Source organism: Talpa europaea, assembly GCF_964194135.1.
Source record: "Talpa europaea genome assembly, chromosome: 4".
NCBI classification, from domain to species: domain Eukaryota; kingdom Metazoa; phylum Chordata; class Mammalia; order Eulipotyphla; family Talpidae; genus Talpa; species Talpa europaea.
In genome coordinates, this window is record NC_140070.1 from 57,131,968 (window position 1) to 57,204,056 (window position 72,089).

The window sequence follows — 72,089 nt, forward strand, 5'->3', positions numbered from 1 at the left end:
ATTATAAACAACAGAAATTTATTTCTCAGTTTTGAAAGCTGGGAAGTCCAAGATCAGGGGGCCAGCAGATTTGGTGTTTGGTGAGGCTTCACTTCCTGATTCATAGATAGCTATCTTCTCATCAAACTTCACATGGTGAAAAGACAAGCGAGCTCTCAGATGTCTCTATTTTAAGGGCACTAATCTCATTCATGAGGGCTCCGTGACCTCATCACCTCCCAAAGTTCCTCCCATAAAATACTTAGGGAATAGGTTTCCATATATGAATTGGGGTTGGGGTGGTGGACACAAACATTCAGTCTATAGCAAACACAAATCAAAATATCTTCTATTTTTTAAAAAAGTGTACTATGAAACCATATCCACTCTATTTTATAGCTCCTAGTGTCAAGGGATACGATTTCTTTCAACATCCTTTAGTGTGGGTTTAGCCATGCAACTTGACTTGGTCTATGGGAGAAACTTGAAGGAAGCAGAGGCTTGAAAACTGCTGGTGTATAAAGATATGCTCATGGAAGCCAGTCTTCATGTGATGAAGTGGGCTGGCTTTGAGTAAGTGGAAAAAGAGAATCTTGTCCTGAAAAGAAGAGTAATATGGCTATTTCTAATAGAGTGGAGTAAATCTGACATATAGAAAGCCGTGCAGTTTAAAAGGGATTTTATCAGCACAGAATAAAAGAGACAAAGATAGTCTAAAATGGACTGAGACAGTTAAAATGGAGACTTCTCTCTTCAAGTTTTTGTATTCAGTAAGAGGGCTGAAAAAACTGCTCAGCTGAAAACATGGTCATTCCATCTAAAGAAAGAAAAGTATCCTATAAGGCATAGCCAAAATCCCAGAGGGTAGAGATATAGAGAACAATGGACTGGAGAGTCACTATTCTAGAATATTCTCTGCCCCAGAGTCAGGGGAACTGGCAACATGTGCTCCTCTCAGTTCTAAAGCTGCTATTGACTTGTGACCACTTTGAGAATTCCAATGTTCACTATGGTTATTTTGAGCTTGGCTCACTATTGAATTTGGGGTGTGTCTTTTCAGTTTTGCACTCTCTGAATGAAGTTCGAAACTGCTTCCAGATATCTTCGCTTGCATTCAAAAAGATGCAAACTCTTTGACATGGACTTGACTGGTGTTAGACCCACAACTGGAAGAGACTTCTGGGAGTCCTGAGAGAGATGGACATATTTTACATGGGAAGTATGAATTGATTTTGACAGGAGGATGATGGACATAAAATAAAAAAAAAATAGAACACAGTATATTGACACCAACTCCCATAATAAAGAATTTAGACTATTTTTTCTTTACTCTTCAAATATGGACCTGAATATTGACTTGCTTTGGCCACTGGGACATTGGTATAATATAATAGAAGCAGAGGCTTGAAGTGAGCATGAACATTTGAACTTGTGCTTTCTGATTTGTTACAGAGTTATCATGCATAAAAACTTGAGCAGGGCCTCCCTGGTAGTGCAGGGGTTAAAGACAGTGCTATCAAGCTATCACCAGCCTTTGCAGCACAAGTTGGATCCCTGGCCAGACAGGGAGCAAACCACATGGTACAGCAGACCTCTCCAACCTTCCCCGTTGCTCCCCTTAGCAGGGTATTTCAGTAGATCTGCCTGTTCTGTTCCCCATTCTCTCTGGTGAATCCTCTCACCCCCCCATATCTCTGGTTTACACCCCAGTTCTTGTATGCACAAATAAATAAATATTTAAAAAAGCTTGGAAAAAACTCCTAGATGATGGATGATATGTGGTCTGTTGCCCCCTAAACCACAAATAAAAGTCAGAAATATGAATGTGACATCTGGGTAGATACAGTCCCAGCCAATCTGTTAACTGGCTGCATGCATGAATGAGTTATTGCTTCATCTGGAGAACTACACAGAAGAATTCTGAGCTAAGTAAAATGATCACTTTAAGTTCCTAAATTTTGTTTTATTATACAGAATAATTTTAGTAAAGTATACACACCAATATTTTTCTAGACATTTTTATCAAGCTATTGATAGACCATTTGTCTACAAAACTGTTTGATTCTGGGAATACAGCTCACACCCCAATGTGTGTATGTGTGTGCATGTTTCACTCAACTAAACAACAAAGTTAAGTGCCACCACACTATCAAATTTATGCAAGCTACCCAACAAAGCACTCCCTTTGCCCTACTGCAAATAATTTTTGTGAAATAAAAATTTATTTAGATATTCTCAGTGAAAGCTGTTGAATTTTTTGCTGAGGATTGGCAAAACAGAATGCCAATATAATCTGTGACATACTCTTTTAGGCTGATTCTCAAGGCCATAGTTCAAAATACATGTAGTCCTGGAATGAAAAAAAAAATATTAGATTGGTTTAATAGTAAGAATCGGTCTTGGCCTTAGACATAAGAATGAGTTTTGAGTCCTATATTATAATAATATGATGATAAAATATTAAGATAACTCTCAAGACCATACCTATCAGGAACCAAGTTCTAAAGGCATAAGAATGACTGACTACTCTTATGCACATCAAAATAATACATTTGAATATAAAGATCCTTAAAGAACAGCAAGTAATTCCACCTCATTTCATTTCTCCTTCTACTTTTTTCATTCATACAAAAGGAAAAAGTTGTATTTTCAGTTTCCCCCAGATGTACTATTAATAATTTGGTTCAAATTTTTTCCACACACACACAATTAGTAATACGCTTTTTTCCTGCTTTTATTCACTATATAATATATCCATTTGTATGATATATAAGAATATGATGTATTCATATCATTAAAGTTCTCTGAAACATTTGAGTTTTTCACATCATATTTTTTTTCATTTTTGTTTATATATTTTTATATTGTTGTTCATTTTTGTACAATATTTGATTTTTTCCTCTCTGGTGTTGTCCCCATAAAATTCCCACCACCAAGACACCCATGCACCATCACCATAGTCCCTTATGCTCTGCCCTCCCATTTTGATCCTGCTCCCTCCCCCTACCCTGATGAATGTGTCCAATTTATAGTTGTCTTTTTTTATTGTCCTGATTCCTTGTGTGGCTTCCCTATATTCCCCCCAAGGGAAATCATCCAATACTTTCCTACTGACTTATTTCCCTGAGCATAATCACTTTCAGCTCCATACAAGTTGCTGTGAATGGCATAAGTTTTTCTTTATTGATTGCTGAGCAGTATTCCATACTGTTCTACATTGTATTTTAGAGATACCTCATAATGTAGGAGATGTTCAATGAATATATATTTGTAAAGTAAAGGAATGTTAAATAAAACTTATAATTTAAATTTTAGGCTGTTTTATTTTTTCCTGTTTATTAAAACTTGCTAACTAAAACATATATTGTAGTATACTAGAATATACATATTTGTCTACACAGCTCTTAACTTATTTGAATAAGTAATGCATATTAAAAGAATATGAACAATAACACTTTTGATAAATATATCCAATTGTTTCCCAATAGTTTTCCTGTAGATCACTGCTGCTTGATTCATGATACACTCATCAGCATTGAGAGTTTGTCATTAGAAAGTGAAGACTTATTCTATGATAAACAAAAAGGAATATTTGCTGCTTTTTTCTCTTTTTTGCTTTATGATTTTAAAAGTATTTTCATGTTATTACTGCTTATTTGTATTCCCTCTTTAAGAGTTTTCCTAGAGAACTTTGTTTTCTCATTAAAATAAAATTTTTATTAACATATTATAATTAGTCAAAGTAGCATATGTTTTCTTTATTGCTTGCTTTTGAATATTTAATAATGTATCTGTTTTAAGGGTAGAAGTTTAAGATATTCTAATTTAGCAGTGTTACTTTGTGATTTACTTGCTTTGAAAGTTCTTTTCCATCTACATGATCAGGTGTGAGAGCTGTTTATATTTGATCAATAATTCAGCATCTTCTTCCTTTGGGTTCTGATTTTTAACTAACTTTTTATGGATGGTCAGTTAACTCATTACCTTTTTGCTTTGCTTCTTCTTTTTATTTATTTATGCATAAAAGAGCTGGGGTGCAGGCCAGACTTGTGGAGGGTAAGAGGATTCACCAGAGACAGAGTGGGGAGCAGAACAGGAGGACTGACTGAAATACACTGTTGAGGGTGAGATAAGAGAGGTCTGCTTGCACCATGTGGGTCAACTCCCTGGCAGAGAATCAAAATCATGTTGCAGTGCCTTCAGATAGCTTGATGGTGCTGAGACTTACCCTTGAGCCTCCAGGGAGGCCCCCTTTTTCATCTTTTTGTCATTAAATATTTATGGTCAGACATTTTTCTTAAATACATTTAGTTTCATCCCAAGAGTTTTAATATGCAGTATTTTATTATTACATGATTTGAGGTATTTCAAAATTTTCATTATGCATTACATTTTTATCCTGAAGTGTCTTGCAAGTTTTCTTATGTACAAACTATTTAGAAATATTAATCTTTACCAACTTCTTGTGTTAGTTGCTCAGACATCATGGTCCTAATAATAACAATTCCTTGAAACTTGTTGAGACTTGCTTCTACTCCCACTATTTGAGTAAATTTTGTGAAAGTGCATTTGAGAATAATGTACATTGTCTACTTTTTTGGTACATACACACACCCATTAAATCAAGCTTATTAATACTGTTCAAATGTCTAATAACTTTGATAAGGTAAAGTTATTTGTGAAGTAAAAATTGAAAGTATGTGTAAATTTCCTGCTTACATGTTAACTTATTATTTTCTAGCTAACATTTTCTTTTTCTTTTGAGGTGGATAATAAGTGTTTACAACTTAGAATTATTATACCTTCTTTTGAATAGAGCTTTTATTTTCATGTAATTTTATCTATCTCTGTCCCCAATAAAATTTTGTCTTAAAGTCTGATTTTCTCCCTTGATATTCATTTAACTTTACTAGCTTGCTGGTGGTTAGTATTTTTCCAGAATACTTTTATTCATATTTCCTGTCTTTCAAATTTTTGGTCTTTATTTTCAGTGTGTTTCCTATCAAGAGCCTATAGGAACTTTAGAAATCCATTTTCAAAATGTCTTTAATCTTTTATTTTTTGTTCCTTAAGGTAATATTGGTTAAAATATTGTGAGTCATAAATATAGGATGCTACCACTTCAGAAGTTTGTTACCAAAAGCATCCACCACCAAGCCACCATAGAGCTCTACCGTGTCTGCTGTGCTCCCTTCTACGTTTGCTCTTCTCCCTCCCTGCTCTTCTCCTGCCCTCCTCATCCAAAGGTGGTCTCAGACTTGCAATCAGACTTCTAGGGTTTGTTTTTGATTTGGTGGTGTCTAATCCTTTCTTTTGTTTTTCTATATTCCACATGTAACAGACACCATGCTTATTTTATGGTTAATGTGCTTCATAAGATCAGTACTAGTCCTGATGGGTAGGGGAAACATAGTGCAGCCCAGCACACTGCCCTTGCTTCTTTCACTGATACCTGGCCCATCAGGAGCACTCAGCTCCTCCACAAATATTTCTTCTCCACTAGTATGCTCCTCCATACTGTTCAACTCTCCCTTCCCCAGATTATCAGCTATATAGCAAAGTTGTGGTTTGTAATTAAGCCTTCTGCCCCACACCAAAAACTCCAGGGATTTCTCTTCCTCAATCTCTTGCTTAATTAAGTGTGAATCTCCTCAGTGTCTCCTCTGGTGATGTTCATGCTGATCTCTAATGTCTAGGAGGTGTCCCAGTTTCATCTCAAGTCACAGGATTTTCTAGGTGTAGTGATGGTGTGGGTTAAATTTGATAATATTCTCTCATTAGCAAAGCAAGGGACACCTGTGATGCCATCCTTGACTTTCATCCTTAACAATTTCTTTCTTTTACTTTGAAGTTGTGCCCATTTACATTTACTGCAGTTATTGCAAGAAAGAAAAACTGTAAAGAATATATTTAATTGACATGACTTCTTAATTAAGTTGAATAGGTGGATATTTTCTAACATTTTAATTCTGAATTTGTGCCATTTTCTCTATGCTTTTTTTGTTCCATTCTAATTCATTTTTTCCCAATGGATTTTTTTTTCTTTTCATTTGCTTGCATGTGTTTAAATCCCACTTTTTTGTTAGCTTGAAATTCATGTAGTTTTTAAAATTTTTTTCAGTGGTTATGAAAATTTTATATGCACATTTTTCTTCTAAGCAATACAAATAATTTAGAACATTTAAATTTTAATCACTTTCATATTTTCATTAGCCAATATTTTAGTTTTGTTTATTTTTAACATCACACATCAGACATTTATATTGCATTTTTCAAAGATATTTATATTCACAAATATGTTTAGCATTTTATTTACTCATGAATATTATTGAGCCTTAGATGATTTCTCCGAGATCATGTTCTTTCTTCCTGAAAATATATCCTTTAGAAATAATCTGCATATTGCAAAGTTCTGGGGTTTTTAATATGCAAATTTAATTCACTCTCATTTTTGACATACAGTCTTGAAGAGAGCAGAATTTCAGAATTAAGATTTTTTTTAAAAAATAAGTACTTTGAATTTATTATTCTATTGCCTTCTGGCTTCCATCATTTCTATTGAGAAGTCAGGTGTCAGTCTAATTGCTTGTGGGTAATCAGCCTTTTCTTTACTCTTACTTATTTTCTTTGATGTTCTGCTGCTTCACTATGCTTTATATAGATGCTGTTTATTATAATACTTGAGATATATTGTCCTTTCTGTATCACTAAATTTATGTTTTCTGGTTCCAGAAATTTTTCAGCATTTATTTATTCTCTATTGTATGCTATCTGGAACTATGGATTTCCATCTCTCTCTCTACATTGCCTTATGAACAATATGGTACAGCAATTCCACTCTTAGGTATATACCTAATGAATGCAAAAATCACTAATTCAAAAGGATATGTGGAGGCCTCCCTGGCAGTGCAAGGGGTTAAGCACTGCACTATGAAGCACTCTGCAGCCTCTGCAGCACAAGTTCAATCCCTGGTTGGCCAGGGAGCAACATACATGGTGTTGCAGACCTCTCCTGTCTTGCCTGCTGCTTCCCTCAGCAGTGTATTTCAGTCAGTTTCCCTGTTCTGCTACCCACTCTGTCTCTGTTGAATCCTCTCATCCCCCCAAATCTCTGGCCTGTACCTCAGTTCTCACATGCATAAATAAATAAAGCTTTGAAAATAAATAAATAAAAGGATATATGAACTCCTATGTCCATTGCAGTACTACTTATAATAGCCAAGTTATAAGAACATCCTAAGTCCCCAAGGGTAAATGAGTGGATTAGGAAGATCTGGTATATATACACAATGAAATGCTATTGATCTATAGTTAAAAAATATGAATTTTTCCTTTTATGACAACATGGATAAACTGGAGGAATAATACTAAGTGAAGTAAGTCAGAGGGAGAAAGACAAAGACTAGATGGTTTCACTTATGTGTGGAATATAGAGAAACAAATAAAATAAAATAAAGCAAACCAATAACAAACCCTAGAAGTCTGACTGTAGAACTGAAACAACTAAAGGAGGAGGTGGAGAGTGGAGAGCAGTGTATAGAGGGGGCCCAACAGCTTATGGCAGATAATTATGGATGTCTTGGCGGTGGGTGTGATGTGGTAACATGCTTTTAAGGAGGTGTGATCATTTACCTCTGAATCATATATAGTGTTATAAACCAATCATATATAGTGTTATAAGCCAATCATATATAGTGTTATAAACACAATATATAAACCATATATGGTGTTATAAACCAATCACATATAGTGTTATAAACCATATATAGTGTTATAAACCAATCATATATAGTGTTCTCAACCAAAGAAAGTATATTTCCTTTCTACATCTCTCAGTTCACTATTATTTTTAGCTATCTCCAATTTGCTATTTAACTTGTTTATTTTTACTTCTAAAGATTTAATACCACTTAAAAGACCAGACAGGACTCAGCCTTGCCTTTTCTGTCATTTTATATTTGGGGAACAAAGACAGTTGCGTATGTTAATTTTGCCCTTAATACTTCAACTATAAAAATGAGTAACATTTGACTTTTAAAAAATTCTGCATATCTATAGTTTCCAAATTAATAGTACATTGCATTTAAAATTAAATGTACAGAATGATGGTTATTATAATAAATTTAATTGTGGGAAATAAGCCATATTGAAAGTCATTTTATTCCTATTTTCAGTAACTTGGTCTTGCTTTTTATCAAGGGAAAGATTTTCAACTTCAGTGATCATGTTTCCAGGGAATTCTAGCTTTTGCTTCCCTTGCAAGGTGAATATTGAATCCATGATCTAATTTGGGTTAAGAGGATAAGACCAAAAAAGTCCAAAAAAATATTTGAGGAGAATTATTAACAAAGGTGATAACTTAAGAAAATGCATTTTTAACTAAATATAATAAAACTAGACTCACAATGAGGAAACTTGCTCCAAGCATTAATGCTTTTATTTTAACATCAAGATCAAATGGAAACTGGATCCCAAATTTATCTGCATTTGAAATGTTTCCAATAATTCTTTCTTCATCCATTGTCAGCACCTAAAAGGAAAAAAAAAAAATATATATATATAAAATTATAGATACAAATCTCTGAAGTAAAAAAGAAAAGTCACTTTAAAGTTAATTTTAGTAATTGAATCATATGAGTTATAGTAAGACTGATTGTACCCTGAAATAAAAAAGTGACCAGAAAAAAATGTAGAATTTCTACCTAAGATGAGATTTTAAAATTTTGTACACAGTGATTACATATGCAATATATACAGATAGTAATTAAGGTATATATGGGCATATACATTAAAGAGTTTTAAAATAGCTACATAACATGTGGCTATAGCTATATCTAATGTTATATGTAATATATGTTATAATAATATATATCACATATGATATATGAGTACTTTTATGTTCTTTTCCATAGTTAACTTTCAGATGACATCTTTATTTTCTGAGTCCCTTTAACTTTTCCTAATTTCCTTTTCTGCTTTACTTACCTTGACTCAATGAAACATCATATAAAGTAATAATCATATTTCAATGTGAGATACTCATGTAAATATAAAACAATATGTCTGGGATAAATCCTATTACTTGCCTTGTAATGAGTGTCATAAGGGAAAAAGCAGAGTTACATGATGGTGTATACAAAAGAAATAACGCGCAGACAAAAAGTATTAGGTGGGATGGTTTCAGAGATATCCTCTTCAAGGTAACCACCATTGAAGCTGAGACTTGGAGATCCAGTAGGAATTAGTGACAACAGGAATAGTGACTGTAAGAACATTTCAGACTGAGTCAACAACATGTGAAAAGGCCCTGATTTAGGAGGGAGTGTATTTTGAACACAGTGACTGAGGTGGCTAGTGGCAGAAAATGAGTGAGAAAAGAGAGGTATGAAAAGTTAGATCACACCTAGCTTTGTTAAGGAATAACAGGAATAATAAAATAATGTTAAGGAATCTGGGTAAAGAGAAAAATGAAAGAATTTTAAGTAACTATGACAAAACTTTTCTAGTTTTTTCATAAGTCTGAATAATGCTATTACCCCCTCATCCTTAGTAAAGCATCATTATTTTGTAGAAAAAAATAGAAGCTCCTAGACTAAGCTTCCAGACTCCAGTCCTGAAGAGTTACTATATCCATATTGACACACCCTGTTCCTTCCTTGCTATGATAAATGGCCCACCTCTATTTCTGCTTGAATCTAGTTCCCTACATGTGTCTTAGGTCTATACCAATTAAGAGATAGGCTTCATCAATATTCAACTTCTTTATCACCACGCTTCCCCTTTATTTAATTCCTTTCTTTTAAAATTGAAGTAGGACCTCTCTGGTGGCACAGTGGTTGAGTGCTGGGCTGCGAAGCTGCCCGCAGCCTCTGAAGCACCAGTTTGATCCCAGGCCACTGGTGAGGGTCCCACATGGTGTGCAGACCTCTCCTGCTGCACCTGCTGCTCCCCTCAGCAGTGTACTTTGTTAGTCTGTCTCTTCTGTTCCCTGCTCTGGCTCTGGTGAATTCTCTCACCCTCCCACGCTTCTGACTGTACTCAGTGCTTGTATAAATAAATAAATAAATAAATAAATAAATAAATAAATAAATAAATTTTTAAAAAATAAAATAAAATAAAATCAAAGTAGATCTAAAAAGTTCTTAACCCAAGAAAACAATCTGCAACTATGTATGTTGACTAATGTTAACAAATTTTTTTGTGCTGATAATTTTGCAATATGTACAAATATTTAAACACTATTTTATACACCTGAAACAATATAATGCTATATGTCAATTATTTTCCTCTCTCTTATATATATCACATATATAATGTATATAATAATATAAAATAGATTTTATATAATAGATATATTATAATATATTATATACATATGATCTCATATACAATCTTTGAAAGATGCTATGAAGTTGTAAGACTCAAGTAAGTAAAGCATTAGAAATTCAACTAAAAATGTTATTGGAACATCATAATATGTTTTTATTTTTCCTTTAGTCAAAATTATTAGTTTTATATCTATTAGGAAATAGTGAAACATTCATTTGAACATGATATTTTTAAAATATAATGACTTACATTAAAATTTAGATCCTTGAGACAGCTAGAAATTACACATGGCCCTTTGATTTTCATTACATCCTCCTTTTTCTCATTTTTTATTTTAAACATTGGCCAAAATGGGTGAAAGCATTGATATATATATCCAATTGTTTCACCAGGAGGAGCCTCAATTTTTAGCTATAAAAGATTGAAAAATGCATAGAAAGCAAATGTGATACATCTGATTTGCATGAACATAGCATTAGTCATATGCTACGTTTTAACTTAACTTTCTGCATATGTGAATAAAATTTTCTGTGTCTAACATAGGACTTACATTTAGGTATAGATATAGAAGTAAAAATTTCCCAGGATCTGTATCTGAAACCTTTTAGTTGAAACCTGATACTGCTGCTTACCAACTACAGAAATTAGGTAACAGGAGGGCATGAAGAGGATATGTCAACATGAACAGTTGGCAAAACTCAGAAAACAATTAGGAATAAAAAATCAATTTAGAAGTGAAAATCAAACAAGATTGAGCACAAAGCCAAGAAATACTACGTAGTTTTTGACAATATTACAGAAGATAGGAACTGTAGGTCCAGCATATATATAATTAGAGTATCCAAAGAAGAAAAACAGTAATGAATGTAATGACACTGAATAAATATTAAAAGAGGTTAGTCAAGAAAATTTCTTAAAATAAAAGAAAAAAGTTATTCTACCAATCGAGAGCTGAAGAAAATCAATCTAAATTTATCAACACTGAGGCATGTTCTAGGAATTATAAAAATTCAAATAAAATAAAAAAAAATCATTGGAAATTTAATGAAAAACATGAACCCTGGCCATGCAATTTATTTTTATAAATTATTTTATACTATCTTTTGAAAGCTAAAAATAATTCTCTCTCTCACTCTTTATCTCTATCTCTCACAGACACACACACACACACACACACACACACACACACGGTTAAAACCAGTATTGGCCCAGGTAACTTAGTCACATTAATTAAGATGAGAACAAAATCAGACTGGACACAGACCTTTAGGTCAGTAATCTACAACATATACTGGAAGAAAATAGGTTAATATATTAAATACTCAGTGAAAGAAAGTGAGATCCAACAAGCATATATCTACTACACATGGCCATTGACATATAAAGATTATACACAAACGTAATGAATCAGAACAAGTTTACAGTAATTTGAGCTTATCCTGGATACTCACTTAGGAACAAAATACAGATGACTAAGATGACAGGGTGATCTTTGATAGTAAATGATGAAAACAAAATGGACACAATTTATATAATGATTATTTGCACTAGGAATGTAGAACTGTTTAGTTGCATAAAACTCAGGGTATAAATGATGGGAGAAATTGCAACAGGACAGAATAGAGTGATGCAGATAAAATATAACTGCTAAAATAATGGGAAGAACTGCAGAATTTTACATTTAAACATGATTGTGAAGGCAACAACTTAGATGTGAGTCTACATTGGGGTAAAGGAAATGACATTTGTCAAGATACTTGAATTTCTGAGATTTATTTGAGGACTGGCTCCAATCAGTGCTTTTTTGGGTAGTAAAAACTCAGACAGATACCTGGAGTCCTACTGGTTAAGACTCAGTGAAGAGAAATTGATGAAACTGTCCTGGTGAAAATAAGAGAGAAAATCTTAGAGAATGAGAGTCAAAAAGGGGCAGACCCAATTTGAATGTATAAATTCTGTATAAAACTCTGATTAATTCTTGAAATATGTATGTTAAGGGATTATTTCAAAGATCCAAGATAAGACTAAAATTACTGGACAGAAATTTCAGCTGCTACTTTTACAAAGGTGACAAAATTTTGAGTTTAGCCAAATAGGAAACTAATAGTACCCACAATCCCTACATGTATTGTTCTCAATATTCATGAGAAAAATATAAATTATCACATGTAAATATTAAAATAAGAGCCATACTTAGGAATAAAAAGAAATCAAGGATAACTAGGATGATAGAATTGGGTGATAAATATTTAAAGCAACAGATAAAATTATATTTATATTTATGCTTGATGTAAACATAACTAGGGATAAAAACACAATAGATAGATCAAAACATACATAATAGCCAGATAAAAATTTTGGGACTGAAAACAAATCTGGAATAAAATATGTTTAATGGCTGATCATAGTAATGTAAAAGTCAGTGAACCTGAAAACAGATAAATAGGTATTATAGCACTGAATATTTTTAAAACTGCAAAAATTGCAGTGATTAAGAGAAAAGCTGGAAAATATCAAACCATCTAAAATACCTGTAACTAGAGTCACAAAAAAGAAGAGACTAGAAAGAGCAAACACATTTGAATAAATAATGAGGAAGATTCCCAGGTCTGGTGGAAAAACACATTTAAAGTTTTTTTGTTTATTTTTTCAGTGTTGTCTTTGTTTAGTTTGATATCAGAGTAACATTGGCCTCATAAAATGTGGTTCGGAGTACTTACTCTTTCTCAATTTTTTGAAAAGTTTGAGAAGGATAGGTATTAGTTCATCTTTGAAGGTTTGATAGAACTCTCTTGTAAAGCTATCTGGTCCTAGGCTTTTGTTTTTTTGTGGGAGAGTTTTGATTACTATGTCAATTTCCTTGCTTGTGATTGGTCTATTGAGGTCAGCAATCAAAAAAGATAAAATCATGCAATTTTTGACAACATGGATAAGGTTGGAAGGGATTATGCTAAGTGGTATAAGGCCCAAAGAGAAAGACAAATACTGGATGGTGTTACTTTTATGTGCAAGATAGACAAAACAGAGAAAAGTTCACATAAAGCCAAACTCAGAAACTAGTTCTTGAAAGCTAACTATAGATCTTTAGCATTGAAAGGAGAAAAGGAGAGGTGAGGGGTGAGCATAACTAGGGGAGGGAGCACAATGGACTATCATGGTGGATGATGGGTAATTTGATGGTGGGTTCATTATGATAAATCGCCAGAAGGGAGGGATCTTATACTCCCAAACTATAAACAAAGATGTTAACCAATGTTATCTCAGTAGAAATCTTTTTTGAAGTTTAGTTTTGTAAAAAAGAAAAAAAAATTTCTAATTTTTTTTTAATGGGGAAGATGTCAATTATGAAGGTATAAATAAGTTAAAGTCATTAGATGGTGATCAAATTTTGAATTTATTTTAAGCAGTGTGTATCTGAAAACTGAGCCAAACTTTATCAATAAAATCATAGCTATATCAAAACAGTGGTAAACACAGAGATTTGTTAGAAATAATAAATTTGCAGATTAAAAAAGCTAGTCAAATTCCAATAAGGATAAATGCAAATAAAATCACACACAGCCAGCCATGCATAGTACATTTACTGAGGCACTGCAGTGGAGAGACACTACAGGAAGAAGGGGGGTTCTTTTACTAATTCTAGCTGGTGTGTCTTTTGTTTCTTTATATGTATTTTCCTTTTAATTTGCTCCTGCTGCCTATCTGCTTAGCAGTTTAGGTATCTGTGGAAACCCAGTGGTGCTCTGCCTAGCAGCCCATCACCTTATATTGTACCTCTGCATCCTCCAAGCCATGGCATAGCACAGTGGCTCTGTTTGCTGGCACTCCTGATATAGTAATCACATGTTGTAGGTCTCTGTCCCCAAGTGTGCTCAGCAGCTATGGCTTAACTGTACCTTCAAGGTTTGTTTCCTACATCTCTCCATGCAGGGAGGTCATGTATCCCAGGATTCAGGTGCACAGATTTTGAGCTTCTCCACATCCCTCTGCATGTCTGCCTACCAACTGTGGCTTATCTGTGTTACAGACATTGTTTTCTCTAATCCTGCTACGGGAACATTGCATATTAGATCTCACACCCACAGTGGAACCCCAACTCATCTATGTACCTATCTACAAACCAGAGTTTGCCTGCACATTTGAGGCTTACTTCTTTGTATGGAAATTCTAGTTCAGCTCTGATTTGGGCAACTCTTAACTTCACCATAAAATTGGCTATAATTATACTTTCGTGGAACAGGTTTGAACTCTAATCCTGTCCTATGTGGACTATGCTGCCTCAGTCCTAGAGAACCTTGTTCTTATATCATCACAGATATTTCTTATCACAACTTTATAATTCTTTATAGTAAACATCTTTTTTAGATTATTTTGAGGTGTTTATTTTCTGATTAGACACACACTGACACAATAACCTAGAGATGGAGTAAAAAATTTAGAAAATTTAGAAAAATTTTGAATTGAATAAAACATCAAACATAAATGATCAAATTTGCACTTAAAGTAATATCCAGAGGAAGACTATGTTTAAAAGATTATATCAAACAAAATATTTAGTCCCAATGATGAAAGTTTCCACTTATGGAGTTTAGAAAAAAAATGTAGAAAAATATAAATGATTAATAAAGATTAGAGAAATATAATTAATTAAATACAATGTTTAAAAATAGATAAAACAAATGAAAGCAAACTTGATTATTTGGGAAAAATCAATATACTTTCTTAAACTAAGCAGAATATAAAAACATAAATCATTGTCAGAAAAGAAAATGGTATTATTGCAACATAATATGCAAATATAAAAAGATACATATATATATATAAAACTTTAACCCAGTGCATTCAACAATTTACACAAATTATTTGAAAGATAAAAATACAAAAATGTACTCAAGAAGAAAGTGAAAATCTAACTATCCCTATGTATACAAATGAAATTTTAATTTAAACCAAAAATCCTATCCACACACATTACTCCAGGCAGAAATAGCATCACTATTAAATACAATCAAGTATTAATGAAAATCTCTCACAAAAGAAAGGAATAAAGAGCACTTTACAACTCTCTATGAAGAGAGTTGTAAACTCTCTATTTATCATAAACATTCACACAAAATCTTAGCAAAGTTAACCTAGCATTATTATAAAAAAACAGAACAAAGGGCCTCCCTGGTGGCGCAGCGCTTGAGCGCTGGGTTGCGAAGCTGCCCGCAGCCTCTGAATTGCCGGTTTGATCCCCGGCTGCTCCCCAGCCACCGGGTGAGGGTCCCACATGACGCGCAGATCTCGCCTGCCGCCCGCTGTTCCCCTCAGCAGTGTACTTCGGTCCTTCTGCCTGCTCTGCTCCCTGCTCTGGCTCTGGTGAATTCTCTCACCCTCCCGCGCTTCTGACTGTACCCAGTGCTTGTATGTATAAACAAATAAATAAAAAATAAATAAAAAACCAGAACAAATATGTCCAAGCAGAATTTATTTCAGTAATGCGTGACTTAAATTGGTTTAATTAAAAAAGAGTTGAGATTAGCAGACTCCAGACACATGCCAGTGTAGGTGCCAGAGCATGTAGAGGCCTTACAACCTCTTGGGAGACCCTGTCAGCTGCTGGCCCAGACAGTTGAGGACACCAGTCAGGTAAAATAGATTTCCAGTTGAAAGTAGGTAACAAGAGACAGGGAGTGAGATAATGATACAGGGGATAAAACTAAAGAAGATATAACACTCTTCATGTTCATTCACCCAATTAAGAAGCACCACAGTATATTAGGCAACTACTATCAAGTCTGAAAACAAACACTGGGATTAACATATTTGTGATACAAGAATTTAGCACCTCCTTCTCACAAAAAGATCAACTGGACAGAAAATAAACAGGCATACAATTCCTTTAAACAGTGAAAAAGACAGACATTTACAGGCAATTAGATCCCCAAAAGACAATTTCCTCTTGTTCACATGGGGCATTCTCCAGAATGGACTACATTCTGGGACACAAAACAAATATCAACAAATTCATAAAGATTGAAATCATACATCATCTTCAACCATATCAAGCTAGAAGTCAAGTCTCAAAAGAAAGCAGGGGGGCCTCCCTAGCGGTGCAGCGGTTGAGCGCTGGGCTGCAAAGCTGCCCACAGCCTCTGCAGCGCTGGTTCAATCCCCGGCAGCCGGGTGAGGATCCCACATGGCGGGCAGACCTCTCCTGCCGCCCGCTGCTCCCCTCAGCAGTGTATTTCGTCAGTCTGCCTGCTCTGCTCTGCTCTCCCCTCTGGCTCTGGTGAATTCTCTCACCTCCCGCGTTCTGACTGTACCCAGTACGTATATAAATAAATAAATAAACAAATCTTTAAAAAAAAAAAAAAAGCAGGGATTTCCTTTAATACAGGGAAATTGAAAAAAAAATACTGCAGGACTACTAATGAGAAATCAATTAATTATTAACTATTAATGAGAAATCAATAAATTAAAAACAAAACAAATGAGAACAAGCTCACAACTATCCAAATTTATGGGTCGTAGCAAGAACAGTACTAAGATGGAAATATATAGCAATACAGGGCAACTTCAAGGAACAAGACAGAGCTCAAACAAATAACCTTCCTAAACTTGAGATATTAGAAAAAGAAGAACAAAAGCCAGTAGAAGGATAGATATAATAAAAATCAAAGCCGACGTAAATGAAATAGAAATTAAAAAGACACTCCAAAAGATCAATGAAACCAAAAGGTAGTTCTTTGAAAAAACAAAATAGAAAAACCTCTACAAGGCTCATCAGGAAAATAAGGGAGAAATTTCTAATAAAAGGATCAAAAATGAAAGGGAAAAAAATCACAACAGAAGCTGCAGAAATTAAGAGGATAAATAGAGACTACTCTGAATGTCTACACGGTAAAAAATTCAAAAACCTAGACTAGATGGGCAAATTTTCAAACTTACATACAATCATATGACACTGAATAGGGAAGAAATAGAAACCCCAAACAAACCAATCACAAGCAAGGATAATTGAAGCAGTAATCAAAACTCTCCCATGAAATGAAGGAATAGGACCAAATGCCTTCAGAAGTGAATTCTACCAAATATTAAAAAATGAACTAATGCCAATCTTGCTCAAAATCTTCCAAAAAATTGAAAGTGAAGGAATATGTCCAAATATATTTTATTTGGTCAACATTATTCTAATACTAAAACCAAAGACAACATAAAATTACAGACCAATCTCCCTAATCCTTAATAAAATGCTAAAGAAATGCTGATTTCTTTTTTTAAGATTTATTTATTTATGTATACAAGAACTGGGGTACAGGCCAGAGCTGTGGTGGTGAAAGGATTCACCAGAGACAGAGTTGGGAACAGAACAGGCAGGCAGACTGACGGAAATACACTGCTGAGGGGAGAAGCAGGCAAGATAAGAGAGGTCTGCTGCACTACGTGGGTAGCTCCGTGGCTGGCTTGGGATTGAACGTGTGCTGCAGAGGCAGTGTATAGCTTCACAGTGTTGTGCTCAACACCTTGCGCCACCGGGGAGGCCCGCTAACAAACTGATTTCAATGATGCATCAAAACAGTCGTATATGTAATATGTAACCACTGGGATTCATACCAGGGACACAAGGATGGGTCAACAATCAAAAATCAATCAATATAATTACCATATCAACAAAAAAATAATAAGAACCATATGATAATATAAATGGATGCTGAGAAAGCATTTAATAATGTCCAAATCTGTTTTTGATGAAAGGCCTCAAAAAACTGGGCATAATGCCAGTTTTTTAATATACAAAAACATTTACAACAAATTCACAGCTAATATCATTCTCAATGGTGAATAACTGAAAGTTTCTCCACTAAGATTTAAAACAAGCGAAGGATATCCACTCTCACCACTACTATTCAACACAGTATTAGAATTCCTAGCTAGAGTAATTTGACAAGAGAAAGACATAAAAGGAATCCAAATTGGGAAAGAAGAAGTAGAACTATCATTATTTGTAGATAGCATATTATTATTAGAGAACCCTCAATATTATATGGACAAACTAATTGAAACAATCAGTTTAGCAAAGTGACAGAGTATAAAATCAACAACATAAATTATTTGGCTTTGTATATACAATGAGATAGAAGTGCAAGAAATTAAGAAAGTGATGCCATTTACAATTATATCAAAAAATAAACAAATAAATACTTTGGAGTAAGCCTAACAAAGGAGGTAAAAGATTTCTATAAAAAACTGAGAGACAATCTTAAAAGACATAGAAGAAACATAAGGAAATGGAAAATTCCCTGCTTATGGACTGAGAGAATAAACATTGTCAAAGTGGCCACCCTATGTAAAGCAATATACAGATTCAATGCAATACCAATAAGAATATCAACGTCATTTTTCAAAGAACTTGGACAAACACTACTGAAATTCATGTGGAATCACAAAAAACTCTGAATAGCAAAAGCAATCTTGACAAAAAAGAAAGAGACTAGAGGTATAACACTTCTAGACCTCAAATCTTATTATAAAGCCATGATAATTAAAACAGTACGGTGGTAAACAAAAACAGACACACAGACCAATGGAATATAATTGAGAACTCAGAAAAAAAATCTACAAATATATGGACAGTGAATTTATGACAAAGCAGCCAAGACTGGAATAAGGATAGTTTCTTCAATAAAGGGTGTGAGGAAAACTGAACAACTGCATTTAAAAACATTAAACTAGATTTTTAAAAACATAAGAACTAGATTTTTTTTCCCACACTACAAACTGAAATCAATTCAAAATGGATAAAAGACTTGGATGTGAAATCGGAAACCATAAAACACTTAGAAGAAAACATAGGCAAAACATTTCATGACATATACTTTAGAGATGGCTTTTGAAAATTTTCCCTAATAATAAAGACAAGGAAAAAGAACGTAAACAACTGGAACCACATCAAACTTAAAAGCTTCTACACATTGAAGAAGACCATAACAAAAATGAAGATACTCTATTGAACGGGAGAAAATATTTGCGTATCATACATCTGACAAAGAACTGATATCAAAGATACAAAAAAACCCATAAAACTCTACAACAACAAAACATATAACCCAATCCAAAAATGGGCAGAATTAAACAGACACTTCCCCAGAGAAGACACAGAGTCTGAAAACAGGCACAAGAAAATCTGTTCACTGTCACTTATCATTAGGGAAATGGAAATCAAGTCCACAATGAGATGCTATTTCATTCATACCTGTGAAATGGTCCATATCAAAAAGACCAGAAAAAACAAATGTTGGCAAGGATGTGGAGTAAAGGGGACCCTCCTGCAATACTCGTGGGAATGCAGACTGGTCTCACCCTTATGGAAGTGTCTCAAACATTACTATGGAAGTGTCTCAAAACATTAAAGAAATGTATGTGCCATACAATCCAGTAATTCCACTCCTAGGCATCTACTCCCAAAATTCAAGAACACTTATTCAAAAGGAAATCTGCATCCCTATTTTTATTGCAGTATTATTTACTATAGCTAAGCAATGAAACAACCTAAATGCCCAGAACAAATGAGTGGCTCAAGAACAAGAAGGTGTAGTATGTGTGTGTGTGTGTGTGTGTAGAACATAAACAACTGGAACTACATCAAACTTAAAGCTTCTACACAGTGAAGAGGACCATAACAAAAATGATGACACTCTGCTGAATGGGAGATAAATACACACACACACATGTGTGTGCACACACACACGTATATATATGTATATATACGTGTGTGTGTATATATATGTGTATATATATATGTATATATACCAAATAGAATACTAGTCACTAACCAAAAAAGTTACACTCTTTTCATTTGTTATAATGTGGATGGAAATTAAAGAGATAGTCCAAATGCAGTGAGCAGAATGAGAAAGTTAAATACCTGAGAGTGTCACTAAGGTAGAATAAAAAGCAACAAAACTAAGAGTCAGGCCTCCCCTGGTGGCGCAGCGGTTGAGTGCTGGGCTGAGAAGCTGCCCACAGGCTCTGCAGCACCAGTTTGATCCCTAGGCCCCTGGCGAGGGTCCCACATGGCACGACAGACCTCTCCTGTTGTGCCCGCTGCACTCCTCAGCAGTGTATTTCGTCGGTCTTCCTGTTCTGTTCTCCTCCCTGGCTCTGGTGAATTCTCTCACCCTCCAGCAATTCTGACTGTTTCCAGTGCTTGTATACACAAACAATAAATCTGAAGAAGAAGAAATAAAAAAAAACCATCCCTTTTATTATCGAAACAAAAAAAAATCAAATATTTGGGAATAAATCTAACAAAAGAGGTAAAGGACCTATACAAAGAAAATTATAAAACACTGTTAAAAGAAATAGATGAAGACACAAAGAAATGGAAAGACATCCCCTGCTCATGGATTGGAAGAATAAACATTATTAAAATGGCCATCCTACCAAAAGCAATATACCGATTCAATGCTATTCCAATCAAAATTTCAATGTCATTCTTCAAAGAAATAGAACAATTATTGATGAAATTCATATGGAATCACCAAAAACCCCGAATAGCCAAAGCTCTACTGAAAAAAAAAAGAGGGAAATGGAGGCATCACTCTCCCAGACTTCAAATTATACTACAAAGCCATAATCATCAAAACTGCGTGGTATTGGAACAAGAACAGACATACAGACCAATGGAATCAAATAGAAAATCCAGAAATAAACCCATAGATTTATGGTCAACTAATCTTTGACAAAGGAGCAAAGACTATGTATTTTAGCAAAGAAAGTTTGTTCAATAAATGGTGCTGGGAAAACTGGGTTGCTACATGCAAAAGAATGAACCTTGACCACTACCTCACACCATACACAAAAATCAACTCAAAATAGATTAAAGAACTAGACATAAGACCTGAAACCATAAAATACATAGAAGGAAATATAGGTGAAACACTACGTGATTTGCATATCAAAGACATCTTTACAGACACATCACCCAAAGCAGTGATAGTGAAGGCAAAGATAAACAGCTGGGACTACATCAAATTAAAGAGCTTCTGCACAGCAAATGAGACAATAACAAAAACAAAGAGAAACCCCACCAACTGGGAGAACATTTTTGCACCCAACACTAATGATAAAGGACTGATCACAAAAATCTGCAAAGAGCTGATGAGACTCAACAACAACAAAGAAAATAACCCAGTCAAAAAATGGGCAGAAGAGTTAAAAAGAAACTTCTCTGAAGAGGAAATGCAAATGGCCAACAGACATATGAAAAAATGTTCAACATCACTTGTAATCAGGGAAATGCAAATCAAAACTACCATGAGATACCATCTTACACCAGTGAGAATGGCACATATTAAAAAAACTAGCAACAACAAATGTTGGCGAGGATGTGGAGAAAAAGGAACTCTCCTGCACTGTTGGTGGGAATGCAAACTGGTCCAACCACTATGGAGAGCTGTGTGGAGATTTCTGAACCTACTAAACATAGAGCTTCCATATGATCCAGCAATTCCACTCCTAGGTATTTACCCAAAGGACACAGAAACATCAATTCCAAAGAACACCTGCACCCCTATGTTTATAGCAGCACTATTTACAATAGCTAAGCTTTGGAAACAGCCCAAATGCTCAAAAATAGATGACTGGATCAAGAAGATGTGGTACATATATACCATGGGATATTACTCAGCATTCAAAAAAGATAAATACATACAATTTGCAGCAACATGGATGGCGCTGGAAGGGCTCATGCTCAGCGAAATAAGCCAAAAAGAAAAAGAAAAATACCGGATGGTCTCACTCATAGCAGGAATCTAGAAAACTTAAATAAGGGATCAGGAAAATGAATAACTATAAGAAAGTGAAAGTCAAAATCAACAAAAAACTATGAACCAGAGACACTTTTTGGGGGGTGGGGGCCGGGAGGGGAGGGATTGGGGTCAGAATGGGGCATGTGCAGTTGTATGGGGGAATATAAAAATAAAATTTATTATTTAAAAATAAATAAATAAATAAATAAATATATGATTGCAAAAAACAAAAAAAAATAAAAATAAATAAATAAATAAATCTTAAAAAAAAACGAAATAAAACCAACTAAGAGTCAGATAAAGACAAGCTTAAAAATTAACACTTGATAGCTGACTACAGAAATGAAACATAGAGAGGAGGAAGGAATGGGGAGGAGGGGGAAGTTAATTCAACGGACTGTTGTGGTAGACTATGGGTGATTTTGTGGTGGGTGCACTAGGGTGGTAATATGTGATGGAATTATCCAAATACTACCTCAATTAGAAATAAATAAAATAAAAAATAAAAAATTTGATGCAAATATAACATTTTCAGATTATAAAAGACAGTCATAAAGACAGTCATATCATCACACGAAAAGGTATAGAAAATATTTGACAAAATTCAAAATTATTCATGATATAAAACTCAGATAATTATAATAGATGGATATTTGTTGAAACTGTACAGGATATTTTAAAAAAAGACAACAACAATACTTCAAATAACTTCACACCTAATGGTAAAGATTGAATCATTTCTTCCAAAATCAGAGCAAAAGTCAATGCTCTTCTCTCTCCTAATTTCTATTCAAGAATATGTTAAAACTCATAACCAGAACAAAATGACAATGAATAAATACTACATTCATACATATGCATATATAAATAAAAAGAATACAGATAACAAAGAAGGGAATGAAGCTTTATTGTTTTCATACTATTGTAGAAAACTTTAAGACTGTAAGAAACTACTAGAAACCAGAAGTTATTCATAAGTTAATTTGACAAAGTCAAAATGTGTTCAAAATACAAGGATCAATTGTTTTTCTATATATCAGTGATAAAATAGAATTTTTCATTAAAATCAGAAAATGCAAATGAAAATATCTATTACCTTTTAGAATAGGATATTTCTAAAGTTCTATAGATCTTCATTATCTGAAAAAAATTTACAGTTTTGTTGCATGATTTCACACTGTTGGTATGTGGTACTCTGACATAGTTCACTCTGCACTTGATCTTAGCCAAAAGGCCGAGAAGCAATCTGACATAGTTCATTCTGGACAATTCTTTGTAATCAAACCAGTTTTAAAATTTCAAGAAATCACCCAGTGTTGAAGTATCTTGAAGCAACTCAAACTTATTCTAAATCAGATTCTGACAATATTTACTGACCTTTTGTAGGAAGTAGTTATTCCAACAACAACCACAACTGAAAGCTTTATGCATCGTAATGACATCTCGGCCTGTGGCATCATAAATCGTCATGGTAAAAGGCCTTGAAGATCCACAAAATTGTCTGAGGAAGCAATTAGATTTCTCTTCTGCAAAATAAATTCTCTGTCTTTGATTGTTCATGACTTCATATATTTTATTATTTTCAAAATAACTGAGGTCTAAAGAATGAAACAATGTGATGATTTACTAGTAATAGTAACATGAGACTCTGAATATCAAATTTTGCTCAAATATGGGACATTGGTGGGTAATAAGCTGGTTAGGTTTCTTACTTATTTTCACTGTTATCTTAGTTTCTCCCCATATAGAAAAATAAAGAGACGTGCTAGCTATGTTCTGCTTCCTTTTGCTTCAAAAATCACATGCATAGATTTTTAATATAACTTTTAAATTTCCAAGAAAGTAGCCACTTACTATTATATTTTGAGTTATATTAATTTTAATCCTTTTTCTATTTTCCTTCCTGAAAAATACCTCATTTGGCCTCCATTTTAGATAGCAGAAAACAAAACAAAACAAAATTAAGTGAGCTAAATTGAGTGAGATATAAAAAACTCATATATTATCCACATAAATTAATAATAAAATTCACCTTTCTAACAAGCACACATAAATATTACTTTCACTCTATAATTTGCTCCTGTAATCATGCAAACAAAATAATTATAATGTTAAAAAAGTGCTTTCTATATACCAAATACTCATTACCATAATATTTTGACAAGAAAAAATAAAATGGAAACAAAATGAATATCCAAGAGACAATTAGGAGTACCCTTTCTAGAGGATTACTGTGTAGTTATTTAAAAAGTTGAGTGCTAAAACAAAGTAACACCATCAGAAAGCTACTTTGTGAATAGTTATTTTTAAAAAGCATGGAGTATGATTAGAAGTGATTTTCAAAAAGCCCACCAAGGAAATATATTTTTAAAGCCATCAAAGGAAATTTCATTAGAGTTGTGAAAGTTTTTTTTTCTTTCAGTTTTCTTAATCTCAAATGTTCCAGATTGAGTATATGTTTAATGAATAAATGCTACTCTAATGAACATTTATCATTTGAGTTAATGTTAACCTTTGAAACAGGTAGTTACAGAATTTCCTCACTTTTTAATGATTTAATGGATACATGAACATAACTTTTCATGTTGAACAAAATATTTGAAATACATTCATTTTCAGTTAATATTCAAATACAATGATTCAAAATCTATGAAAATATTTTCTGAACAACTTTTATTTAAAAAATGTATTGAAGTAATATTGCACTATAACAAAAGTTTTAGGTGTGCATCATTATAAATCAACATCTGAAGATACTTTATTAAGAACACCACTATAAGTCCAACCCTATCCTTCATGGTATAGACCCCTCTCACCCATGTTGCCCACCCACGATTCCCTTTCCTTTTAGGTAACCACTAATTACCACTTACAGTCTAAAAGTTAAATTTTTATTTTGTTTAGTTCATTCGTTCTTTGATTTTTCTATATTTCTTTGTATAGGTCACTTACCTCCTTTGTTAGGTTTATTTCAAGGTATTTGATTTTTTTTTGTTTTAATTGTAAATGTCTCATTTATTTCACTAAGCATAATTGCCTTTAGGTCCATCCATTTTGCAAATGGTAGGGTTTCTCTCTCTCTCCCTTTCTCTAAATAGTTCAGTAGTATTCTATTTTTTTGAATCCAAATCTGTGCTGGCCATTTAGACTATTTATAGGTCTTGGCTTTTATAAACAATGCAGCTCTAAATATGGGAATTCATAAATCTTTTCAAATTAGAGTTTTTGTATTCTTTGGATAAATAACCAGAAACAAGATAACTGGCTCATACGGAATTTTTATTGTTTAATTTTTTAATTTGAAATAGTTTTCTTTCTTTTTATTTATTTTTTATATCATTGCTCATTTTTAAACAGTATTTGTTCCCCCTCTCCCCCAGGTGTAGTCTCCATTGAATTTCCTTCACCAATGCACCTGTGCACCATCACCATAGTCAAGAAGATGTGGTATATATACACAAGGGAATATATCAAAAAAGATAAACTCATGCCATTTGCAGCAACATGGATGGAGCTAGAAGGAATTATGCTTAGTAAAATAAGTCAGAAGGAAAAATAAAAATATCAGATGGTTTCACTTATAGAAGGAAAATAGGGCAACCAAATAAAACATCAATGTAAAAAAATAGTAATACAAAACACAGAAAAACAAAAACAGATAATTTTAAATCAGAGACATCCTGCAGAGGAGGAAGAGGAAGAGGGATCAGAGGGAGGGAGGCAGGAGCACAGGGGACTATTTTTTAATTTTTTAAGGAATCTCCCTATTGCTTTCTATAATGACTATACAAATTTACATTTCTACCAATAGTGTGCAAGTGTTCCCTTCTCTCCACATTATCTCCAACACATATCTTGTGAAGAACAGCCATTGTTACAGGTGTGAGGTGATACCTAGCTATCATTTTCATTTGCATTTCCTTAATAATTAGATGCAATAAGCATCTTTTCTTGTGTCTACTGGCCATTGAATATTATCTATGGAGAAGAATCTCCACTTATTTTCACCAGATAATATATTTTTTAAAATATTTATTTATTTATTTATTTATTTATTTATTTATTTATTTATGTATTTATTTATACAAGAACTGGGGTACAGGCCAGAGGCGCGGGAGGGTGAGAGAACTCACCAGAGACAGAGCAGGGAGCAGAACAGGCAGACAGAACGAAAACTTACTGCTGAGGGGAGCAGTGGGGTAGACAGGAGAGGCCTGCTATGCCATGTGGCTATCTCCCTGGCCGGCTGGGATTCGAACCGACACTGCAGAGGCTGCAGACAGTTTCACAGAGCTGCACTTACCCTGCTGTGCCACCGGGGAGGCCCACCAGATAATATTTTTTGTTGTTGAGTTTTATGAGTTGAGCATATGACGTGCAAATATATTCTTGCATTCTGTAGGAAATCTTTTTATTTTGATGTTAGTCTCTTTCAATGAGCAGGTTTGTAGTTTGATGAAGACTCATTTGTTTGTTTTTGCTTTTGCTTCCCTTGTCTTTGAATTTGAGACTTAAGATGTCTGTAAGACCAATGTCAAGGAATGTATTGCCTATATTTTCTTTTATGTATTTTATGATTTCAAGTCTCACATTGAATTTTCTAATTCATTTTCTAATTCATTTTTGTGTATGGTATTAGACAGTGGTCTAGTTTCATTGTTTTGCATGTGACTGTATGGTTTTCTTAACATCATATTTGAAGAGAGTTTTCTTCGACCACTGCCTGCTGGTGGGAATGCAGACTGGTCTTGCCCTTGTCGAAAGCAGTATGGGTGGGGGGGTCTCAAAACAATAAAAATGGATCTGTTATATAGCCCAATAATTCCACTTTCTAGGCATCTATCTGAAAAAAATCAAAAAAGGTAATTTGAAAATAAACTTCCATACCCTTTTTTTGCAGTGCTATTTACTATGCCCAATTTATGGAAACAATGTAAGTGCTCCAAAATAGATGAATGAACCAGAAAGAGAAAGATAAACCCTGGATGGTATCACTAGCATACCTAGCATAACTAAACTAAGGGACAGATAAAGACAAGTTTTAAAACTAAAACAGAACTGAAGTATCCAAAGGGGGTAGATGGTGAATGAGTGGAAACAATAAAAGAGGGAAGGATGTGCAATGGACTATGGTGGTGGACTTTGGGCAGTCTTGTGGTAGGCGCATTCAGTGGCAATACCTAATGGGGGGTATACAATTATTACCTCAATTGAAAATACATATATACATACATACATCATACTTTAGATTTCTTTCACTAGTAAGGATTCAATATTTTAACAACACAAAAATATAAAACTGAAACTATATGTTCTAGGTTTATTCTATTTCTTCTTCAAAATCATATGCATGCTTCTAGAGCTATCTCTAACATATGCAAAGCCTTAATGTATTTTACAAACACACATTACTATATGCACTATTTGTAATTTCTTTTTATAATAAGTAATATACTTTGGAGATATTCCTAAAAATTTTTCACAGTTGTCACATTCTTTTAAATCACTGCAGTGTTAAATTATATAATTATATGGTTTAAAGCAGTAGTTCTCAAATTTTAGCCCACATCAGTACCATCTGAAAGGTTTGATTAAACATAGACTGTTGAGACTCACCTCTGGATTTTGTGATTTAGTGGATCTCTGATGAAGCTTGGGGATATGATTTTTAACATGTTCCTAGATGATGTTGATGCTGATGGTCCAGCATTCATTCTTTGAGAATCACAAATTCAGAAATCTGGTTTCCAATTAAATGGATGGCTAAATTTTTCTCAATATTTTTGTATTTTAGTGATTAATTAAAATACAAGAAACTGGCTGTTTCTGTCCTTAAACTCAATTACTTTGGTTGATTCTTTACCTCTCTTATGATTTTTGTGATTTCATATTGTGTATAGTATTGAAGAATATTTACCCTCGTATTTTAGGGCAAATCCTGCAGTGTAAGTACAATTCGGACTCCACTTTGATTTTTTTTTTTAATAACTAGCACATGCCTTGTTCATTGTAGGTACTCAACAATAGTTATGGCACAAATGATCTTTCAAAAAATAAAGCATTTAGTCTAAGTGAAGGAGGTTTTGTGGGAGGGACCCTACACAGTAATCCTTGCCAATGCTAGTGCTGTAAAGGTGGAAATCCAGGAGTCCTAGATTATTCATCATTCATGTGTAAAGGTCTGGGAACCAGCGCCTGCTTCATAGCAAGCTGTTGCCCCTCTTTCCCAGAACAGCTGTGAGCCTCTTGAGGATTTGAGACTCCTGTTTGGCAGATGTCCAGGTGAGACCACTCTGGACTACCCCCATGTGCTTTCTCATTAAAGCTACTCTTTTCTGTCACACTGTTCTAACCCAACTCTTTCACTGCCCTGTAACCTTCTTGGGAAGCATGGTGAGCTCTGTGTTGTTTTTAATAAAACTTGTACCTTCATCAAGTCTAGTTCACAGGTGGAGGAGACCATCAATTCTCTGTATGTCAAGGCTTTGTGGCTCCACAACCTTTAAGGAAACATTTGCCATCCAAATCTAGCACGAGATCAAGGGGTGGATCCTCCTCCCATTACTGATTCCTTCTTCTCTTGTGACGCTTGCTTGCAATTCTACTGCTTCTCATTTTCAGCCATGCCTCTTAAATCTCATTGGCAAATTTATTTCTTCCAGTTGAAAGTGGCCAAGCTCCAGATCATGGTCCAAACAGATCCACCTGTGACCATTCTCACTGATTTCTACTGAGGCCCCCTGGGAAGACCGCCCTCCACCCCCATCCGTGCGTGATCCCTGATTGCCGTTTCCTTTGCCTCCAATCAGTAGGAAGTAGCCAGGTTCGGTCTTCACTTATTTTCCCTAATGGCAGTTAGAGTTATTACTCTGAAGTGGGGAATGAAAGAGGAAGTTACGAAATGGGCATAGGCAACCAGTTAGAAACAGGGTACCCCAAGCCCCAAATCCATTTATCAGCCTGATTGAGAAACAATCACATATCTGAAGAATGCCCCCCACCAATTCAATTAAAAATGGAGTGTTCAGAATACTAATGTAATAGCACAGTAGCAACAGACCAAAGCTGGTTTCATAAAAGTAGGCTGGGTAACATGGAAAACTCAGCAGGAGACACTTTCAGGCAGAAGCCAATGAACAAGAGACAAACTCAGAGATACCCAATGGCCTAATCCCACTCCTTGCCCACTGTACCTAGATAAGCTCCTACTTCTCACCACCTCAGTGGCTACACACTCAAGGCCTCTCTCTGCTCAGAGAGCTTTCCTGTTCTTCCTACCTACCAATCAACAAATCTCTTGCTTTGCTCTAACTTTGGTTTTGATTTTGAATTCTTTCTTGACAAGACAAGAATGGAGAAAGAGTCCACCTTTAGATTCCAGGCCTGCTTCCAAAAAACTCTGATTCATCAGGCAATAAGTACAAAAAAAATATTATTTTATAATGAACCAATGTTTGAGAACTTTTATGAATTAAATAAAACCATAAGTGCCTATTTTAGTTTTAGATTGTCTGATGTATACTAGGAAAGAAGAAAGGTCATCATTGGTAAATATATATTTTTAAATAAACATTTCATTTTACTTACATTTATTAATACTTTATCTACATGAAAAGAAATACTTGAGGAGCTACAGTTAAATGACTACTTTTGAAGGGACAATTTAATTTCTCAGACTTGGGAATGGAATTGAGCTGCCCAGAAACTGACCTGCATTCTACATCCTTTAGCAGAATTCCTGAAGACTCTGAAACTAGTGTTTCTCCAAAATATCCATATTTTAGGGACTCAGGAGGGACAAGTCTTTTAAGAAAATAGATACACTGTTTAGAAAGATGAAAAGTGGAGAGAAGGATTTTTGATTTGGAGCCAATATTTTTCTCTTTTCCCTTGAGAAGACTACAATTGCATTCACCTTCTTATTGACTAAGGTCCTTCTATTTATTCTGTGCATATTACAAGATTTTGTTTTCTCAAATATTAGAAATAGTTTAATTTACTGGGGTTGTCCAAACTAAGAGAACAACTTACATATTCAAGAATGAATATACCAGTATTTATTACTTACCTTTCAAAAGATCAAAACGTTGATGCACTAGTAACTCATTTATCTATTAGAACAGAAAATAGATAGCTGTTATGATATAGTCAAATTAAATTTAAGTTATATACCAGTACATACTACATTAGTAGTTACATTTAGGGATTTTATACAATTAATCCATTATTAAAATCTCATTTTTTTTGGTCAAGTGTCTTATATGTTACATTAGTCTCAGTATGAAATTTTAATGTTTTTTCCCATACATAAATGAAATGCAAAATTTATCATAAGTCTATAAAGTGGACTATCTTTGCTCTATCTTTAATATGTTCAATATTTGGGATCACAAAATATTTTAAAAAGATTTTATTAAAAATTTGAAATTCAGATTGAATATACTGTATTTGAAAGGAAAATTTTAATTTTAATGTGTTTTTATACACATTAAAAATGTCTTGTTAGATATCATTGCTCATGGCATGATTAAAATTTAGCATTGAAAGTGTAAGCAACCTTTCCAAGAAGTAATTTTTTTTTTTTTGCTTTTAAATAATTTGAAAAGTAAGATGTGGGCAATAATTAATCATGTTAAATGTCAAAGTTAAATATTTAGAGTCAGCATTACAGAAACCAAATCAGAACTAATAGGATAAAAAAGTCACTAAATGTCATTAAATCTCATAGTGAACCAGAGACATTTTCTTAATATTAGTGACTACATTTTATATGTGCATGTCAGGCTCCTAAAACCTAAGTAGTTAAATAAACTGATTGCTGAAGTAAATTTTTACTAATATCCTTAAAATTCAATTTGCTATTTTGAAAAAATATACATTTATTTTTAATGGTTTTCCTTGAATATAAATTTATAAATAACATTACAATATTTAAAATGTAAAATCACTACTTCAGTAAAAATAAAACACTAATTAGAATTAAATGTAAAAATATTAATGCTACTGGTATCTCAATCTGTTACTAAGAAATTCAAGAAATATATTACCATACTTGAGACAAATATTCTAATCCAGGTGGACAACTGGGTGTTGGTTCTGGTGTTTGCATCCACTGTATTGTGGGTTGGAGACTAGAAAATTCCATAATCCAGTTTTTATAAATGCTTGAGAGTGTGACAGATCGAAGAGACTTCCTTTATTTTTAAAATCTAACATTATAAAAAGACATTAGCCTGGTTAGAGACAGGAATCAACTTCAGATTTAATTTTTCTTCATCCATGTTGTATCATTTGCTACTGAAATAATTATGAAGAATACAATTTAACTAAAACCAAATGGAGACTCAGGAATAACAGAAATTCCAAGTTAATATATCAGGTTCATTTTGATAAGAAAAAGTGATTTTCTCCCGGACCACTGTTTGAGTGGTGTTTGCACATTCTCTCCTTTGCCTGCATCATTTCATTGGGGGTATCCTGCTTTCCTCCTACTTCAAAAGATGCACATAATAGGTAAACTGGCTCACATAAATTGTCCCCGTCTGAGTAACTGTGGGTGAGAATATAAGTACCCTGCTGTCAAACCCTTCCAGGGTTGCATCCTCTCTTGATCTTGAACTGCTAGGATAGACTCTAGAGAACCATGATCCAAACTGGAATAAGTAGGTAGAAAAAATGAATGAATGAATAGATGAATGAATTAATAAAAGTTATTCTTAAACATTTGAAGTTTTTGGAAATTTGGTGATGTTTTTATGACCAGAGACATGCTACAGAAAATTAAATTTTGTTTATAGCAATTAGTCTACAGTAAAATTTGTTATGATATACATCGAATGTTGAAAATATTAAGTGAGTACTTACTGTACCAGTTCAATAAACTGAGGGTAAGCTGTTAAACATTGGGAGGATGACATCAGAGAAGATTCCTTGTTTCACTTCTGGGAGGATAATCTAAAGAAGTGCAGGGAGGCACTAGACCCAGAGGATCCTGTCACTTGGAGCAGAACTAGAGCATATCCTGGAGATCAATACTGATGGTGACAGGAGAGACATTGAGGAAAGTCAATCCTTTACTATTAAAAGTGTGTTGAGAGAAGCACCTAGAGACTGTGGCTGGGGTGGAAATTGCAAACTGGTGTTCCTTTGTTTGGCTGGTGGCCAGGAGAGGGGAGAACTGATTAGAGGCATATCCTTCATTGAAGAGGTAGCGTGGAGGTTCTAGGGTTAGTCAAGTGGGCAAGGTCCTGACTTAAGAGGACAAGGTGCAGAACATTGCTCCCTTTCCACCAAGCTCTTGAGATTTGAGCGCATCCTTTGAAGTAGTAGCTGAAAACTCAGCCCACAGATTGTAGAGACATTTGTCTTGAAATCCAGACTAACAATGGTGCACACAAACACAAGCTGTCATTCAGTACCACTTTCACCATTTACTGGACTGTTCAAGGCCCCTCCGTACCTGGACTCAGCAGCCGTACCTCAGTTCTCGCCAACATACAGTGTCATGCAATTTACTGAAAAGCCAAACCAGGTTAAGCTTTAAAACTTAAAAGCTGGGGAAAAAAAAAACAAAAACAAACAAAAAAACAAAAAAACAAAAACAAATTCTATAGTGCCATCTGCTGGGAAGTGGAATTTCTGCACCCTAAGGACATAAATGGGCAGGCAGAAAAATACACTTGGTACCTTGAGGCCTTAAGAACATTTTCTACAACAGAAAGAGAATAAATCACCAGAATCCGACCACAACAATTTGGGCAATATTTTCTTTCAAGAAAATCAAAATACACACAAAGAAATGGTAGAATACAAGGAGAGATCAAATGCATTTAAGAAAATTTAGAAAAAACAAATGGATGTCCTGAGAAATAAAACTGATAAACAGAATGTGGAAATTTAAGATTTTTTTTAAAGATTTATTTATTTATTCATACAAGAACTGGGGTACAGGCCAGAGGTGTGTGTGGGGGGGTGAGAGGATTCACCAGAGACAGAGTGGGAGACAGAACAGTCAGACTGACTGAAATACACTGCTGAGGGGAGCGAAGGACAAGACAGGAGAGGTCTGCTGCACCATGTGGGTAACTCTCTGGCCAGCTGGGAGATTGAACTTGTGCCGCAGAGGCTGAGGGGAGCAGTGGGTGAGTCAGGGGAGGTTTGCTGCACCATGTGGGTTGCTCCCTGGCTGCAGTGGCTGTGGATAGCTTCATAGGTTGTGTCTTAACCCCTTGCACCACCAGGGAGGCCTGGAAATTGAAGTTTTAAATAAGAAAATAACAGAGAGGCATAATGTGACAGGATCAATAGAAGAGAGGAAAATTTTTGAGGAAATCTATGGAAGTACATTAGAATAGGTAAATCTAATCTGTGGCCTTGAATCTGGCAATGAACAAAGCACCCAGATGGAAGACGAAAGCAATATGAGGAGAAAAAATGAAGAAACACTTCTAGTATTACCTCACTCCATGAGGAAAGACAATATAAGGGTAGTGGTTATTCCAGAAGGGAATGAGAAAGAACAGGTAAATTATTCAGACTTACTGGAAGAAAACATCCCAATCCTGGAGAAGGAAATAAATACACAAACTGATGAAGCTAAAAGAGTACCTGGTTACCTAAATGTAATGACATCTTATAAGATATAAAACTTATAAGAGTTCAAGACAAGGCAAGAATACTGAAGTTGGCAGTGGGGAGAAGTAGATATCCTATAAAGTTTCTTCCATCAAACGTGCAACTGAATTCTCTGAGGAAACACTAAATGCAAGGAAAGAATACAATGATTTATTCCAAATATTTAAAGATAAAAACTGCCAGCCAAGAATACTATAGGGCCTCCCTGGAGGCACAAGGGGTTAAGTACAACACTGTGAAACTATCTGCAGCCTCTGCAACAGGAATTATATCCCTGCCTGACCAGGGAGCTACCGACATGGCGCAGCAGACCTCTCCCGTCTCACCTGCAGCTCCCCTCAGCACTGTATTTCAGTCAGTTTGCCTGTTCTGTTCCCCATTATATCTCTGGTGTATCCTCTCATCCCCCACACCTCTGGCCTGTACCCCAATTCTTGTGTGCATAAATAAATCTTTTTTTTAAAAAGTATACGATCTACTAAAAGACTCTCAGATCTACAAGACTGTCTTTCAGATATAAGAAATAAAAGCATTCTCAAACAGAAGTTGAAGGAACTTCCCTATAAGAAATGATGAAAAGAGTTATTTTATCTTAACTGATGACAAGAACATCCACAAAAGTACTGAACAGATTATTGGTAATGTTGAGCACATTTTCATGTATTTGTTGGGCCATTTGTATGACTTGTTTGGAAAACTTTCTATTGTTCTCTTGTTGATTTTTAATTGGGATATTCGTTTTCATGGTATTGAGTTGCAATAATTTTATCTAATATTTTATATTTATCTAATATTATTTATATTAACATATTATATATGTGGTTTGCAAGTATTTTCTCCTCTTCCATAGGTTGGAATTCTTTTAAAGATTTATTTGTGCATATGAGAATTGGGGTACAGGCCAGAGGTAGAGGGCGGTGAGAGGATTCACCAGGAATAGAGCAGGAAACAGAACAGGCAGATTGACTGAAATACACTGCTGAGGGGAGCAGCCGGCAAGTCAGGAGAGGTCTCCTGTGCCATGTGGGTAGCTCCCTGGCTAGGGATTGAACTCTTGCTGCAGTGGCTGTGAACAGCTTCATAGTTTGCATCTTACCCCTTGTGCCACCAGGGAGGCCCCCTGCATTTTTATTGTGTTGATGAATTCCTTTGCTATGCCTTTTAGTTTGATATAGTTTCACTTGCTTATTTTTGCTTTTAGTGTTAAATACAAAAAAAAAAATATTGTCACGATCAATGATAAGGAGTCATTTTCAACTACGGTTTTGTTTTTGGGTCCTACATTCAGGTCTTTAACTGATCTTGAGTGGCTTTTTGTGTATGATGTAAGACAGTTGTTCAACCTCATTTTTTTGCAAGTGTCTATCTGTTTTTCACTCATTTTTGAAGACTAATTTCTCCATTGTACATTTTTGGCTTTTCTCAATATATTCTTGACCATGTATGAATGGGTTTATTTCTGGTCTTTGTTTCACTTACCTACGTGCATTTTCTTATACCAATATAATAGTTTTAGTTACTATGGTTTTGTATCTTGCTTGAAATCAGGATGTTTCTATATTGGTCTTATTTCTGAGGATTTTTTTTTCACTATTCAGGGACTCCAAGGCTTCAAAATGAATTTTAAGATAATTTTCTGTCTTTGAAAAACTGCAGTTGAATTTGGATAGTTATCAAATTGAATTTATAGGAGGTTTCTGGTATGGACATTTCACAGTATTAATTCATTTGATCCATTTATTTTGTACCTTTGTGATCTCTTTCATCATCATCTTATTTAATTTTCTGTGTAAAATTCTTTCATATCTTCCATAAATTTATTCCTTAGTATCTTATTGCTCTCAATGGGATTGCAAATAGGATTGTTTTCTTAATTTCACTTTCAGACATTTCACTCTCAGTGTATAGAGACACAACTGATTTCTGTGTTGATTTTCTATCCCGCAACTGCAATGATTTTGATTAGTTCTATTGTTTTCAGTGATGTCTTTAGGTTTTCTAAAGATCAGACCAAGTTATCTATGAAAAGACATAATTTTACTTTGTGATAGGATTGCTTTCTTCCTCCTACTTAATTGCTGCAATAGTTCCAATACAATTTTGAACAGGATATGTGCGAGTGAGTTTGTTGTTCATGTTCTTAGTGGAAAATCTTTGAAATTCCCTGCTGAGCATGATGTTAACTGTGGACTCTTCATATGTGGCTTTTATTTTGCTGAGGTACATTATTTCTATACCCAATTGATTGAGATATTTTAACATGCGCATATGCCAACTTTGTCAAATGTTTGGTTTTCTGTGTCTATTGGGATAATCATGTGATTTTTACCTTTCATTATATTAATGAACATCACACTTATTTATTTGTGTATTTGAGCTGTATGACTCCTTGGCATTGATTCCATTTGATTTTATTATATAATAATTTTAAGGAGCTGCAGGATTTAGTTTGTTAATATCTTGTCAAGGTTTTGCATGTGTATTGATGAGAGATATTACCTGGAAGTTTTCTGGTAGTGTCTTTGGCCTGGTTTTGGCATCAGGGTAATTATTATTTCATATAATTTATGAGGCAGTATTGCCTGCTTTCAATTTTTTTAAATGGTTGGTGCTATTTATTGTCATCAATTACTAGTAACTATTTAATTGGCATCAATTGTTCTTGAAATGTTTGATAGAATTTATTAGTGAAATCATTTAGTTCTGAACTTTATTGGGAGGTTTTTAGTTACCGATGCAATTGTTATGCTAGTAGTTATTTGACACAAATGATCTAGTATTTGTGATTCAGTCTGGGTAGTTTACATTCTGAAGAATTTATCCACAATGTAAGTTAACCAATTTGGCATTATATGTGGTATAGAATTGTTCAGTTCATAGGAGTCTCTTATGATCCTTTGAATCAGTTGTAACACCTCCTCTTTCATTTCTGATTTTATTTATTCTCTCTCCTTTTTCCTTGATGTAGCTAAAGGTTTATCACTTTTATTTATCTTCTCAAAGAACAAGCCCTTAGTTCCACTGATTTTTCTAATTTTTTTCTGGTATCCTTCTTACTTATTTCTCTGATCTTAGTTATTTGCTTTTTTCTACTTATGTTGGGACTAGTTTGTTCTTGTTCTGGTTTCTAAATGAGCATAGTGAAAATGTTTGAGATCTTGCTTTTATTTTTGAGCTAGGAATGATATCAAAGATCTACAAAGAAAACATACAACTCAACAAAAATACAAAAAAAAAAAAACCTCAATGAAAATGGGCACAAGAGTTATATAGGTACTTCTTCAAAAAAGACGTATCGATAACTAACAGACACATGAAAAATGGTCATCACCTATCACCAGGGGATGGAGATTTTTTTCCATGACTATATTCTTTGCTTTTCTGTTATCTAGAAAGAAATATAAATGTCTTCTTCCCACTTTGGATACCAAACACCAGAGATGGAGTCTCAGAAATGTTTACTAAACTCAGAAGTCTAGGAATTCTCCCTAAAATGACAGTGAAATTTTCTCATATGATGAGTTAAAAGGAAGCTTTAGCAAAGATAATAAAGCCTTTTGTCTAAAGGGCCTCCCCCGGTTGCGCAGCGGTTGAGCGCTGGGTTGTGAAGCTGCCCGCAGCCTCTGCAGAGCCGGCTGGTTCCATCCCCAGCCACCGGAGGAGAGTCCCGCATGGCATGCAGACCTCTCCTGCCGCCCGCTGCTCCCCTCAGCAGTGGACTTCGGTCTCTCTGCCTGCTCTCCTCCCCGCCCTGGCTCTGGTGAATTCGCTCACCCTCCTGCGCTTCTGACTATACCCAGTGCTTGTATAAATAAATAACAAATAAATCTTTTAAAAAAAGGAATATATGTACCTGTGTTATAAAACAGCCAGGTGATATGCCATAAATTGCATCATAGATAAAGAGAAGAAATCAGTTATGTTTACCAATAACTGGAGCACATTAGTCTCTGGAAATTTCATTTGAAATCTATACCTGGGAGGTGAGTTTGAAGAGGAGCAAACACCCACTGTGCCCACATCTAGAGCTGCTTTAAAGTTACCATGAGGAAGAGTCTAATAAGGGACATCCAAGCAGCAACAATAAGCATTCCATTCAGAATGCTGAATATAGTTCTATGAGCACTCACATTTGCACTAGAATGTAAAGCTGATGATTCACCTGTGGCCCTGGAATGAAAGCTGTGGCACAAAGTAGAGTACTAAGCACTACACACACTAATTTCAAATACTGGACCAAGTTGGGGTCACTTTCTCATGGATTTATTTATACTTAAAGGTCCTACCACTCTATATTGAACAATACTCATAGAAATAAATTTTGAAATTATGATCAATGAAATGATGTTAAGAGTATTATATATGGACTGTTGTATCAATTTCCTTTTTTTCACATTGCACAAACGGATGTTCTGAGATGTTATGTTCCCTCAGACATATATGAAAGATAGAAATATATGAAATATCTATGGAACTTTGTCTTTTTTGAAATGTGAATTAAGATATTTGATATCAGACTCTGGTAAGGAAAAGTATAGACTGTTATCACAAAAGAAGAGTAAAAAACAATCAGAGTGGAAGGGAGATGGAGCAACTTCACTTCATGAGGACCCTGAAGCAAATAGGTAGTGATAATATGCATTGATGCATGATGAATGAAATAGTATGCCATGATGCATGAAACTGCCTGCTGACCTTTTAGTGACAGACAACACCACAATCTTTGATACTTACTAAGACCCAGGATACAATAGAGAGATCTTGTATACTTGCGAATGAATGAGTATGAAAGTAACATTGTCCCTGCCAATGATGTCAAGGAATCACTCATCTGGGTTCTCTATTAATAGGGTCAGAGATTTAGCATTCACAGTCCTCAATGTTCAGGAGATAGGAAGTGCCCACTCACCAGTAAGAGGGAGACGGAACATGTTAAATGTTACCGCATAGTGAGAGATGAAGCTAGGCTTGTCCAAAAATAATTGTGCCTCTTATGTGGCTAGATTTTCCCTGGGAAAAATGAGAAAACTAAATTGGTCACAGGCCCATAATTATCTCATAAACTGTCAGCCAGATAAACAATTTCAAAACCTTCCTTTTTCTTGGTTCAGGAAGAAGCAAGTAAGAACTGTACCCTTTGTACCAGTAATTTGGATCACTGGTTATAGAAAAAATTTGGATCACTGGTTATGGAGACGCTACACCTCACTCAAAATCTAGTATGTCCAGAGATTTGAGAAACATAATGTCTCTTTACATGTCATTTTATTTAGAACTACCCTTTTCTAGACACCATCAAAAATCTAGAAGATAGATTTCCTTTTCTTTTAATCACTGAAAAGAATAAGCAATGTTTACTATTTTACCAGGATCATGAAGTTATACAGAAATCTCAAAAACCAGAATCACTTTTTAAAAACTGTATCATGAGCTTTATAATTAACAAAATTAACATTAGACTTGACTTATTATCTATAAACAATCATTATAATTTCCTCTTTATAAATCCTAGAGTGTTGTGTATATTCTCACATATTCCTTTTATTTTTATTTATTTATATTTTTTAAAGATTTTATTTATTTATTTATTTATACAAGCACTGGGTACAGTCAGAAGCGCGGGAGGGTGAGAGAATTCACCAGAGCCAGAGCAGGGAGCAGAGCAGGCAGAAGGACCGAAGTACACTGCTGAGGGGAGCAGCAGGCGGCAGGAGAGGTCTGCGAGCCATGTGGGACCCTCCTCCAGATGCCGGGGAGCAGCCGGGGATTGAACCGGCACTGCAGAGGCTGAGGGCAGCCTCGCAACCCAGCGCTCAACCGCTGCGCCACCAGGGAGGCCCTCACATATTCCATTTAGAACATACAAGAAGTTCAAGGTTTTATGCTTTGATATGTGGAAATTTAGCTAATTTAAACTTATGTGTTCAAAATTTAAGTCAAAATATTAGGAAAACTAAAATTTGGAAAATTAAAATTGGAGAACAAAACAAGAGAATGTGAAAGTTGTTCAGTAAATAAATATATAGACATATATATAGGTGTATATATATATGTATATACATACAATATACAATATATACAATAATAAGTATGTATATATATACTATATTAATTATAGTATGTATTATATATATTAATTATCTATAAAATATTTCAATTTTGTCACAAATTCACAGGGGCAGTATGAGAACACTTATTTCTTCAGCATGGAAAATGTTATATTAGGGATATTGTTTAAATATAATGAATAATATTATTCTGAAAAAGTATATTTATTGAGAAGTTGCCAAGATGGTGAAAGAGGACCCTCCTTGCTTTGCTAATAATAGGGACAACTAACAAATATTCAGTAATGGGACACCACTGAGCGAATCCCACAGCATAGGGGTGAAACTGAGGGACCTCTAGATCTCAGACCAACAGATAACACCGAAAGTTACAGTGGCATCATCCAAGTGTTTGTGTTGTGTATAAAGGGACTCATGGGGTGTCAGAGACAACAAGACTGCCAACACAACCAAGGTCCCAAGAAAGGGAGAATAGAGACAGTGTGGCAGCACACACCGTTGGCCCAGATGAAACCAAAAGTGGAGCATCTGAGTTTCTCCACAAGAACCAGAAACTCAGCAAGGACAAAAAACAACAGGGAAAGGGCTCATATTACACTCTTCCTCTCACATTTTGAGACTTTTTTTTTTTTTTTACATTTTAAAAGGACAGGTTTATTAAGGAAAGGAAAAAAAAAAGAAATACAGGCACCCACATAGTCACAGGCTAGCAGAAAGGATGCCAGTTTTATGCTATTAAATAGTGCCTTACAGGATATCAACAGTCAAGAGGTTGTCAAGACAGAGATCTGAGTCAACCAAAGAGGGGTTACAGCAGATCTTGCATGTAAACAATCCCCCCTGGATGTCCACTAGGGTAACTGTCTCTCTATGCCCTTTCTACACAAGGCTGACTCAGTACTTATACCTGCACCACCCCCTATTTACCGCTGAGATATGTAACAACAAAAATCACTTATGACATCTATTTCTAATAAATTCAAAGATGAACAGTTCAGTTGTTAGTCCAGATTTTAAATAAAATCCAGTATTTATTTAAAAGGTGGTAGACTAGCGAAGTGGGTAGACAGAATATGCTACTGGACACTTGAGAGCTCAAAGTTTCAAGTGAGTGTTGAAACCTCTTTCATAGCTTGCCAGATTCTGACATGACAAAATTCATAGAAAACCCTAAAGGCTTCCACTAAAAATTGAAAGAATAATAAATTGGCAAGCTACAAAATCAATATACTAAAATTGCTTGGGTTCCCATAGAGAAACAATGAATAAGAAAAAAAGGAAATCAAGAAAGCACTTCAATTTACAATATAATCAATGTAATGGATCAATTTACAATATAATCAATGTTATGTCTTGTGGAAGGAACAGATGAAAAAATCACTGTGAATATAAGTATGAAATAAGGTTGAAGAGTTGATATGCTTTCAGGTATGATCGTGTATATTGCTTTTCTTGCCAGCTGAAAGCGAACTTCTTCTTGTGGTCTTTACTAATAGTTATGGAGAAAAATAATTTGTCATGTCAATAATTGCATGTTCAAGGGATGTATTAATTTGTTCAAATAGTAAAACCACCTCTGGTATAGCAGCTGCAACTGGTATCACCATCTGTGTATGCTTATGATCTTTCATTATTGTTCTCCAAGATCCATCTTTGTTCTGTATAGACTAAGTAAGTATGTTGTGGGACTCATCATGTTTATATTCTTCATGTCCTTGATGGTAGCAGTAGTATTCTCTATAATCCCTGCAGGAATGGGGTATTACATTTTTGTTTACCCTTTACCTAAACAGAAGCAATTCTAGTGCCTTCCGCTTGGCCCATCCCACCCACTCTCTCATAGGTCAGGTTGACAAATGTGTAGATTCTGATAGGTGCTTTGAATATCTTTAATTATGCTTTCTGGGAATCAAAATATAACCACAAGCTACTTTTAGGGAGCCAATGGACATACTTTGAGGGGGACCTGTGTTAAAACTCCGTTGATCACCTCACCTCACCCTACTTTGACAGGTGGACCACAGTGATTTTTTTAAAAGATTTATTTATTTATTTGTACACAGAAGAACGGGGGTGTAGGCCAGAGGTGCAGGGGGGTGAGAAGGTTCACCAGAGACAGAGTGGGGAGAGGAACAGGCAGATTTTACTCAAATACACTGCTGAGGGGAACAGCAGGCGAGACCAGGAGCGTTCTGCTGCGCCATGAGGGTTAGCTCCCTGGCCAGGGATTGAATGCAGGCCATAATGGTGACAGCACTGAGAGTTAACCCCTAGCCCACCAGGCAGGCCCCACAGTGATATTTTGGATCTCCTAGAAGTAGTGTTAGTTCACAGGCAATATCCATTAGTCCCAGGCAGTTCTTATTATTTCCTTTAAAATATACACTTCTTTGTGGAAGAGTGGTTGAAAGATAACTACATTTTTTTTTTTCCGGTGGTCTTCTATGGTTCTTCTTCAGGGAGTCATACATGGATATGTCCATGGAGGTATTTGCAGTTTGAAGATGAAATGAAGCCACATATGAAAAAAGAGTTGGCCTCTAAAAGTTGGAAAAGGCAAAGAAATGTCTTTTTTCCTTAAGCAATCCCAGAAGGAACACATTTTTGATACTTTATTTCTGACTTTTAACTTTCAGGACTATAAAACAATAAATTTTTGTTAAGTATACTACACTAAGTATTTGTTGATTTATTATAATAGCAAAATGAAATTAATATACATTTGATATAAGGAATTGGGTGTTTCTCCTAAAAATGTAGAAGTAGCTTGGGATTGGGAATGCCAGAGGCTTTGATTTGAACTAACTTGTTTGGACTACATGATTGTATTCCCCTTCTCCTGCCATTCATATAGTGAATCCAAATGAGATGTTATTTAGAGGTAGGACTTTTGAGGGGAAATTAGGTTTGGATGTGTTCATGAGAGTGAGCTCCTCCTGGTGGTATCTGTGCCTTTATGAGAGGAAGGAGAAGATAGACAAATGTTTTCTCTCTTTCTACACTACACATGGGCACAGAAAAAGGGTAACTACATAAAAGTCAGAGAGGACTCTCATAATGAACTGAATCTGCAAATACTTTGATCTTGGACTTCCAACTTTTAGAACTGCGAGAAATGTGTGTTAAGCTACATTCTATGGTATTTTGTCATAGCACTCTGAACTAAGACATGTGTATGTTTAACAAAATATGAATTTTAATGACTGTTAGTACTAAGAAGTGTAGAAGACAACATATCCACCATCAAGGTGATTATCTACATCATCTTTAAAAGACTCGACTGTTATAGAAATTTGTATTTAAAAATATTGCAGGTGAGGGTGTAAATAAAATTGAAGGACATGTTGTTGGAAACTGGTTAAGGGAGATCCTTGTCATATATGCAGAAAACTTAGCTGAATTGTGTCCTAAGTAACTGTAAAGTCACTATTTTACTGTTTAATTAGAATTAGTTGAGTCTGCATTTATTTATTTATTCATCCGTTTGTTTGTTCATTTATTTATTTATTTATTCATCTATCTATCTATCTATCTATCTATCTATCTATCTATCTATCTATCTATCTATCTATCTATCTATCTATCTATCTATACAAGCACTGGGTATAGTCAGAAATGTAGGCAGATGAGAGAATTCACCAGAGCCAGAGCAGGGAACAGAGCAGGCAGACTGATGAAGTACACAGCTGAGGGAACCAGCGGGCAGCAGGAGAGGTCTGCGCGCCATGTGGGACCCTTGGCCCGGCGGCCAGGGATAGAACTGGTGCTGCAGAAGCTGCAGGCAGCTTGGCAACCCAGCGCTCAACCGCTGCGCCACCGAGGAGGCCCGAGTCTGCTTTTATAAAAACCAAAATGGATTCGTAACCAAAATGAATTATGCAAACAAATTCTACTTGTGAATAGTAATAAGGCAGAGGGAGATTCTAGTATTATGATTTAACAGAAATGTGTTTAGTAGTTTTTATAGTAAAATATGATTAAATTTACACTGTCAGTTTCCTCTAACAGGGGCTTTCTCTGGACTTTTCTAGATGGATGAAATCTATTGGTAATGTCTGATTACAGTTGAAATGTTTCCTGGTAACTGATTCTCAAATGCAGCCTCTAATGCAGAAGAAAAATAAGAAAATGTCTTCTTCCTATTAATACTACATAGAAAAACTAAATGTTAATGGCGGGGAAATGTCTTCAAGCATCAGTTTTTAAATCTGGTTGATTTTTCAACTTGGGTAAATTTATAAGTTATCCATTGGTCAAAATAACATATTTTCTACTGTATAATATTAAAAGTAGATTGAAGTATATCTTGAATGTTTGGTGTGGGGAGCAATAAATTCAAAAGTCCATGGTTAATTGACTCTTTTGGGTATAATCATATCACCATTCCTGTTTATATATGCTGAGCCGCTAGGTCAAAACCTGCACTACCCAGTTTATAACATTTTATATGGTCTCATGCTCCAGTTTTTGGCCCCTCTTTCATGGTTTGCCACATTTTCACTGTGGGACTGAGAAGGAAAGGTAAAGTTTCTGTACCTAGATGGTATTTGACCTTCCTTTGAGATGAGAATGGTCCCCCAGCTTGGCATTTTGTATTAAGGATTCCTCTTTTCATTCAAGGAGAGAATCAGCCTACATCTGTGGGTTTAGAATGAATTTTGTACTCCATTTATAACCTCAGCACAGGGTGTCCCCTGGTGGCGCAGGTGGTTGAGCGCAGCGCTCTGAAGCTGTTCGCAGCCTCTGCAGTGCCAGTTAGATCTTGGCCAGCCCGTGAGGGTCCCACATGTCGCGGCAGACCTCTCCTGTCTCACCTGCTGCTCCCCTCAGCAGAGAATTTCATCAGTCTGCCTGTTCTGTTCCCTACTCTGGCTCTGATGAATCCTCTCACTGTCCCACACATCTGGCCTGTACCCCGGTTCTTGTATAAATAAATACATAAATCTTGGGCCTCCCCTGGTGACTCAGTGGTTGAGCGCTGGGCTGCGAAGCTGCCCACAGCCTCTGCAGTGCAGGTTAGAACCCCTGCTGCCAGCAAGGGTCCCACATGGCATGCAGACCTCCTGCCGCGCCCGCTGCTCCCCTCAGCGGTATTTCATCAGTCTGCCAGTTCTGTTCTCTTTTCTGGCTCTGGTGAATTCTCTCACCCTTCCGTGCTTCTGACTGTACCCAGTGCTTGTATAAATAAATAAATAAATAAATCTTTTAAAAAAATATACTGATACAACCTCAGCACAAACATTCAATTTAGCCAAATTTTCAATTCTCTACATTACCTGCACTGTTTCTTTCAACTTTGAAAAACTTTATTATCATTGCCATGCAGTTGAACTCATTTTCTGTTCTGATTGCAAAAGCAATCAGAGCAGCACAGGAGGCTTTACTTACATTGGAATACTGCTTATATGACTATAGGGGTTAAATACAGTTATCATGCTCACTTGACAACTAGGGAATTAGGTACAGGGAGGGACACAACTTTGATGAGACAAGGTCAGGTATATTAATGTGTTCCCAAGAAAGTTAGAAGGCCAGTGCACATGGGCACAGCAACAGAGGCAAGATCTGAAAAGGTCTCTAAGGGAAACTTTAGGCACCAAAAGGAGCATTCTGCAGAAGGTTGAAAGAGTAATTGTGCCTTGGAAGCATTTTAATTTTATCCCCCCTTAAATGATGGCTGGAATTCTCTAATGAGTTCCCACTAAATACCCGATTGTTATTGAGCCTAAACTCCATTTCAACCTGGGTTGGGTACATTTGCTCTGACAAGATGAATTTCACTAAAATTGATTTGTCTTTGTTTGTAAACCATTTCATTAAAAAAATTTTACTATTATCATCCAGAAGGTAAATAAATGTCATGTACTACTTTAGTAAGGTAGTGATGTAAAAAGAAATTGTTTATAGAAAGTAAGCTGAATTCTTAAACCTGTTCATTGAATACTGACCATAAAGCTGATTGCTACTGAGTTATGGTTAAGACAAATATGAATGGGTAGGAAATGATGGTAAAAATCACATTCTTTTCTTTAAGATCATTTTTCAATGGTTTTTTAAATTTGACTCTGTAGAAACAAAAGAATAATGTGTTTTATGCAAGAAACATACAAGGAACAGCAGGCACATACTTGGCCTTTTTAACCTATCAAAAATTGGCAAATGAATGGGTGATCTGATAATAAAAATGTTATAATGATAATATTAATGATTATGACATTAATAAAATAAAATTTACTTTAGATTATTTTGCAAAATGTATGCATCTTCTAAAAAATATGATTCTTTAACTTTTAGTGACACTGCTTTTTAACTATTGGCTAATTCACCCAATTTCTTCTGGTAAATTCATTCAGTCTATAATTTGAAGGACAGGTAATTTAACAATATAAGTCAGGTGCTAGGCATCTAGTTTTAGGCATTGAAGGAAATAACAAATTACTATAAGATACTGTCCATTAACATAGAGAACTTTTTTAGCCAAAAAGACTAGCTAGTTTCTTGGGCCTCCCCTGGTGATGCAGGCGGTTGAGCGTAGCGCTGTGAAGCTGTCCACAGCCTCTGCAGTGCTGGTTCGAACCCAGCCTGCTGGTGAGAATCCCACATGGTGTGGCAGACCTCTCCTGTCTTGCCTGCTGCTCCCCTCAGCAGTGTATTTCGTCAGTCTGCCTATTCTGTTCCCTGCTCTGTCTCTGGTGAGTCCTCTCACCCTCCCACGCATCTGACCTGTACCCTGGTTCTTGTATAAATAAATAAATAAATAGATAGATAAATAAAAGACTAGCTAGTTACTAGAGAATGAGTGGTTAAGAATAAGTGCTGAATAAAGGGAATAATGTCAGCGAAATCATCAGGGAATCCTGGAGACTGAAAGACTCAATTCAAGTGTAGATGTCTTCTAAGCTGTGCTATAAAAGTTTCTCTTTCCTTCTTTGAAATCATGTACATGCCTTCCTGTCACAATTCTGGTACAACTTTTTCTCAAAGGGCCTAGCTGCAGTGATAAATCTTATACAAGCTTTAGTGAGCAGAATGACCTGAGATGTGAAGCTTGCTATGTTCAGAATCAAGAAGTTAGTTAAAGGGAGCTCCTGTTCTGCACAAGTCCATGATGCCACATCTCTAACTGATCATCAATCTGAGGGAAGAACCTCTGAAGCAGTAAGGTAGATACTCAAAGACAGGCATGGGAAGATGGGCGTCAAGGACACAAGTGCCTTTGTAGGCTTTATACTTGATTCCACATCCTTTGCTTATAAATATCTAATTAAAGGGTATCAAACTGATTCCACCCTATTGCTGAGCAAGAAAAAATAAATCAGACTATGGGAATATCATGGAAGTTTGTCTTCTAAGGCTTGACATTTATCTGCCATAATGCAGGAACATAAAACTCACTTAGTGAAATATCATAGGTAGGTATTTTCATTAATTCTTGATAGAATTCCATTCACCTAGAATGTATACCTACAGATAATTTTCTTTCTTTTTTGTTATTCTTTTGATTCCATTTGATTTGTTTCTATGATTTCTATTGTACATAAATTAAAGTTGATGTATCTGTTCTTTAGTAACCATCTTTTCTCATAATACACTGTGTTCATCTGACTTCTGGAAGAATTCCTAAAATTTGTCTTTTATTTTATTGTATTATCTTTCTACTTTGTGCAATCTACTATTCCAATGTCTCCATCATACTTAAAAATTTGGTCATCATATTCTAAAACTGTATTAAAATTTTGTCACATCAGAATATTCCTTTTTCTCTACTGACTATTCCAGAAGGAAATATGCAACATATCCTCAAATCTCATTGAGATCTAAATTAGATTTTGTTGTAATTCATTATACTTGTCTCCTTTTAATATCTAATTGTTCATGTTAGATGATTTCTCTTGCAAATATAATAATGAGAAAGCGTTGCCTGACTGAAACACACTGCTGAGGGGAGCAGCAGGCAAGACAGGAGAGGTCTGCTGTGCCATGTGGGTAACTCCCTGGCCAGCTGGGGGATTGAACTCATGCCGCAGAGGCTGCAGACAGCTTCACAGCTCTGTGTGCAACCTCTTGTGCCACCAGGGGGGCCCTTAAGTGATCTCTTTGTGACATACCATTAGCCATATGATGATCACATGTGAGTAAATTGATTGTATTATTTTCAATTGAAAATAAAGCACTTAATTTAAATTAGGTAAAACTCACCTCACTCTGATATTGCTTTTTTTTTTTTTCCAGACCATTGAAGTTACAAATGAGTGAATAGCAATATATTAGAATTGGAGGAAGATGTAATTTAGGTTTCAATTTGCTTACTTTTTTTTTTTTTTGAAGGAGTTTTGAAAAGGAAGTGGAGGTAAGTAGTGACGTTTCATAATACAACCTAAATTGATCGAACAACAAGTAGGATAAATCCAGACCTCTGTAGTTTTCTAGATTTCCAGATCTTCAGGCCTCCATAGACCTTTGCAGAAACCCAGTCACTCACCTGCCTCCAGCCCAGCCTTTCACATCACCTGCAAGTTGCACATCAGCCTCAGCCCCATGCTTCTAATAGCTGCTCGTGTGTGCCAATATCTAAAAGCTGTTAGTGTATGCTGATATCTAGAAGCTGTTAGTGTATGCTAATAGCTCACACAAAGAGCTATATGTAGCATCTGGCTCTCAGGTGCCATTTCCAGGTGCTCTTGAGTCCATGATTGACTAGTGCAGTATCTGGCTCAGCCTTCAGACTGCAGCTGTGGGCTGCTGCAGGATCACCTCATCGTTTATAAGTGGACTTTGTATAGGACTTCTGGACAATGTGGACACTATCTGGAATGTGACAGCTGGCCACTTGTGGCCTTAGATGTTTTCTTTTTCTCCAGTCTCCTGTCTGTTAAACAAACCCTATTGTTGTTGGACCCTGAGTTTGAGTGGTTCTGCAATTGTGCATGCAGGTGAAAATCTACTGGTGGAGGTAAACCCCAACCCCCAATAGTGTCACTTAGTATTGTTTAAAGTTGCATTGTTTTAAAATCCATATACAAATGTGTTCCACAAACCTTATTAGCTTGATGTCTTTCACCATTTTCACTTAAATTTTGTTTGTTTTCCTTGACATTTTATTTATTAAAATCACTAGGTTCTTTGGCTATAAATTCTTCATCTTTCACTTTTTTCCTGATTGTATCCCTAAGTCAAAATTCAAAATAATTCTTTTTTTTTAATTTCTCTCTATATTGTATCATTATTCATTTTATCCCTTTCCTCTCCCCTCCTCTGTTGAATGTCTTCTATTTATAGTTGCCTGCTAGTTTTTTTTCTTTTTTCCCTCCCTGATTCCCCTATATCCTCCTATAAGTGAAACCATCCAATAATTTTCTTTTCCTTATGACTTATTTCACTAAGCATAATCCTCTACAGCTTTATCCATGTTGCTGCAAATGGTTTGTTTATCTTTTTGATTGCTGAATAGTATTCCATTGTGTATATATACCACATCTTCTTCATCCAGTCATCTGTTTTTGGGCATTTAGATTGTTTCCATATCTTAGCTATTGTAAATAATGCTGCAATAAACATAGGAGTACAGGTTTCTTTTCGAAGTAATGTTTTTTTGTCCTTTGAGTATATCCTAGGAGTGGAATTACTGGGTCATATGGTAGATCCATTTTCAGTAATATGAGGGTCTTCCACACAGCTTTCCAGAGTGGTTGGACCAGTTTGAATTCCTACCAGCAGTGTAAGAGAGTTCCTTTTTCTTCACATCCTTGCTAGCATTAGTTCCATTTTTTTTTTTAATGTTGCCATTCTCACTGGTGTTAAGGTGGTATCTCATTGTGGTTTTGATTTGCATTTCCCTGATTATAAGTGATGCTAGGCATTTTTTCAAATACTTGTTGGCCATTTGCATTGCTTTGTTTTTGTTGAGTCATGGGAAAACTGGACTACCACATGCAAAAGAATGAAATTAGATTACTACCCTATACAAGAACTGACAATGGATAAAAGACTTGAGCATAAGACCCAAAACCATAAAATACATGGAAGAAAACATAGGCAAAACACTCCATGTTATCCATCTCAGCAACATCTTTAAAGACTCATCCCTGGAAGCAAAGAAAGTTAAGGAAATGATAAACAGCTGGAATTACATCCAACTTAAAAGCTTCTGTACAGCAAAAGTGACAATAATCAAAACAGAGAGACACCTTACTGACTGGGAGAAAATATTTGCACTCCATACAACTTATACGGGCTGAATTCAAAGATATATGAAATAATTATCTTATGGTTCCTCTCCTGCCTACAGATAGCACTTCAATAGTGCTGCTATAAGGAGTTTGAAAAGTTACCTGGAAATTTCTATGTACAGCTAAGACCGGGAACCATTGCTCTGTCCCAGGAGTCCTGGAATGCATGTGGAATCATGTGGGGAGCTAATCAAACTTATGATTCTGATTTTTTTTAAAGATTTATTTATTTATTTATACAAGAACCAGGGTACAGGTCAGATGTGTGGGAGGGTGAGAGGACTCACCAGAGACAGAGTAGGGAACAGAATAGGTAGACAGACAAAATACACAGCTGAGGGGAGCAGTGGGCGAGACAGGAGATGTCTGCTGCGCCATGTGGGATTCTCACCAGCAGGCTGGGTTCGAACCGGCACTGCAGAGGCTGTGGACAGCTTCACAGCGCAGAGCTCAACCGCCTGTGCCACCAGGGGAGGCCCTCTGATTTTCTGATTTAGTTGAATTGGGGTAAATAAACTAGAAGACAAGAAATTATTGCATTTGTTGCTATTTTACACCTAGAAAATCAAAGTCAATATAGCAAAGTCAATATAGCAAATATCTTTTAAATTTAATATTACATATAAATATTCCTCTTAAATAGTGATAATGCCTATGAATTTATTAGGAATAAATTTAACATAAAAGGTTGTGTCTTACTCTGTATATATAGAAAGAAAGCCATATGATCTTATGGATACAAAATTAGATATAAGTGAATACAATGGCATAACATTTCTGAGATGAGACAGGTTTAGCATCATAGATACGTTAATTAAAATAAACTGATTTAATAAAATACAAACTGGATTCTAACCTCTGAAAAAATGAATGAAATGATATTTTAATGTTTGTAGGAAAGAAAATATCTGACAATAACAAGAAAATAGGAAAAAGAAATGATTGTCTCTGAGTAGGTATGGGACACATCATTAAGTCACCATAATTGAATCATAAGACAATGCTGTAAGAACAGATAGCTCAGTGCAGCAGAGGAGAGAATTTAGAAGTATATCCCATTACTGGACGAGTTTAACTTATGGGCTGGATTATATTTTATTTAGCAAGGAATACGAGTTCACTTAATAAATTATGACACAACTATCTAGCTTTATGAAAACAGCAATGACTTAAAGATGATGCCTTGTTTTCCTGTCTTTTCTGGTGATCTTATGGCTGAGCACCCCTTCCTGTTCCCTAATATCCCTTGTCTCTAGCTGAATCTTAGAAAGAGACAAATTCCTTATTATCTACATGAGATGGAAAGTTGTAATTGTTTCCTATTGACCTGTGGGACACTCTTTTCATCTTTTCAACTGCCATCTATATGCTTAAAACCCCACAACCTTTTCTTCTATATACCTAAAATCTAACATGACTCAAAAACAAATCCTTAACTTCTGAAGAATAAATTGCTTCTCTTCCAAGACTTAACCTGGCCAGTGTCATCATTTTTCATTCAGTTTCTTAAACATGAGACATCAGCGTACTGAGACATCAGAATTACCTCCAAATTTTCTTTCATCCTCAAGTGAAATCAAATTCATGAATTAGTTTCATTCAGTACACTTATGACATGTCTCTTGAATTATACACCCTTTAAATGACTTTTTCCCCTGCTGTGTTTGGGCTTTTATTTCTTTTATACTCCAAGTTTCTGTGGCCATTAACACCCAGATGGAGTTCTCGTTCCATAATGGTCCCTCATAATTCTGTATTCTGTATTAAGATGTCAAACTTTCCATTGTCTAACCTACAGAAATTGATTTAAGGGACTATTACTCAAGTCTCTGAAAGATGGTACATAGTTAGCATTCTACTAAAAGTACAGGAGAGTTAGGTCATCCTATACACTGAATGCTTAAAAGTGTCTATTGAAAGGTTTTCTGGAGATTTCTAAATTCCTTAGCCAAAATATAAAGTTTCACAATCCAGTCTAATTTGCTTCACCAGTATGATTTATTTTACACAAATAAAATATTTCTAAGCTAAATCCTGTTAATAGTTCTTGAAAGTACAACTATCATTTCACTCCAATGAATTTTTGAGAGAAATATTTCTTAAATGGAAAGCTATTATTATAGATAAACCTACAAAGTCTTTATACATATATACATATGTATCTCTCTCTCTCACCTTTCTTGTATCACTCACTTTCACTGATTCTGTATGTATCATTTCACACAGCTTTTATGAAGTCTCTATCCCATCATATTTTCTCCTAGAATAGCCTACCTCCCTTAATAAGCTTCATTATACTTCAAAATAGGGCCTGGAAAAAAAGTAAGACTTATTATTGGCTAGTGTGACAGACTACATTCAAGATTCAAGATCACAGAAAACATTATTTCCTAAAAATATTGTTTTACCATTTCAAACTATTTTGAATTTGTCATTAATCTCATTAAATAAAATAAAATTAATTTATTTAATGAATGAAAGAATAATAAGTTTTTTTTTTTTTAAGAGCTGACAATTATTCCAACCCAGCTGGACAATTCAATGGAGGTTGGAATTGCTGGCATCCATTATACTACTGCAGATTTCCTGGTCCATGCTGGACAGATAAATCTCCTGGCCATAATTGAAGAATCAGCTGAGACCGAGCCAGACTTCAAGACAGGGCATCAAGTATGTCCTCAAAGTCCTGAAATTTGAGCAAGATAAATATTTATCAACACACAGAAATATTCTTTAGGATTACTACGATTATCCTCAAACTGAAATTTCAGTTCAGAAATCCTGTTTCTGTGAAACTTAAAATCTGTTTGTACCTTTAACTAATTTTCAATGAAATATCTTTAGTTTCATATCCACTTCTATTTTGAGGATTGTAGGTTGTGAATTACTGGCTTCCAGATTTATCCTTATCATTCAAAATTCAGATGAAAATATGTTTGAAATCTAAGAATGTGATAATTTATCAACTATCATCTAGATTCACCTACATAAACATTCCAGAAAAACATCATGGACGAAAATTCAAATAAAGGATATAACTGAAGTGGGAAACCCCAGGGGGAAAGGGGAAGACATGGTTATTGGGTCCTCACCTGTGCAATTAAGAATTCAAGAAATGCACCCAAATTCAGTCACATGGTGGGGGGGAATCAGAAAGGGTTTAATTCTACATACATATGGAGGAAAAAGAAGATTACAGAGAGAGAAAAAGTGGGAAAACTCATTTTGATACCATCTGTCCTATTATATACAATGTCCACTGTGCAGAAACTGGAAAAAGCTGCATGCGCAAGATGGTGGCTGTCCATTTTGCAGATGATTGCTGGTCTATTTAGCAAAGACCAGAAGATAAATGGGAGACAACCATATGGAAGAAGAACATAGTAGTTGGCCTAGGTGAGAGGGTAAATGAGAACTGGACCTATGGGTGAAATGACAGGCCATCTGGTAGATGAGGTCATAAGACTGCCATATTAAAATGAAACTTCATAGGCCTCCCCTGGTGGCGCAGCGGTTGAGCGCTGGGCTGCGAGCTGCTTGCAGCCTCTGCAACGATGGTTCGATCCCAGACCACTGGCGAGGGTCCCACATGGTGTGACAGACCTCTCCTGCAGTGCCCGCTGCTCCCCTCAGCAGTGTATTTCATCACTCTGCCTGTTCTGTTCCCTGCTCTGGCTCTGGTGAATTCTCTCATCTGCCCGCATTTCTGACTGTACCCAGTACTTAAATAAATAAATAAATAAATAAATAAATAAATATTTTAAAAAATTAAAAAAAATGAAACTTCATAATTTTATATAAATAAATTTATATGAATAGTCCACAGAGTAGCAATTCCATAAGAAGGAATATAATTTCTGAGGATTGTGTTCAACAATATTTAAACAGTAAAGGCTTTGCAAAATTTGATGCTCAGGAAGGGCAATTTATAAATATGATTTCTAATTATTTAAATGTATAAATATTTTTAATAGAATACTGATGGCAAATATATATACATTGCATAATAAGATTTAAAAGAGAACAAAAGTCATACTAGTGCCTTTTATTTACAACTTTCATAGTTCATTCTTTCTACAATAAATATTTACAGATGATATCTGAAACAAATTTTCAAGAATAAGAGCATATAGCTATCAACAAAGCAATCTTCTCTTAGGGGGCTTATAGAGAACTGCTAAGGGGACACACATTAAATTGTTTTAAAATATTTCAGATCCATCTGGTGGAAAAAAAAGAGAGAGAAAGAAGCGAGTCAACCAGTTACCCTGAATAGATAAAATTATGTTGAGACCTAAAATATAAGAAAAGTTTTGCAAGAAGATCTAATGAGAAATGTTTGGGAAGAAGGAAAACCAAATAAAAAATATTTGACTTTAGGAATGAATTTATCATATTTGACAGAGGAATATCATCATAAGGGAGAGAAATAATAGAAATACCTCTCAGTGAAAAATAGGAGAATTGATCTAGTTATTCTAACTCTGAATAGAGAGTTTGGATTTTATTCCAAATGTGATTGACAAGCAGAAGTGAATCATAGAAGATGAATGAGTTTCTTGATCTGCTTTTATAACCTAGCAAAGTTTTCAGGTGTACCAAACAAGCAAGGAATTTAAATGAGAAAGGCAGTTACAATCACTGCCCTTGTCTCCTCCTGTTGTAGTCAAACGTTACTGTAGGACTCTATAACACCAGTGTGATTATTTGATTAATTTGAATTTTGAGAGAAGTCATATGAAGGAAAGAACCAGAGTTTTATGACTATATATGACAAAGGAAGCTGTTTGAATGTGGCTAGGGGAAGGGAAAGTGTTGGAAACAGCACCCCAGAGGCAACACATTTCAGCTGAGATCTAAAAGTGGTTGAGTAGGTCAATGGCTCAGATGGAACATTTCAGAGAGTGTGTTGGGATAGTAACAAACATATGGACTTTTAAAATCTGAAAAGGTCTGTCTACATGAAAATTGAAGAGCCAGACTTAAAGAAAATTGAAGAGCCAGGCAGTAAGCACAGGGCTGAGCAGTCTCCTGAGACCTGTGTTGAAATTAAACATTTTAGTGCTAATCTAAAATTAATAGAAGCCAATAAAGTAAGGCTGAGCACTATCTATAATGCCTCTGTAAAGATCACTGACTACAGTGCAAAGACCAGACCATAGACAAGCTACTGAAGATGTAGGAATATGAATTTATTGTTTATATTGCCAGCATTACTGTAATCTCAAATTCTTGGGAAGGATGATTGATTCTTCTTCAAATTAGTGGATTAGGCATACAGAATCCCCTGAATTTGGATAATATTTTTATTTTTGTTAAGGAAAATTTATTAGAAATGTTATTAGTATGACAGCAAATATTTGTCATTCATCATAAACATGTACCTTCATTCAATGTGCAAACCAACTTGAATTGAAGAATCTCATCCTCATTTCATAAATTTAAAAAAAAAAAAACTAAGTCTGGAACATATTGTTTAAGTCTAGCATACAACTAACTATTAAATATCAAAGTCAGAACTTGAAGGGTGATTCAATCTCTCTATGCCTTTTCCCATAAGTATAATAGGGATAATTTTTACTATTTACCTAATATGATTGGGAATTAAATGAGTTAACTCACATTAGGCACTTATAAAATACTAAAACAGTAAATTTTCAATTTGGGACTATATTATTGTTAGAGTCATTGTCATCTCAAGTCCTGTAGTTATGTGTCCTTGGACTTGAAACTAAAATTGTTCCACATTTCTCACAGGCATTCAATGCCAATTATAGCTGAACTTAGTTACATATCACAATTTTTTTAAATATACTTTTTCAAGTTTATTTACTTATTTATTTATTTTTAAAGATAATTTATGCATACAAGAGCTGGGGTACAGGTCAGAGATGCAGGGGGTGAGAGGATTCATCAGAGACAAAGTGGGGAACAGAACAGGCAGACGGTGAAATACACTGCTGAGGGGAGTAGTGGGTGAGACAGGAGAGGTCTGCTGCACCATGTGGGTTGCTCTCTGGCTGGCTGGGGGATCGAATTTGTGCTGCAGAGGCTTTGGATTGCTTTATAGTGTGGTGTTTAACCTCTTGCGCCACCGGGGAGGCCCTAAAATTTATTTATTTATGCATACACAACTGGGATACAGGCCAGAGGTGTGGGGCATGAGAGGATTCACCAGAGATAGAGAGGGGACCAGAACAGGCAGACTGACTGAAATATACTGCTGAGGGGAGCAGCGGGCAAGACAGGAGAGGTCTGCTGTACCACGTGGGTAGCTCCCTGGTCAGGAATTCAACTCATGCTGCAGAGGCTGTGGGTAGCTTCATAGGTTGCATCTTAACCCCTTGTGCCACCAGGGAGGCCTTGTATCACTACTTTTAATGTTTTATAGGTGTATTAAGTAATTATCCAGGTGCCCTGGATAAATATTGCAGCCTTACAAATAATTATTCAAATACCAATTGTATAAGAATCTAGAGCAGCAGGTCTCAATTCTGGCTGTACATGAGAATCACATGGGGAACTAAAAATTACTAATCACTGGTCTCTATTACCTGATGTGCTCATTTTTTTTTTTTCTGGGATAGTGGCCTGTATTAGTGTTTTTAAGAACTTCAAGGTAATATACTTTGTATAGGCATCATTGAGAATTACAATCTTAATCCTAACACATTTTTTTTTTTTCAAAATTGCAAACATCTGAATGAAAGCCAGTACCCACTGGGAGGTTACAATTAAATAGGCATTCAGCTTTCAGGTTGGACTTCTTTGCTTGAAGAATACAAATTGGATGTACCCATCTGCTTGAACCATAATCCTTTTCATCTGAAGTTCCCAGGATGGTCTGTGACAATGGGAATTGTATCTACTTGTAAATCTAGGTAAATCATGAACTTTCCCATTTAGTAGAGTTGCTGGTGATTTTCATAATTGCATTTATCTATATAAAAATATCTAATGTCCTTTATGCAGTGGTTCAAAAGAAAAATGCTCTCTCTAGTATGTAGTTATGACTTCATTACATTTCTTGCAAGTGCAGGGCATGACTGAGCATATATACAAAAGTAAATTTTTCACATATGTTACAAAATAAAAGTAAGAATTATTCCTGGTAGATTTTTGATTGCTTACAGCTTCCAGTTTTCAGCTGTCATCTCTTTTCTGTGATTCTTCTTGAATATCATTTAGCCCCAGGTCACAAATGACTCAAAACCATCCAGGTATGGATCTCCTAAATGTGATTACAAGATCCCAGTTTTCAGAATATTTGGAGAATCAAAATCTTTTTACTTGGCCTCCCTGGTGGTGCAGCAGGTTGAGCGCAGTGCTGTGAAGCTGTCTGCAGCCTCTGCAGTGCAGGTTCGATTCTGGGCAGGCCAGGGAGATAACCACATGGCAAGGCAGATCTCTCCAGTCTCCACCCACTGCTCCCCTCAGTCTGCCTGTTCTGCTCCCCACTCTGTGTCTGATGAATCCTCTTACCCTCCCACGCCTCTGGCCTTTACCCCAGTTCTTGTATAAAAATAAATAAATCTTAAAAAAATATTTTTACATAATATGTGTATTTTTTGGTTTATGTGTAACCTGATATTTTATTTGTTAAACTTAAAAATTTTCTTCTGTTTACATTAGCTCTACTAATCATTTTAAATCTCTTGTATAAATAAAAGTTATTTTAATTGTATTTATGACAAAATATAGTCATAAAATTTAAGAACAATTAGGTTGTCAACTTTATTACTATACTTTTAACAAAAGGCATTACTAAAATAAATACACGCAGAGAAAGCAGCCAGCCACACATATGGAGAATATTAATAAGTTTAACAAATAAAATATCAGGTTGCACATAAACCAAAAAATACACATATTATGTAAAAAGATTTTTTTGATGTATTTATTTTTATACAAGAACTGGGGTACAGGCCAGAGGTGTAGGAGGGTGAGAGGATTCACCAGGTAATTTTTCTATTCTTTAAACAAATATTCAATCTTATAATGTTCCCAAAGGATATTGTGGACAAATACCCAGCTCATTAATTTCTTCCTAGTTGAGGAGTATTTCTTTATATGTCTGCAATTCAAGGAAGGAAAAAAAAATGTGCTTTAATCAATATATATTAGAAAGAAAAAATACATTGACTTCAATAATTAAATTTGTATGATCTTATTCTGTATTGAAATAAAGTGAATTCTTCACTAAGTGAAAGCAATGCATGACACCAGAAATAACTTGCTGTAGGATCCTGTTTCAAACAAATTCCCTTGTGGATAAAATGAGACAGTTGCATTATTGGGTCTGGATTTTCAATACACCTGGTGAATGTTCAGTTCCATATTTTGATATTGTTGGTATTAGAAAACAATGATTGTTTTAAAGCAGATGGACTACAGTGGAGAAAATTATGGATTCTTTGCTGGTGGGCATGTGTGGTAGCATACATCTGAAAAAGGTGTGATCCTATACCACTAAATCATATGCAATGTTGCAAACCAATGTTAATTCAATGAAAAAAATAAATAAATTATAGATTATAATGGAGAGAAATTAAAGTAGTTGCATGTGGAGACGACGATGAAGGATTATGGATGATTGTAAGTATAATCATTGCTTTAAAATTATTTTAAAAAACATTAAAATAATGAAAATATTTCTATATTTAAAGATGCTTTTTAATGTTTACTTTGGAACTACCCCAATAATGTTGGACCACAGGAATTTTCTAATATTTGACAGATGGTGATCTAAAAAAATCAAAATACATTTAATTGTAATAAATAAAATTATTAATCTTTGTTATCTGCTAATCACATAGTTTGAATAATCTTGATATAGGTACAAATCCCAGTCTTTAAAATTATGTCTCTCCAATCATTTATCAGTCGCTCCTGCCAGATAATAAGTGTTTACTGAGCATCTCCTGTGTCTCCCCGGAGGTAAGTTTTAGGGCAACACTGGCTTTGGCTTCTGGGAACTTATGCCCTCTATACTTATAATATGTTCTTTTCTCTTCTGAGTTGACTTACTAACTAAATTGAAAATTGTTTCTTTGAATCATGGGGATATGACATCAATATAGAAGAAAAAGTCAGTTACATTTTCAATGTGATATATTTCATGTAAGCTTCTCTATCATGAACCTACAAAGATCACTCAACTCACAAAGTTTCACCAGAAATATGGATTTTAGGTCCTCATTCACCTCCATTCAATTGGCTTCAGAGTAGTTTAAGCAAAATAGACTCTACAAATTCAGACAACAGTGAATATTTGATTTCACTTGGGGCTTTTCCTGAACAGACACTGATGCATATCCCAAAATATCACAGGTCTCTAAAATACCATTTCAATCATTCCCTTCTGCTTCTTGGCCTCTGGTGAGGGGCCTTACTGCTAGTTATCTAGCTCAAAGCTACTTCCATAGCCTCCACTCACAACCTGAGTTGGAAAAAAAACAGGATCAGACAGAACATATCTCAGGAACACAGTGGAAATCTGAATTAAAGACCTACATTTGACAAATCAGTTATAGTTTGTCTTAACAGTCACCATTGATGAAACAATAGTAAACATGTGCACACATAATCAGAGCTGGCAGATTCAAGAAATATACTCATAATCTGGGTTCTTGGCCCTAGAACAATGATCTGGTTTTAGGAATTCCAGAAGAAATTCATAAGGAGAAAAAATAAATGAGAAAGTAGTCAACAGATCTAAAAGCAAATGAATTACAGATGGATTTTTGCATTTGTGAAATGCAACTGAAAATACCTTACAAAAGTCATAGGGCTATCACATTGTCATAGTTGTCTTTTTCTGTAACTTCGATTTTTGAGGTAACATGAATATACAGCATTATATATTTAGGGGTCTAGGTTTACATTTCTTCATATATATGTTGCCATACAATACTCATCACCAAAACACCAACAACCCTCCATTATAGTCACTAGGCCTCCTCCCCTGTTTGTTCTATATCCCACCCTCCTTCTATGGTAGCATCAATTCTGCGATAATCTCTATAGGATTGGTTTTGGTTTAGCTTTGTCTGTTGCTTTGTTTTGTTTATATATAAAGAGATACTTCATCCAGTATTTATCTTTCTTCTTCTTATTTCATTTATTATAATCCTCTTTAGTTCCATTAGGACACACATTAGTGTGTGTGTGTGTGTGTGTGTGTGTGTGCTTTGCCCTTCCTATACCCTCTGTGGTCTTGTCTGCTCCTCTACTAACTCTCCCTATTCTGTTATTCTAAACAGTAATTAAAAATCAACTGATCACTCTGATCCTTAACTAAAATCTGGTATTCCCAAGAAGAAACAACATCCCTCCTCTCTGTTTAAATTACTTCTTCATCATTAGCCTGCTAAACTAAGTTTAATAAAATTTTTAAGATATTACAGTTATAATCACTTCTTAATTATATGTAATCAAGAAATTCAGCAATGGTTGAAGAATTCAGAATGCATTTATTCGGTCTTTGAATAAAGCAGAAGCTTTGTTTCAGTTACTGATCTGACTTCTTGAATTTGTTTAGAATAGTAGTAACCTGAATTTTTATTAACTAGTCAGAAACTAACAGCTGTGGACTTCCTCAGGCTAAAAGGACAAAAAGATTAAAATGTATGTTTCCTGCAATTTTCTCTTTAAAATTAACTACAAATAATAAATACATGTAACAAAAGTACACTGAAAGTTTCATAGGCCACATTCATGCTTTGTGTTCAATCACAGAAGGAACTTTAGATGGAGACTGAATTTATTCATACCAAATGCCAAGATTAATTTTGTCAACCTCACATTTCCATGATCAAAGACTAAAGATTAAAAGTAATACCTAATATTTAAAAACAATGCCCATGTCTTAAGGTACTTAAAAGCACCTTTCCATATATATGAATTAAAAGGCTGAAGTTGTGGGCCTCCCCGGTGGCGCAGTGGTTGAGCGCTGGGTTGCAAAGCTGCCCTCAGCCTCTGCAGGGCCGTACAATCCCCGGCTGCTCCACGGCCACTGGAGGAGGGTCCCACATGGTGCGCAGACCTCTCTTGTCGTGCCCGCTGCTCCCCTCAGCATTGTACTTCGGTCCTTCTGCCTGCTCTGCTCCCCGCTCTGGCTCTGGTGAATTCTCTCACCCTCCCACGCTTCTGACTGTACCCTGTGCTTATATAAATAAATAAACAAACAAATAAACAAACAAATAAATAAATCTTTAAAAAAATAAATAAAAGGCTAAAGTTGTGAAAAAGAAATAGGTAATATGCTCCAACTTATAAACTGGACTAAACATCTGTAAAGTTTTTAAGTTTTTATCTATCCTGTGATGCTTGTAGGACACTCCTTTTTAATATGCTTGAAAATATATACATATCATTAACCAAATTAGCAGCCATTTTAAGGAACTTTTGTTTCCATCATACTCTCCTTGACTGCAATGAGTGAATGATACTCCCTTCAAGGGTAAATCCTGAATGCCTGATGTGGGACAAGTCACTTACTGCAGGGGGTAGGGGGCTTAAAATTGTTTAGTGAAAAAATATTTTTAATTTTAAAATTATTTTTTCTTAGAATTTAATTGTTTGAGCCTGGGAAGTTCAATGCCTTTCAGAAATAAAAATGAACTAGAATGAGAGGAAACAAAAACTAATTCTAGCCATAATATTAGGAATGGGTGAAGCTCTTAAAAAGTAGATTTCTATAAGCCCTTCCAAAATAATATCAACTATGCATAGTGGAGAAAGTACCTTTTATGGGCTCAGAGATCATTCCATCCTTGCCCAGAAATCCAAGGAAACAAACACACTCTAAGATAGAGCTGTTCATATTTGCTCTTTTTTCATCCTGTTGGTTACATTGTTTTGAGTCTTAAAACTATAGGTTTGTGAGGATAAGTTCTTAGAAGAACTACTATGGAACAAAATCCGGATCCTTACCTGTAGGTTTTAGAATTTTCTTAATTACATAATGTCTTTTTTTTTTAAGAGGCATGTAATTTTATTTGTTTGTTTGTTTGTTTATTTATACATGCACTGGGTACAGTCAGAAGCGTGGGAGGGTGAGAGAATTCACCAGAGCCAGAGTGGGGAGCAGAGCAGGCAGAAGGTTCGAAGTACACTGCTGAAGGGAGCAGCGGGCTGCCGGAGAGGTCTGCGCGCCATGTGGGACCCTCCTCCGGTGGCCGTGGAGCAGCCGGGGATCGAACCGGTGCGGCAGAGGCCGCGGGCAGCTTCGCAACCCATCGCTCAACCGCTGTGCCACCGGGGAGGCCCAACTACATATCTTAAGCATGAAACGAGGTACAGCATAAGCATTGATGCAAAATATTAAGTGATAATTTTATCTGTACATGTGCCAGGTAGAATAAAGCACTCGTGGGGTAAAGCCATTGTCAGCCATTGTCAATGTTCACCCTGTCCACTCATTTGCTATTTTAAGAAGTTTTGCTGTTTCTCAAACTTAATGGGTCTTTTATGTGACCTGACATCACTCAGTTTTGGAAACAACTGGGCTGAGTTGTGGTTAAATAAATTAGTTAATGTGGGTCCTCTCTGGTGGAACAGTGGTTAAAGTTTCAGCGCTATCAAGCTATCTCCAGCCACTGCAGCATGAGTTCAATCCTGGCCAAAGAGGTAACCCACATGGCACAGCAGACCTCGCCTGTCTGACCCGCTGCTTCCCTCTGCAGTGTATTTCAGTAGATCTGCCTGTTCTGCTCCCCACTCTGTCTCTGGTGGATCCTCTCACCTCCCCATACCTCTGGCCAACACCCCAATTCTTATATGTATAAATAAATAAAAATAAAATCATTAAAAAATAAATTAGTTAATAAACTTACCCTGGTAATTTTAAAATAAAAATAACTTCCACTACTGCTAGTGAAAATTAAATCCTAGAAAGAGACTTCCACCAATGAGGAATTATATTTATCCTATACTGAAAAGGGTCTAAGAAATTCATATTTATATCATACTATTAAAATCTTAGTTACTTCAGGACAATGCAGACCTTCATATTAAAATATGATTACTATATAATCTTCCTAACTGTCTCCTAAACAGACACTTCTGAGGACACTAAGGTACTGTCTATTTTACATACAGAGTTACATCCATTAAAATCATTCTATCACACACCATAATTCACCACTTCTGCTCTGGTTTATTTAATAATTGCAAGGAAAAAAAGACATAGTACAGTGATATCCATTTATCACTCCAAATATATGTACCAAATATGTTTTGTTTATACTTAAAAGTTTAATATGATTTATTTAGATGTAATATTTAGTAAGTTTTACATTCCATCAGAAGTTGCATTCTTTCATGAAGAGCCATTTTAAAGATCAGAATTAAATTACAATGAAACTTTCTTGATACATCTATTGGGGTTTTGAAATTTCTATAACTTTCAAAAATACTAATATAACATCAAGAACCCAAGGGGGAATATTACCAATTTTGGAGGACCCAAAAACCAGTATATCTACAAACCAAGTATAACATATTTGTATTATTTATCCAAATTTAATTCTTAGGAAAAAAAAAAAAAACACAAAACATACCAATGGATCATGCTCAGCAAAATAAGCCAGAAAGAAAAAGAAAAATACCTGATGGTCTCACTCATAGCAGGAATTTAGAAAACCCGAATAAGGGACCAGGAAAAAGACTAATTATAATAAAGTAAAAATCAAAATCAACAAACAACTATAAACCAGAGACACACTAGGGGGCAGGAGGAGGGAGTAGGATCAAAACAAGGAAGTGGGTGGGAATTGTATGGGGACTATAACCAAGATGAAAATACATATGTTGTGCAAAAATGAAAAATGATGTAAAAATGTATATAAAATTACAAAAAAAAAAAAAACCAACGCACGTTCTTCTGAGAGTCCCAAAGTGGGGCTAGATGTTTTGAATTATTTCAGCAAAACTATACTACAAAGTTCCCAATTTCATATTATATGAGAACAAGATGAAGATGCTATCTAAGAAGGAGAGAAGAACTGGCATATGTAGCAAAAAACTCAGCACTTACTAAGTCACGATTCAAATAATTTCTTGTTGTTCAGTTTATATTTCTAGGTAAAGTTTGTGCATTGAAAAGGCTTAATTAACATTTAACAACAAAAACATTTCATCTGCTGAATTGTGGTCTGGGTCAAAGATAAGTAGAATTAATTTTGTTTACACAAATCGGTGGGACACAACTTTGGTCAGTATCTGTGTACACCAGTTCACACAAGTGCAGATATGGCATGGAAATGGGGTGACTGAGGTTAAATTATAAATGCAGAGTATAGAGAAACAAGTACTTTTCTGTAAAAAAAAAAAAAAAAAAAAAACTCCTGATTTTAGGTTCAAGAAAACAAAATAAATATCCTCAGAACCATTTTGGGGTAACATTTATAGTATTTAAAGTAAGCCCTAAAGAAAAAAAGCAGGTATGTCATCTGGAACAGAAAGAGCAGTTGTCAAATATTCAACAAAACTGACAGTAATCAAAGAGACAAAGCAAAGAAACAACAACAACAACAAAAAAAAAAACACTAATGTTTATGTCAATTATACTATTCTGGTTGCTTATTATTCTTGTAAAATCTTTTTGACCACGCAGAGCTTCCTCACAAATTTGAGTTATTTTCTTTCTTCATAAATGAAGAATCTGTAGATTTTTGCAATGAATGAGCATGGAGGGTGTGAGAAGGAAGGGAAATTTTTTACTTCCTCAAGTGGAGCTGTGGAAAATGGTTAAACACTTCCATCAGACAGCTCACAATGGTAAAGATGTGCCCTGGGAACTAGTGAAGAGGTTATTTGAGGGATTAAACAAAGGATTAAACAAGATAGTAAAGCAGAAATCAGGAAGCTGAGGGGTTTGTATTCAGAACAGTCTTCAAGGCTCTACCACATTCACTGAACTTCTCTACCCTGTGTAGTACCCAGGCAGTTACTTTAGGGAGAATTGGCAGCCTGATTTTACAGTCATGCCCAAAAGTAGTGGGGACTGCTAGTTCCTAGTATTTGTAGATACATTTACAGGCTGTGTAGGAGCCTTTCCAACCTGTAATGAAAAGGCCTGCGAAGCCTGTTGTTAGGTCACTAATGGTAGTAATACTCAGATTTGGACTTTCAGTGGCCCTTGCTTCATGTGCAAGGCCCTGGGGAACTGAATATCACTTCTATTCTTCCTGACACCCCCAGTCCTCTGGAAAGATTGAGGATTAATCAAATCAAATTAATTCATTAATCAAATTTAAAATACACCTCAGCTAAATTGTCAGGAGACTCAGGAACACTGGAACAAACAGCTTCCTATTGCTGTGTTGTGTTCGGACTTCTGGAAGAGAAATTCTAAAATTAAGTGCCTCTGACATGTTGTAGAGCAGGCTTTTTCTAATTACTGGTCTTCTCCTTAATAAAGGAACCATCTGTCTTGTGCATAATTATCACTAATTTGGGCTAGCATCAGCTGTATTTATTAAGCTATGGAAATATTAGTTTTTGCCCAGTCCTGATGTGATATCTATCAAGGAGCCAGTACAGCAAGGGACACGCGTCCTCATTAAACGCTGGTAAGAGGGATCCCTTGAAGATCAAATGGATCCAAAGTGGAAAGGCCCATACATTGTTATCCTGACTACTCCTCTGATCATTTATTAGTTAGGTTGCTTGTTTTTCTGTTGTTCAGTTGTGTAATTTTTTTTTTCAGATATGGAGAAGTTTTTAATGACCTGGATTGGTCTGTTCCACAATGAAACTGCCCATCATTTCCCAGATCCGACCCCCATTATTATTATTTTTTAATAAATTTTATTTTTATATTCCCCATACAATTGCAACCCCTTTATTTTGACCCCAAGCCCTCCCCTCCCCGCCCACCACCCCCCATAGAGTGTCTCTGGTTCATAGTTTTTTTGTTGATTTTGATTTTCACTTTCTTATAGTTATTCATTTTCCTGGTCCCTTATTTAAGTTTTCTAGATTCCTGCTATGAGTGAGACCATCTGGTATTTTTCTTTTTCTTTCTGGCTTATTTCGCTGAGCATGATCCCTTCCAGCGCCATCCATGTTGCTGCAAATTGCATGTGTTTATCTTTTTTGAATGCTGAGTAATATTCCATGGTGTATATGTACCACATCTTCTTGATCCAGTCATCTATTTTGGGGCATTTGGGTTGTTTCCAAAGCTTAGCTATTGTAAACAGTGCTGCTATAAACATAGGGGTGCAGGTGCTCTTTGGAATTGATGTTTCTGTGTCCTTTGGGTAAATACCTAGGAGTGGAATTGCTGGATCATATGGAAGCTCTATCTTTAGTAGGTCAAGAAATCTCCACACAGCTCAGTTGTGTAATTTTTTAAATTTATTTTGGATATTAATCTCTTGTCTGTAATATGTAGAGTGAATATACTCACTCAGTAAGGTTTCTTTTAAATCTTCTTATGTATTTTTATGATATAAAACTATTTTAGTTTGAGTTCATCCCAAATAAATAAATAATTTATATTTACTTAATTTCCATTACCATAGTGCCCAGATCTCAAAAAAAAAAAAAAGTTGCTGATGTCATAGAATTTATAGCAGGACTTTATATAAGTATTCAATCCATTCAGGATTTAATTTTGTGTATGCAGTTAGAGATTGATTCATTTTATGTGTAGCCTTCCATTTTTTTTAGAGCTATTTATTAAAGCCATGTATATTTGTGGTTGTTTTTTATCTATTAGGCACTTAGATGTATATGAGTTGATTTTTATACTTGTTGATTCTATTCCATTGATTGTGTATCCTTTTTGTGTCAATCAAAATACTGTTCTTTATAATAAACTTAGAAGCCTGTTAAGGTGATACCACTGTTTCTCTTTTTCTCAGGATTGCTTAAAACTCTGGTATTTTGATGTGGTTTATATTAAATTTCTATGTCACTTTATAAGAGTGCTTTAAATTACATTGATTTTCCCATTTATGAAAATGTGATGTCCCTCCATTTGCTTATTTCACACTATCTAAGCACTTAACTAACATCTTGTAGATTTTTGGATTGTATCACTTTGCTATTTATTTTTTTTAAGATTTATCTATGCATACAAGAACTGGGGTTTAGGCCAAAGTTGCAGGGGATTAGGGAAAGTGAGAGGATTCACTGGAGACAGAGTTGGGGAGCAGAACAGGGGGATCTACTGAAATACACTGCTGAGAGTAGCAGTAGGCGAGATAGGAGAGTTCTGCTATTCCATGTGGGTTAGCTCCCTGACCTGCTGGGGATCGAACTTGTACTGCAGTGGCTGGCAATAGCTTCATAGCACTGTGTCTTGAAGCCTTGCACCACCAGGGAGGCCCTACTTTGCTGTTTTCATCTATTGTTTCATCTACACACAGTGCTAGTTTTACTCCTTTTTTATTTGGATTTTTTCAGATTTCCTAGCTCTAATCAGAAGTATGAGCTAAATTAAAGAGAAAATCTGAGTATTGTTACGCTCATTTCTGATTTTGATTTGCTATTATTAAAGATTTTTGCATCAATGTTCATCAAGGATATTTGTTTGTGATTTTCATTTACTCTGTTTTTTTTTTTTTCTAGTTTTATTATTAATGTGATAGTGGCACCACAAAATGTATAAAGGGGTATTCTATTTTTTTTTTTTTGGTATTGTTTTAAAAATCTGACCAAGATGAGCATTAATTATTCTTTGAAAGTCTGATGGAATTTATTTCTAAGACTATCTCTTCCCAGTCCTTGTTTTGTGCTGTATTTTTTCAGGACAGTATAAAATGGTCAATATATTGGGCCTCCCCTGGTGGCACAGCGGTTGAGCGCTGGGCTGCGAAGCTGCTAGCAGCCTTTGCAGTGCTGGTTAGATCCCCGGCCGCCGGCGAGGGTCCCACATGGCGTGCAGACCTCTCCTGCTGCGCCCGCTGCTCCCCTCAGCAGTGTATTTCATCAGTCTGACTGTTCTGTTCCCCGCTTTGGCTCTGGTGAATTCTCTCACCCTCCTTTTCTTTTGACTGTACCCAGTGTTTGCATAAATAAATAAATCTTCTAAAAAAAGGTCAATATTAAAAAAAGTCAATGAACAGGGCCTCCCTGGTGGCACAGCGGTTGAGCGCTGGGCTGTGAAGCTACTCTCAGCCGCTGTAGCGCCGGTTCAATCCCCCGCCGCCCGGTAAGCGTCCCACATGCACAGACCTCTCTTGTTGTGCCCGCTGCTCCCCTCAGCAGTGTTTTTCGTCAGTCTGCCTGTTCTGCTCTCCACTCTGGCTCTGGTGAATTCTCTCACCTTCCCAGCTTCTGACTGTACCCAGTGCTTGTTTAAAAAAATAAATAAATCTTTAAAAAAAAATCAATGAACAAGTAAAAAGTAAAATTTTAAAATAGATTTGCAATATATAAAAACATCAATGATCTACTCACAAGTTTTATCTTTTTCTTGACATTTTTTAAAAGATTTATTTATTTATGCATACAATAGCCGGGGTACAGAGCAGAGATGCAGAGGGTGAGAGGGTTCACCAGAGACAGTGGGGAACAGAACAGGCAGATTGACTGAAGTACACTGCTAAGGGGAGCAGTAGGTGAGACAGGAGAGGTCTGCCTCACCCTGTGGGCAGCTCCCTGGCTGGCAGAGGATCAAACTCGTGCTGCAGAGGCTGTGGATTTCTTCTTAGTGTGGTGCTTTACCCCTGGTGCCACCAGGGAGGCTCTGGGGTATTTTTTATTGATATTTCCTTCCCCATGCTTTTCTTCATAGGTTAGTCTTAATAAACTCTATTGACCTAGAAATTTGTACATATCTTCAGGGTTATCCATTGTATTTATATACTGTTGTTTGTAGTAATCTCTCATAATCTTTTGCATTTCTGTACTGTCTGGTAATTTCCCCCTTTTCAATTCTGATTTTCTATATTAATGATTTTCATTTCTGTTAGCCTAGGCAGAGATTTGTCTATTTTTTTTAAAGATTTATTTATTTATTTATACAAGCACTGGGTACAGTCAGAAGCGCAGGAAGGCGAGAGAATGCACCAGAGTCAGAGTGGGGAGCAGAACAGGCAGAATGAGGAAACACACTGCTGAGGGGAACAGCTGGCAGCAGGAGAGGTCTGCGCACCATGTGGGACCCTTGCCCAGCAGCGGGGGATAGAACCAGCGCCGCAGAGGCTGTGGGCAGCTTCGCAACCAGCACTCAACTGCTGTGCCACTGGGGAGGCCCGATATTTGTCTATTTTAAGTAGACCCTAGTGGTGATAGCACTGAGACTTAACCCATAGGCCACCAGGGATGCCCTATGTTCAAATCTTAATGTATTTTTAGCTGTTTTTTTCTTTTGGTAGGGGAATTTGTTTTGCATATGACTATTCAGGTTTCCCAACATGATTTATTGAAGAGATTATCCTTTCTCCATTGCATATTTTTGGTTCCTTTCTAGTAAGTTAACTGAGTTCTTGAAGAACTGACTCTGTTCCATTGATCTTTTCTATAGTTCTTTTGTTCATTATGCTCTTGTTTTTATTATTTCTTCCTTCGACTAACTTTGAGTCTAGTTTATTCCACTTTTTCAGTAGTTTAGGTTTAGCATTATATTGTTTATTTGGAATTTTTCTTGCTTCTTAATTTAGGTCTGTATTGAACTTATCTTCCCTCTTAAAGCTACTTTTGCTGCACAGAAATTTCCAATAGATTCTGATAGGTATCCTCATTTTCACTAATCTCAAAGTAATTTTTGATTTCTGCTTTAATTTCAGCTTTCATCCAATATCTATTAAGCAACATAATTTTGTCTCCATGCATTTATAGTTCTTCCTGTTTTTTTTTTAATTTTGTAGTTCATTTCTAGCTTTATATCACTATGGTCAGAGAGAGTACTTCATATACACTTATCCTTGTAGTTTTATTGAAAATTGAGTTGTCCCCAAACATATGACCTATTATTTAAAATGGTATTTTTGCACTTGAAAAAAATGTTAATACAGTGGCTTTTGGGTGTTAACCTACTCATTTAAGGCTGTTTCATTCTTTTCTGTCCTATTAATCTGTTCATAGTTGTAAGTGGAGTATTAAAATTTTCCACTAATACTGTATCACTGTCAATATTTCTCTTTAGCTCTGTTAGTAATTGTCTTATATATCTTGATGCACAGTCACAATCATTTAGTGCATTATACATTTATGAAAGTTATTTCTTCTTATTGCATTAGGGACTTAATCATAATATAATGTCTTTTTCTATCACTGTATTTTTAAAAGGAAATCTATTATATCTGACATCAGAATAGCTATTTCTGATATATTTTTAAGTAACCTTTCACTTGTAATATTGCCTCCCAACCTAGAGCTCTAAGTCTATGTTCGACTTTGTTCATAAGATGGGTTTCTTACACATAACAGAAAGTTTGACTTTGTTTTAAAAGATCATCAGCCACTCTACAATTTTTTTAAACATTTAATTTAATTTAATTAATGAATTTATTTAAAGATTTATTTATTTATTTATACAAGCACTGGGTACAGTCAGAAGCGCGAGAGGGTGAGAGAGTTCACCAGAGCCAGAGTGGGGAGCAGAACAGGCAGACTGACGATACACTGCTGAGGGGAGTAGCGGGCCGCAGGAGAGGTCTGTGCGCCACGTGGGACCCTGGCCCGGCAGCCGGGGATAGAACTGGCGCTGCAGAGGCTGTGGGCAGCTTCGCAACCCAGAGCTCAACTGCTGTGCCACCCAGGAGGCCCTCATTTTATTTTTTTTAAAGATTTATTCATTTATTTATGCAAGAACTAGGTACAGGCCAGATGCGTGGGAGGGTGAGAGGACTTACCAGAGCCAGAGTGGGGAACAGAACAGGCAGAGTGACGAAATACACTGCTGAGGGGAGCAGCGGTGCGACAGGAGAGGCCTGCCGCACCATGTGGGACCCTCGCCGGCAGTCTGGGATTGAACCGGTGCTGCAGAGGCTGCAGACAGCTTCACAGTGTGGCGCTCAGCTGCCTGCGCCACCAGGGGAGGTCCCACTCTACAATTTTTGACTGACAAACTCAAGACATTAACATTTAACGTGAATACTGAGACATATGTTTTCTCAGGTTCTAATTCCTTTGTTTATATGTTACTTCTATTGATTTTGTTTTGAATATCCTACTGAAGTTATTATATGATGGTCACTTCTGTGACATGTTGCATGGTCTGGTCTCAAACTTCTGATGGGCATCATTGTAATCTCATTCTCTTCCATGTTATATTATTTAGATATATGTTGCCACTGTATTTGTTCCGTTGCTTTATAATAAACACCTTTAACAGTTCTTCAGTGTAGAACTTATTGATGTTATTTTAGTTTTTGCTTTTTAGTAAACATCCTTATCCTTTCTTCTGTCATGAATGCTTATCTTTAAGGGTAAAAGATTCTAGAATGGAATTTTTATTATTAAGTATTAAAAAAAATTCGTGCCATTTTCTTCTTGCTCTACTGTTTTCTTTCTTTTTTTTTCTTTTTTCCTTGTTCTTTTTTTTAATATTAAATTTTATTTTTATATTCCCCCATACAATAGCAAATGCCCCATTCTGACCCTAATCCTTCCCCTCCCGCCCCCCACCCCCCAAAAAGTGTCTCTGGTTCATAGTTTTTTGTTGATTTTGATTTTCACTTTCTTATATTCATTTTCCTGGTCCCTTATTTAAGTTTTCTAGATACCTGCTATGAGTGAGACCATCCGGTATTTTTCTTTTTCTTTTTGGCTTATTTCGCTGAGCATGATCCCTTCCAGTGCCATCCATGTTGCTGCAAATTGCATGTGTTTATCTTTTTTGAATGCTGAGTAATATTCCATGGTATATATGTACCACATCTTCTTGATCCAGTCATCTATTTTTGGGCATTTGGGCTGTTTCCAAAGCTTAGCTATTGTAAACAGTGCTGCTATAAACATAGGGGTGCAGGTGCTCTTTGGAATTGATGTTTCTGTGTCCTTTGGGTAAATACCTAGGAGTGGAATTGCTGGATCATATGGAAGCTCTATGTTTAGTAGGTCCAGAAATCTCCACACATCTCTCCATAGTGGTT